Raw genomic sequence first — 72,089 nt, forward strand, 5'->3', positions numbered from 1 at the left:
TGCTGCATACATATATTTTTCAGAAAACTGTACCATAAAAATCATGCCACAAATTATCCCAATTCCAGAAAATAGTCCCATGTGGATTGGTTGGTGAAATCATGCAAGAATGCTGTTTTTGAAAACAAAATGTTCTTAGCCAGAAGAGTCCTACTGTGTTATTCAGTGGGTTTCAGACCTGGCTGAAAGCTGGCTCTGCCTCCCTTGTGCTTCCTCCTGGTTTTATGGGATGTGTACTGTAAAATGAAAATGGGCTGGGCATCACACCCAGAGAGGCAATAACCTGGTACCATCATCAACATGGTGATGGCAAGTGACAGCAGCACAGCCCAGAGGTCTCAGGTCTTCTGCTGGGCTGCTGCATGTGACAAAGCCAACACTCCCTGACTTGCAGACAGAGTGAACTAAGCTAATCCCCCTTGGGAAGTTCAAGTGTTGCAGCCACACATGCTGCTCCAAGTCTTTGCCTCCGTCTTCTTGCACTGCCTGAGCAATGCAGAGTGTACAAAACACATGTCAGGTCTTCTGATGCTCTTCTTCTTGTAAATGTAAGTTACTTTACGAGCTGTAGTACAGTGGAAAATGAACACTTGCACTCTCCTACTTTCCATGAGCTGTCCTCTCTCAGTTTCCATTGCCCAGGACTCTAGTAATCCTCTTCACTCTAGTTGCAGGTGTGAGCTGCTCTGGCTCTCATCTGCAGCAGCACATGGCTTTTACAACCTTCCCAGCCTAAAAGAAGCAGTATTTTATGATGTGCCACCAGTTTGTTTATTTGTTTTAGAAGAATCCCCAACCACAGCAGATTTTTCCATTTTCTAGGAGAAGTACTGTGGGCCAAAAGTGGAAGAATGAGAACTGGGAGAAAATGTCTAACACAAAAACAGTCATATAGAATCAGAAGAAAAGCTCATCCACTCACATGTCCCGTCTCTGGTGTGTATTTAGACCAGAACAAGCTCCTAGAGCATCCTCTGGTATAGTATTTCCTGGCTACCAGTCAGACTCAGAGACCTGCCATGCTGGAGGTTGTTGCATTTCTGTCTTCAGTGGCCCTTTTAAGGACCTTCCCTCCCTGGCTTTTCCTAATTGCTTTTTGAACCTCTTTATATTTCTGTTACTGAAAGCATCTCATGGTGGTGAGTTTCATCATTTCACACTATGAGGACAGAGGGACGGGCTGTTGTTTCTCAGCCTGCTGCAAGAGCACAGAAGCACAGGAAAACAGCAACTGCACTGGACTGCGTCAGCATCCAGGACTGATCTGAAAATCAGAGATGCCAGGTGGTGTGGGATTTGTCTGTGTCGTGGAGCAGCAACATTTAGTACTAAATAAAAGTTCTTGCTAGCCTCCATCCACATTAGAGTGGTACAGACGGCCGGTACCAGGTCCTGGTCTACTAGCTGAGACCCTGACTGCTAGGATACCAGTACTATTGATCAGTTTTATTGCAGCAGTACCTAAAGGTCCTAACTTGGATCTGATCTGCATTTTCAAGATGCTGTAAGCTTGCAGCAAAAAGAGAGTTCAGCTCCTGACAGCTGGCCACTGAAATATTAGTGAGCAAGAGCAGACAGATTCAAGTGGATGCACAAGGCTGTAGATAACCACGACCTTTCTTTTGCCTTTTCTAGATTTGCTGGATGCCTGAGTTGGCACTAGACAGTGCAGGTTTTGGGAACACCTGTCAGACCATAACCAGAAAAATGAGAAGTCCTTGTTGTTTTTTTGACTCCTTATGATGCAAGGAGCACCATCAGTCCTGGGACAAAGCACAGAGCTGTGTCCAACACATCCACCGAATTAATCTCTGCCCTTGATATGACTGGAAGGCGTTAGTTCAGTCAAAACTGAAACTCTCTTCTAGTCGATGCTGGCCACTTAGAAAGGCAACAGAAGTGTGTATCTCTGTGTTAGGTAACATAGCGCTTCCCTGTTGAGATGTTTAAAGGGGAGGGTGCCCAGCTCCTTGTCTTTGCTTATTGCCTTTATGAAGATGTTTGAAGTCTGAACCATTGCCTGACAGTGAAGGAAAGACAGCCTCTTCCTCTGCAAGCTGCAGTGTGTTTTGAAATAGATTGTCAATTTCCTTAGTAGTGATAATAATAAATATTGTCCGTAAAGGTGCTAAGTGATGAGGAAGTCTGCTTGTCCTATTTGTACTTGATGCATGGCAGTATCTGAGTTTTCTGTTGGTCTGCATGACAGCACACAACTGATGTCTTGCAAATACCTGTCTATAAGGACCAAAGCAATTCAGGAGCTTAAGTTATATTAAATATCTAGAGGTATCTTTCTCACAAGCATTGAAAATGTGATCTAACACTTTTTTTTAAAAAAAAAAAATGTACGATACACTTGCTTTTTGTATGCAAGTATATTAGCCCTAAAAAAAGCTTTAACTTAATATTTCTTGTACCTCTCTCCCTAGAGAATGCTTTGACATGTTGTGAAAAAAAACAAATAGCAACAATTGTGTTTGTATAGTAAATACACACAAAGGTTCTATACCTTTTCAGGTAGACTTCTACATTAGAGTTGAAGAACTGCCAAGAGACTTCTGCAGGCAGAATGATGTTGCAACAGTGTGCAAATGGCTCAAACAAGCCAAAACATGATCATTTATTCCTAGGTAATCGCATCAAATCAAACTTGAGGTAAATGCAATTTTTCCTGTGGAGGGAGATAATATAATGTAGTTAATATAGAATAGGAAAACAGACTTCAGGAGCAAAATCGGTTCCTAACATCGTTGCAGTGGTATCAGTATAAGTTACTCTGGCAAAGAATGTGACTGACGTTATGAGATATATATATATATATATATATAAAATTTTTTCAATATAATATAAATATAATATAATATAAATGACCTTTTAAAATGTTAGTAATCACTTATAATAATGCATTTATTAAATATCATATTTCCTAATGAGTTAGCTTGAGTGTTGTAAAAGCATTTATCTAAGGGGGTTTTTAAGTGTTGGGAGAGGTTCAGCAAAGCAGCATACCTGCCTAGTACTAGAACATTTTCACACAATGCCTTGGACCATAGTCTGCTCTCCTTATGCCGAGAAGCTCCAGTGTAATAGGAAAACAGGACTTCTGGCCAAGGGGAACACATTCTTGTCCCAGATGAATTAATTTGAGAGAGGATGATTATTTTGCCAATATTTCCATAACAAACAATATTCTCAAAATACATCTGTAGTGTCCCTAAAAATAAGTTTTGTGCTCTGGTCAGAATACACTGACTAGGCTTAGCATTTGATTTTCTTCTGTGGTTGATGTCTTTAGAAGGCCTTTTTTTTTTTTTTAAAATAAACTGTGACAAATGTGGGGAAAAAAATGCTCACAAATTTTCATAAAAATAAGTGAACATTGTGTAAAACTGCTCAATCTAAAGCAACAAACTTCTTCATAGAGGTCAAGATGATGAGGTGCATCTATGCCACCAGAAGATTTCACACGGATTTTACTGTCTAAAGAGAAAAGCAAGGGAATGAGGCATGTGAAGTCCAGTAGTCAGGAGACAGGGCTGTGCTGGAGTGCCTGTGTGGGAATGGTGCCTGGGGAGCAAAACTTCTTGATCTCTCTGGTTAAGATCAGTTCCAGCCAACACTGTGATCCAAAATGCACCTGAGGAGAGAAGAAAGCTGTGGCTGAAACTCTCTAAGAGAACAGGCCTAACCTTCAGTTGATCTGTTTATGTACCTTTTTCAGTCCACACCCTCCTACACACAGCTTGAAGAATACAACGAAGTTAAACTCTAGAATAACATTTGTATAATGTAAGGAACTGTACCAAGCTCTGAAGAGCAGTGGTGACACAGACTATATTTACCATATGTCTGTACCAAGCACTGAGCATGATCATGCTTAGTGCCTCCACGAGCTGTCAGACCTGCGGTATGACTATTAGGCAGCCTAGTAGCAGCACTGAATGAAAACTAGAAATGTTTAAGTTCTTAGAATTTGAAGGGAGGGTAGTGAAAGCTGTTTTTTGTTTCATTTCTCCCTCAACCCACTCTAAACACATAAAGATGGCAGAGTGCATGTGGGGGTTCTATTAAGGAGATAATAATGGATGCGGAATATGGAAGAAATGCAGTCTGCGCTGCTTTGCACTCACTGTAATCACCCTGTCTCCCTGCATGGCTGCTCTGTGCAGCTCAGCTTTCAGGCTCAGTTTACCTCCTCCTTAGCCTTGCTGTGGCCAGAGTGGCCACAGGAGCCCCAGAGCGTCACATCTAGGGTGGCCAAGGGAGGTGGATATCAGCAGCCACTGCAGCTGTCTGTGTGGCCGGCATTTTCCCACATGATTCCTGGATATCAGTGCTGTGGGTTTCAGTGTCTGTCCCTCTGTCATCCATCCCCTCACTGCTGGGAACACCTTGGCTCCTCCTGCACCAGTGCAGCCAACCATTTGGAGAGGCTGGCTCAGACACAACCGGGCATCTCCCATTGCAGACAAAGTCCCATGAGAAGGACCATCCCCTGGGTGTTTCCCTACAGCATGTGTTTCCTGACATGTAGTCCTGGTCAGACTGACCACAGGTCAAAGAAAAAATTATCAGCTCTTCCTGTGCTCAACCTCTGAAATGAGAGGCAAGTGATTTCCATGGATAGAGAGGGAATCTGTTTGTTTGGGGTTTTTTTAATTATCCATTTTTACTATAGGAATATGTTCAGTAAGGTAGGTGGTTCAGCACAGGGTTAAGGGTGGATAATTTCTTGATTTGTTTCTGTGGGCTCACTGCGGGGTATGCAGCTTGCCAGAGACCCCAGGACAATGCAGAAACATAGTTTTCCACATGTTGGTTTTCAAGTAAAGGACAAGACTCTTGAGTTCATGTGGGCTAGATTGAGGCATACAGAAGATCCCTTCAGTGCAGGATTATTGAATTTGTCCTAATTTACTCCTTTGAACAACAGTTCGATCTACATGTCCATAAAAGGTTTCCTGATCATGTATGTGTGTGTGCCTGACATAAATAAAAGACATACTGAAGATATTGAAAAGAAATCCCATTAAATATTTTTACATATAGAAAAATAAACAAATAGAACATCCACATCTGATCTCTTTAGCTTTATGTTAATTTCTGACAAGTAGATTCAAATTTCTCAGTGCAAGATCCTTGTTCTTTCAGCTATCATAAAACTTCACTTTTAAACCCAGGCACCAACACGTTGCTCTCTTTTCTCCTCTTTCTCCATACATCTGCATCAGTTTATATTAATTCAGCAAGACAGTTAAAGTCAATGCCTTTCAAACTAGTGCTATGTATTACATTCTCCTACTTGACTTTCATTTTAAATAAAACTTTGTTCTTCATCTACTCAGAGACCAGGAAAGGGACAATTTGGCTGCAAAAGGACATGCTCTGGAATCAAACAGCAGGGCTTGTGGAATGGGTGCAGCTCCACATCTGAGTTTTGATTCACCTTCATCCTCCATCGTTTGGGGTTTTCTGGGTCTAGCAGTAATCCAAGCAGCTCATTTTGACAGATTTAGAGTGTTTCATACGGTAATTGGAATCTCACTGCTTTAATGTCTTCATTCAAACAGTTTCTCTGATCATGACACTGAAAGGGAAGGCTTATGCTATACATAGCTTTATGTGAAAAAAAGGAGGTTTATGTGATTATGGTAATAGTCATAAAAATGAGCAGACAAAGAATAATTTAAAATTCATTTATTCATAACAGCAGAAGTTAATATTCTTCTTGCCGACAAAAGAGTTTCAGACATTAATCTTTTCTCCTGAATTTCTGCTATTCTGCAGAGCTAGTCTGGGTTGCTTCAGTATTACAGATGAACTAACTTGGGTTTTTGTCCTTTTTAGTCTCTTCAAAATGCTGGTTTTCCTTAAATAAATAATGCTGATTCCATGAAGATGGTATCAAAGCTGTCTTCCAACTTTCCTGCAGATTTATATAAGTATTTGAACAGAACACTGAATTCTGCTCTGTTTTGCAGCTAAGCATTTTACTCATACAGAATAAATCATTTCCCTACAACTGAAGATTTAAGATTTAAGCAATTTAGCATATCCTGTCATAATCTGAGAATTTCTTGTTAATGGTGCATTTGCTTCGGGAACACAGGACTAGCGTGTGTGCATGCCTGTTTACATATGTTATTTATACTATTTAAGTAAGGTACTGGGTTTTTGTGGGTGTTTTTTCGTTTTGTTTTTTTTTTTTTTTTCCTATTCTTTCTTTTTTGTGTGGTTTTTTCCCCCTGATGATCCTCCTCTATTTTTTCAGCATCTGTCTTATCAAAGATGGTTCAAACCTCCCTAAATGTAATTTTAAACTGAGCTCATAAAAGGCTGGCAACAATTTCAAATACTTAACTAGTTACTTGGGACCAAATTATGTACTCCCTTGGCCTGAATTTGTCAAAAGCCTTGCAGTTGAAAGCAGAAAAAAATTTGGCATGTAGCCATGAGAGAATTCAAGAGTGGAGAGTATAGGAACAGTGATTCAGATTAATCTCTGTATTAACTTCACTGAAGCAATACATCTGGAACATATTAAAACAATTTTGCTGTGTGATCTGTCAGCTATGTGCTATCATTCCAGAGAACAGCTCTTTAAAGCCCTGTCCTCCAGGTTAAATGAATTTAGCAATGGTGAACTGGCAGATCACAGCAGATGCTTTTTCTTAGAGGTGTCTGTGGGGGGAATCTGCAGTTTATGGTGTTAGGCCCAATGCCTCTTCATGATTTTATCAGAGAGCTGAAGATACAGGAAAAATTGCTGTTAATAAATTTGTAGATGACAACAGGAACAGATCTGCTAGAGAAATATGAGTGTCGAGAAGGCAGAAAATTTCTAAAGAAGAGCAGTCTGGCCATTTGCCTTTTTCTTAATATCTGTTGGTTAATAAGAATCTCTGACCACACATGTCTTGTGTGTGTGTGTGTGTGTGTATGGAAATGACATAGTTCTATTTTTTGTTAAACCTTGGTGACCTCTGGCGGTCAAGGAGCTCACCAGTGAACAAGAAGCATGCTCACTCTACCTGCGAGGTGCATAGCTGAAGAGGGAGCTTTGTCCTTTGGGTTAGACAGGGGTTGGATGAGGCCACCCATTCGGGCTATCCAGATCCACAGGTATGTGCTCCACCTTCCCTGGCAATCTCTGCAGTTTTGGAAACTTGGCTGGTTTGAGCTGATTTTGTTTACAGCTTTGTTGAGTATATGGCAGGGGACCATTGCTCCAAGAGCTTTAAGGGAAGTGACCTTTTGGTTTATTCATTGTCACATGCAGACTGTGAGAAGCAGAAACAAATAAGCTGTTGGCATCACAGTACTGATCTTAAGCGGTTTTGAGTTACAGGGCAGAAAAAAAGAGGTGAACTCCTGACTTGAAATTTATGGGCACTTGGTTACTTGATCTAAGAGACTCCGAGTCCTTCAGCTTCACCTAGTCACCTAAAGTTAGATATACATTTTTCCATTAAAAAAAAAAAAAAAAAAAAGAAAGTGGTATGCTGTAACTAAAAGGGTAAAAAAATTCAGTTCCAAAAATACACTCTGCCACAGAAAAGAGACACCCTTCCAGAATGTAAGAAAAATCCCAACCAACAGCATGCACATCTGGCCTGCACATCATCATTCCTGTGATGACATCTAGTGTCTCCTTTCTTTGCTGCTTTCTTTGCACAGGCAGGGAGACTGGCATTCCTGCTGGGACACCCCCAAAACATGCAGCCTGCAACAAGGGAAAAGGAAACAATTCACTGGGGTGATCAGCACTTGTCTAAGAGACAGAAACAGCACTTCTACCAAACCTCAAACCACATTGTCTGAGGTTTACATGGACATCCTTAGTCTCTGTCCCTGGCTCACCAGGGGCAGGTGGTACTGCAGAACCAGTGTGCTGCATGGCTGTGCCGGGGCTGTGATGCTGTTGTTACCCTGGCAGGGCAGGATGTGAGGAGCTCCCCAGCAGTGGTGGGAGGGGGCACTACATGCTTTTTTGCCATTTCACCCCTGGCTGGACTACCCCCTACTCCAGAAGCCTCTCAAGGTTGAGACCTGAGCAGTGTCCTTTGCACAAGACCTGCCAAGGGGCAAATGAGTTTCTCTGGTTGGCAATGAAATTGGTGAAGAATTATGGTCAGCCCAACTGGAAGACCAAAGGCCATGCAGAAGTGCAGGAGCAGTGAGCATGCAGCAGTATCTGCAAGGTTTTCTTCCTGGAATGGGTAAAGCTTGGACAAGCTCACTCAGCTGCTGTGGGCTTGCTGCAACCAACAGTGAGACTGGAATGTACAGTGGTGAGAATAATATATTTCTGAAATAAGGTGTATTTATACAGGTTTCCATGTTGCTAAGCAGAGCTTAAGGAAAATAATCAACCACTGAAGGCACATTAATTTAGTCTTTCATTGACCACAAAGATGAAATGCCTTTCTTAACAGTGAGCTATCATAGTGCCCTTACAGACATGGTACAACTGCCAGAGTGCAAGCTGAGCCTTATGGCTGGCCCAAACATCCCAGATCCAATTTCCAGCTCCTTTGTTAGTTTATGAGTGGAAAACTGTCTTTCCCAAAGTTTTTTCACAAGTGATGTGTTGTTTGTCTGTCCCCCTTCCTATTCCACCGTGCCTTTTGGAGTTACTGATTTCCAGGTGAATCCTAAAGGCATGAAGACATATCCCCTAGCCAGGGCATGAGCAGTCTGGCAGCAGATCAGCTTCTTGAAGAAGGAGGACAAAGGACTGGCTTCATTTACTAGTTATAGGGATAAATGCCCCTTCCCTTTGGAGTACATGTCCCAGTATGGATGACATTTCCAGTGTGTGATGTCTATGTTATGTAAAGAGGGTGCAGCATTTGTTTTTTTGTCACAGTGGGCTGAAGGTATAATAAACCCCAGCCTGAGGGATTTGGACCACAACATCTCTCGTGGCAAGGGATTGTCCCACCTCCTTTCCCCCTCCTCCACCCCTTGCCACGCCCTGCCCTGTGATGGGCATTCTGAAGACTGTGACACGTGTGGGTGCCGAGGTGACAGTCAGCCAGTGAGGCACGAGGGGCGATTCCCACTGCCTCCAGGACAGCAGGGAAAGTGCCGGCACCATTGCCATTGCCACTGGTTCACACATGTGAGTTGGGTCCATACCACATAGGGAGGGAAGGAAGGATCCTGGAAGGCCCCCGGCAAGGCCACTTGAAGCCCCCAGCTACCCTTTCATGTTTGCAGCACACAGCCTCCTTGGTACAAGCCTGCCTGATTTTTGCTCTAGAGAGGTGCAGACCCACACAAGATTTATGTTAAATGGCAGCCTGCAAACCGCCTTGAGACCCAGAGCCCCTGGGTGAAGCACAAGGCTGTAGGAGAGGCTGGGTATTTCAAAAGGGTTCCAGGTCATCTCACAAGCAGCAGGAATCAGCTGCTGAAGTTGTAGTGAACTGATTTACAATCCGAGTGATGGCTTTTATGTTCTCAAGATTCCTGACACTTGGTTGCAGCGGTCTAAGTTGATCAGTAGTGGAATATTTACTGGTGGGGGGAGGAGAACAAGCTAATTCAGGGAGCAATTCAAGGGATGAAGTGTGATGGGGAAAGACAGGGACAACTGCTTGGTGGCTACTTGCAAGGTCTGTGAGATTTAGGCAGTTATCTGGTCCGGAAAGGTAAATCTGACTTAATTTATCATCAAATAACAGGCAAAGCATAAAACAGTTTAAAAATGCAGGTATTTGTTATTGAGACAGTTCAACTGAAACTTGTATTTCAGAGGTTCAAAAGGTTCAGCAGTCTTGAGTGCCCCATTCCTTCACATGCAGGGATCATTAATTCACTCCACAGCCCCACCTTCCCCCTTCTTTGCCTTGCCTCAGGTCCCAACCTGTCCTTCCCCCAATCCTGCCTGGATTCCAGGTGTTCTCTATCAACACCTGTGTGGTTGTCATGGTTGTCCCATGGTGCAGATACCTGTGGGTGGCATCCCTTGTTCTGTGGAAGACAAGGTGTGTTGGACATGGGTGTGTGTCCAGCAGCTCCAGATGGTCCTCAGCTCCTTCCCTGCTAACTTATTTTCTCCACAGCAGCAAGATGTCAGGGGTAGAAAACACTTTCCGTAAATTTGCAATATATGGTGACACATCTGCCAGTGGCAACAGCATGACAGGGAAAAACTTCTCCAAGATGTGCAAAGAGTGTGGAGTGATGGATGGCAAAGCCGTGACCAGCACTGACGTTGACATCGTATTCAACAAAGTCAAGTGAGTGTCACAGGGAGGCACGGTGGGCAGCACAGCCAGCCAGGAGGAGGAAATGGCAGGAGGCAGGCAGGCTCTCATGCGAGGGGAGCCCTGGGGGTTCCCCATTCCACTACCACCCAGTGTAAGGTAACTTTCCTCTTGGTCTTCCCTTGCCATAGAACCAAAGGTGCCCGCACCATCACCTTTGCTGAGTTCCAACAGGCCATGAAGGAGCTCTGCATCAAGCACTTCAAGGGCAAATCACCAGAGGATGCATTGCAGGCTGTGTATGGCCTCATCGAGGGGAAGGAGCCCAGCAGCGTGGGAGCCACGGTGAGGATGAATTTCTTCACCTGCTGTGCACCTTGAGCTGCTATGTGACCATTTGTCCCTGTTCTAGGGACATGTGGCTGTCCTCACATGCAGCAAAGAGCTTGTTTGTGAGCTACTTCCTGATGTTGGCTCTATCTTGCTGCCTCCTTTCTTGCAGAAAGCCACCAAGGTTGGTGGGGTCGAGAGGCTGACAGACACTAGCAAATACACCGGCAGCCACAAAGAGCGTTTTGATGGGAGTGGCAAAGGGAAGGGTCTTGCTGGCCGCCAGGATCTGACGGACAACAGTGGCTATGTTGGAGCCTACAAAGGAGCTGGCACATACGACCAGATGCACTAGGACTGAAACTGCTCAAGGAAACAAGGACTGTTCTCCTATAACATAGGAGAAGAGACAAATAAACATCTTGTGCACCCCGCCTTCTGCGTTTGTGCACCCCAAATCTGACAGGGTAGGAATGCATGGGGTGGGCACTGGATGACTCAGAAGAAAGAGTGGTGCAGGTTCCCCATCTGACCATGTTTTGATTGCTGTTAAACTCAAGTACAAGCTAGCCTTGGCCAGGTACTCCACCGCCATCACAATACTTGGCATTTTCAGTCAAGTGAACAGTAGGTTAGTCTCTGAATATTCACTCATATTTTTATTCTCCCCTCCTAACACACTATACTTTTTGCTGTGAATTTTGGCTTGGGGATCAGTGTGTGCATGTTTTTATATAGCTAAACTGGGTTACATTTGAGTTGGTGATTTCTGGTGACAGACAGCCCACCCGTGGTGCCTGACCACACCTTGAAGAGTGCTCTTACAAGGCATAGGATGCAATATGTACTACACTCTGGAGAGAAAGGGGGTACCAATAACACCAGTTCCTGATTTTTCCTTTCCCCTTCCCCCATGTTAAACCTTCTCAACCCTTCCTAGCAATTAGCATGGTAACTCATTACTCTTTCCCCAGGCTTCAGGATGCTGGTAGTTGGGGAAGAGTTTGTAAGCCTGAAGAAAGCAAATAAGGAGCTGCGATGCAGGGTATAAGGAAAGAGAGGAGGCTTATGTGGAGCATAGCAGGCTCTCTGTACTTGGGAGGACAGTTTGCAAGCTTGCCTGCACCAGAATCCTCTTCTGACCTCTCTTTTCCCCTCCGCCTCCCAGCTCCACCGCTGTGGTTCTTACTTGAACTTGTATTTTCCCCTTGGCATTTCAGCAGGCTGGTAGGACTAGCACGTCCCTCATCCCTGCTGCTGGATCTGTGGCTGTGTGGCCAGTTTTGAGGTGTTCAGTGTGGGCACCCATCCAGGACACACTGCTGGGCAGCAGAGAGCTGTGGGGGGCTCCTCGGGTGTGTGACTGTCTCTCAGGCCACCAGGGCTGCCTTTCCTGCCAAGTGCTTTCAGTCTCCTAGAATTAGAATAACTGAGCTTTTAGGGATAACTGAAACAGTGCCTTTGGGACAGTTTTCCCTGACATTATAGGGAATTAGTTCTGCTACTCCAGACCTACAAGCCCTCATCATAGGCCATAACATGGGTGCTTGGGGCACAACACTTGCTCAGAGCACATTGTTCTTTGCCCCATGGCACTCAGGAACGTCCTCCTTGCTGCCTTAACCCCAGATAACATAGAAGTTGAGTGGATCTAGGAATTAATAAATCTCACTCACTTGCTCTCTCTCACACTGTCCTTATGTACAGATGACCTTTTAAGCTACTTTAAAAACATCCATTGTGTCCTTAGGTGACTCACGTGTGTAAGGTGGTTTGGTGATTCTGGGATATGTGGCAGAAAGTCCTACAGAAAAGTGAACAGGTGCCTTGGACATAATTGGCAGGGTCTTGGTAGCTAGGGATTGAAGAGGTGACCTGGGAGGAGGAGGTCACAGACCGCCCTATACTGGTCCACAACCTGAGCAGGGCTGGAGAAAAGAGATGCCACCAGCAAGTGCTGGAGCAAAGAAGCCCCCTGAGCAGGGGCAGACACACAGAAGACACTGGAGGAAATTTGACTCTAGAGATACTGTGACTTGTGGAGAAGACCACACCAGAGGAGTGCAGTGAGAAAAAAGGACCAGTGAAAGAAGACTGTTTTCTGTGCATTGGTGTGTAAGTCATAGACCCTTGGTCTTCCCAGGACTGACTGATTTCATCCCCACAACACAGCAGTACGTGGGGAGCATAGCTGGTGCATGTTATAGTGTAATTAAAAATATGGGCTTGAGGTTCTCCCACTATTTACCACAACTCCTTATCCCAAATGCTTATTAACACATGATGGGTAGTAATCAGCAGGGTCACGAGCTGATGCTTGGTGACCAAGCAGAAAGGCGTACCAGCTTCAATGGGCCCAGTTTTCAAGCAGAAGATGTAGGTACCAGCAGTCTCACAGCTGTATCAGTGTCTAGGTTTGGTGTGGCATCCGATGTCTCCATTTGTTCTAGTTGCACTTCAAACACTGGGATCCTTTCATTTTGGGGGAAAGGAAGACAAGGACTGCCCTTAATAACCAAGCAAACCTTGAGTGCATTTCTTTGTTCACTCCTCAGCTTCCTTGTAATTGAATAACTCAAGAAATTGGCCACATACAGTTCTGCAAACAAACACAGAAATGTGTGGTATTATTAGGTTTTGTGAGTTTTTAAAAATGTATATATATATATATATATATGGCATAGAAAAAGCTGTGGGAGCTCTGGGAACAAACTGAGAGCTTTGTACTTGTGCAGTGTGAATTCTGGTTTGCATTAACTCAGGTACAATGTGACACTGAAGGATGAATTTCTGAGACATGATTCAATCTGTACGTCATCCTGTAATCTAACTTGTGTAGTACTCCAGCACCAACAAGAATCACTAGTTGTCCTGCCTATTCCTTGTAAGTAGAAACCACAAAAAGATGAGAAATGCCACACTCACTCCTTATGGCAGCTACAGAGGGACAGATAAAAAGAAAGTCATGACTGACTGAAGACTTTAAAAATAGTACTTGATTACTGCATGCCCCTGGGCAATCAGTAGTATCAGTGGATATAAGATTGTAAAATAACTAGACATGCATGTATCAATGACAGTCAACAACACATTTGCAAAAGGAAAAAAAAAAATAAATAAAAAGAGCTTATGCTCTGGTGCATTGGGAGCCTGCAAATGTTGAGGCAGCTCCTCAGTGCAAGGTGTTTGTAGAGGGTCCTACTGCACCACTGCCATCTGATACCGAATATCTGTACCATTTTGTATTTGCCCTCTCAAAGAGGCCACATTATCTATCAAACCAGTCATACTAGGGGAAAGAAGTTAGGAGCCTTCCTCTTGGTGGTGGCTGAAGTTTATTGTGCATCACTACTCTGCTCTGTCCTTTGACAGTCCAAGGGAGTGTGAGGGAGAAGGCTTGCTCTTGGTGCCCCTGTTGTAATTTAAGCACATGTTTACATAGTAATCAGAAGAATAAGGCCCATGGAACCTGCTAGAACAGAAATGTAGCTGCACACATATATAGGGCACAGTTTGGCTGACTTACTGGCAACAGTGTAAAAGTTTCTGAGACAAAATCACATTGATAATCTAGGTGTTTATACCCACCTATGGCTAAGATGTGTCTTAAGTGTGGAAAAGTAAGGAAGAAATGGCTCCACATTACACATCTATTGGGAAAAGAAACATCAAGCCAAATAGTCAATTCACAATTGCTCCAAAGTAGAATGAAAATACCTTCAGGTCCTGCTCTTTGACAAGCTCAGTGAACTTGTTTCCCTGGTGCATCTCTTGACGTATCCCTGTCCCCACAGCTGTTCTCTTCCATGTAATTTCCTTGCTATCTTCTAGAAATATGACTCAAGACCAACATCAGCAATTCTCTGCCAACTGGTCATTCCTTCAAGGTATTGGAGGTGTGATGTGATACACCAGTTAGATAGAAATCATTTGATAACATTGAGGAAATCTGCACACAAGTTAGAACGATATCTGAAAATTCAGCTGCAGTGACTGTGTAGTAAGATCTGAGGCAGGAGGGCAGGGCATTATTGAACACAGGTAGGAAAGAATGACAAGAAACTACACGCACATGTGTGTGTGCATGTGCGTGTATGTCATGTTCTTAAAGCAAAGTCTTCAAACTGCAAGAAACAGCTATGAAAGCCCTCTGCTACCTGTTCTGCCACTAAGGCATGCAGTTACAGTCTTAGCACTCTTGCTGTGCTGAAACTGGCACAATTTCACTTTAACAAAGCAGGAAGAAGAAAGAACAGATGTTGATGTCAATGCAGACACTGTCTGGTGGCAATGTGGCAGGACAGACAGCTGAGCATCCATGCAAAGTAACATGCTGCACCATGGGCTAATGGCTCACATGGTTTGTGATTTTCTCTTCTTTGCAAAGCTGTTTCTATTTTTGTTGTTGTTGTATCAGGTTGTATGTCTAACATGGCAGAGGCATGGGGAGCCTGGCACTCAGCTTCCCAACCCAATGTTGCATACAGGGCGAACCAGATGAGCCGCTGTAGCTGCACCCGACATGGCAGTGGTTTGTTACAGTTAAGCAAGGGCTGGACCTAAGAGGCTATTATCCTGAGAGTTTAAGGCATCTGTGATGGTAGACCGATGCAGGAAGTTAATGAACTGTGCAGTTATACTGGACCGGTCATCCAGGTACTATTTACATTTGAAGTTATGAACTTTAACAGCATTAGTGTCTCCCCAGCTACCCCATTTCCTCTGCTTCTCTGGTTATTGAGAAATGTGCACGTCTCCACTGTCTCAGGGAAGCAGTGGTTATACTTGGTGCAGAGTTAATTATATGCCAAGTAACCCAGTGGGTACTCTCCTCAATTAACACATATATGACAGAAATGAAAAAAATACCCGCTTGGCGATAGATACACAGCACTAGTCTGGATTCAGAGAGCTCTTGGGTAGCTAGACTGTTGTTTTCTGTCGGGTTTGTGCTACACCAGTGACTGTTGTTTCACAGGAATCCATGGTGTAATACAAGCCTGAAGGAAGACATGTATGCCATAGGCTTGTCTCTTTTTTTCAGTATTATTGATCAATCTAATAGAAAATAATTAATTTCCCTACACACTCTGTCTTTCTGATACCTGCTACATGCTCCACCCTCATTTCTCTCCTTTTCCAGCTGCAGACCTTCACATGTTACCTGGCTGCCACAGTAAAGGTGTTTACATCTCAGCCCCCCAGCTGCTGTAGTTACAGCAGGAGGCATTTAGCTGTTGAGTCTTGCTCATAAGCCCTACAAGCACTCCCCATTACTGCAAGGTGCTCGTCAGGGAGAGATGGGGCCCAAATGCAGTTGTGCCACTGTCTTGCATCGCACCGTGTTGTGTAGCACTGGGACACACTGCTGGGGCATGGCGATTCTGACTCATGAAGGGGCTCTTTTCCATCTGAGTCTATGATTGCTTTAAGTCCAGTATTTTCTTCAAGATGCAGATGGTGTATATTTTTCCTCTTTTTCTTCTCTTTCTGCATGACTTACAGGTTTTCTGTCCTCACTAAACTTAGGGCTGGTAATTATAATTGCTGTCTTAATGTTCTCCTGTACTATTCAACCCAGATGCCATTCTCACTGCTTCTATGCACGTGTGGTACATACTCTGTATCTTTCTGCCTGCAAACCCTCACCGCTGGTATCACATAAAAGACAGTGTCTCAGAAGTGTTTGTTAACCATCCACCACTAACTGTTCACAAAACAAATCGTTGATTTGTCCTGAAATGGAACTTTGCTCCACAGCAAGCAGCAAACTGACAAACAAGTTCCTCCTTACTGCCCTGGTACAGCATTGGCTGGTGCAGAAGAGAGAGTGGCAGAGATGCTCGGGCAAGGGCTCTGGTCTCACAGCGTTCAAGTATTGCTGCCGCTTGGCAGGGCCGGGCTGTACCACTGCCTCAGCACAGCCCAGCTGCACAGGCCCCTTGCAGGTGCATCAGGCCTGCAGTCTGACTGTGACAATTTCAGGTGTGAACATTTTTCACTGTCTGATTAAAAGTCCTTTCTGCATAGCACGTGAAGCAGGTGGAGATTGCGCCAGGGTTTTCAAGAAGTTTGGCTGGCTCTTTATTGGAAAAGGTGCATGGCCTCCCATACTCTGAAAGAACTCCATGATTTAGTAGATGAGAGTCCTAATCAAAGCTGTAAATACCCTGTGTTTTCCTTCACTGAAACACCCATTTAACATGTTCGCACCTGCTCCTTCTCCGAGTTACTCACACCAGCCTCCCTTCTTCCATGCTGCAGTTTACTGCCCCTTAACTGCTGTGATAATTGTGGGCCTACGCTGCTGAATGGCATTTCTGATACAAGTCAATTTAAAAATAAAGATAAGTAAATCCAGACAGCCAAAAGAGAAAAGCCCCTTCACATGGTTGACGGTGCAGTCCCACAAGTGGGAAGGTGGAACAACTGCATTTGGGCCAGATTTGCTGCACAAGAAAACAACCACAGAAGTACAGTACAAGTCAATCACTAACTGATCCCCCCCAAAGGTAAGTACCTGCTTGAAAAGTTTGGCCTTTGTTGTTTATTACTCAGATTCACATTCAGTCCCATCCAGTCTTTGCTTTCCTGAGGACTTGATCTTGCAGAAAACACTAAGATCTCTCCGCTGTTATTTCAGAATACCTAGAACAGAATACCTGCACCTTTGGAGGAGGCTCCATGTGGTATAATGTGACTTAAATCCTCCATAGCTGATACCTGCAATGCAGAAATCCCTGGACAGCTGACACACTGCACCGACTCCTGATACCTCTAACCTTCCAGGTCCAGCACAGTATTGTTGAAAAGCAGTATCTTGGAAAGGCTTAGGTGTAATAACAACACACATATTTTGGGAGATTTTCCTGCTAGTTCTGAATAGCTCCAAAAGCAGCCCAGGCTTCAGTGGGCTTATCTCTCATGTCAGGTACCTGTCAGTGTCAATATGGGAATGTCAGTCTTCCACAACAACCACAGTAATTCAGTAAATACATATGCTCTGCACAGCATCAGCATTTTTAAGGAAAGCACTTAACTATTAAAGAATTCTTGTTAAAACAACATATTTTGTAAAACAGCCTCTTTAATTTCAATTTTAAAACCTAATCCATTTATGTCACAATAGTTTATATTCTCGCTGTAAACTTTTATTACATAATAGTGAAGTTAAAAATAATCAAGTAACACCAGAAAGTGACATTCACTCCAAAGAGAGGGGAAGAAACATTCCTACAGTTTTGTTCTATCAGATAACACTTTTTAAGAGAGAGAGAGAGAGAGAGAGAGGTGTATATCAGAGAAATTGAATCTGGTCACTCACTAGCTAGTAGAGATATGTGCAATTTGTTTATAACTAATATCCCCATGAACATACTAATTGCACATGTAGAGGTAACAATTTCTCTGCAACAGGATTAAACTGACAAAACACCTACATATAACTTTAGCTAACTTCTACGCAAGCTGTTCTTGTAGAAAAATGCTTCTTAAAAACAAAAAATAAATCAACTTCAATGTAAGTCATGTTTGGTCACATTTGAAACATGGTCTATTGCACTCAGTATCTTTCAGTAGCATGTGCTTTCTGAAGTGTCTCGCATTGGACACCCAAGATTAAACTACTAAAAATCACCAGGTACTTTTTGAAACACAGACCATAAATTAGTAAAAAGAAAAAATCCTACATTTGTTTATAGTAATCTCTTTTATGAAAATTATTTCACACTTTTTCACTGTAATTGCCCACAGCTTCTTTGCTAGAGAAAAAATATCACTGCATCTCTAAGAATACCCTGTTCACACAATTAAACATGTATGCCCTAATCAGCCATATGCAATAAATGTATCTATCTCTAAATCTTACTCTTTGTGTTCTTCTAAAATCTCTATATCTAGTAGATGCAATGTATGCAGACTCCTGAGATATTTGTAAATGCCAGTAAAGTGGCTGATTGTGAGAAATGAGTGATAGAAATTTTGATATCTATAATATTTAAAATTAGATTGGACAAACAAAGCGTTAAGAGTGAAAACAGAATCAGAAGTTGATGACATTATTTGTTATTACCATTGCTATACTTGCACATTAATGGAGGTGCATTACAAAAAGAGTGATAAGATAAATACGTTTTCCTGAGATGCTCACAGGGATTAATAACAGGACAAATACTAACACTCAGGAGTGGGCAAAAGTAAACTTGATGTCCATATGCCTGTTTTAAAATATTTGAGCTGGGGTGAAATTTAGCTTCAGAGGTGGTAAGGTGTGGTGAATTCTCATAAATGCTTTTCAAGAAAGGTTTGGAAAAGACAGAAATGATTCCTGCTCTACCTAAGAGATATAAGAAAAGGTATCTCTGGAGAAGGCTGAAACAGTAGAGATAAAGAAAGGTCTGTCACCTTTCGCTGTACAGCTGTCTTTTCAAGAATGCAGTGATGGAGTTTATGTTAAAAGCCAGAATCATTGTCTTAGGTGATGATACGTTTTGTTCCAAGATGAGAGCAAAATCGTCAATTCCAAAGTTTCACTGGGAAAAAAAAATAACTCCCTGAGGGACAGCTGGACTTTCACATGAGATGAAGAACGAGAGAAGCTGCCCATATTTAAAGGCGATGATGATGTTAGAAATTTACATCTCCTTATTCTCTGCCTACATTACTACTAAGAATACAATTTGGTTTTAATGGGGCTTGGGGGTAAAATCAAACATGCTGTCAGTCAAAGCGACTCATTTTCACAGTGAATTTTCCTCACAGTGAGAAATGTTTATGCTATCCTTCCCTGAAGAGGGGGAAGTCTGGAATAACTCAATGCATTTGAGGGCTAAGAATATTAATTACAAGAATCTAAATTCCAATACGTATTCAAATACGAGAGAGGAAGAGGGCTGAAAGACATTAAAAAGGTCTTACACGACTGCAAACTGTAATGTCAATAATGCTGTAAATAAAATGAAATGGAATGTAGCGAAAGTATAAGCATCTGCTCTGACGTCCTTGCTGCTCACTTTGGGGCCTCTCCACTTTCAATACTCTATTTTGGGGCTGGACACTGCACAGAAGGCAAGAAAAGGCAACCCTACAGACACAGGGTTTAGCTCTGAACTTTGCAGGGTGAAAGTGGCAGTACAAAAATCAAAGTCGTTTGGTTTCAGAAACTGAACTTCTTCTCAGAGGGTGCTGGCTGGAGGCAAGGAAATTGCTGTTCTTCGTGCTGTTAGTGGGAAATGTCGTAATAGTAATTACGTAATCTCAGCTCGACTGCAACAAATCCTGGTCGGTCATCAACACTGTGGAAAGACAACAAGCATCATTGCATAGGAAGGAGAAAGCTGTTAAGGTCTTGTAACCCTTGGGACTTCATCTCTGTGGTAACTCATTTAAAGCTGCTCACAATATTTTAAGGCTACCAAAATGATGCCACAAAATTAATATCAAGTGGCAAATGTCACTACAGACCATCCAGTCAGTGGATTTACTATCATGCCTGTGACTTTGTGGTTGGTCAAAGTACTGCAAGGAAGAAATGGTAAATCAGTTCCATTTCATTTTCTAATTCATTTACTTCAGTAATAATTTAGATAAAAGAGTAATTGCAGTGAAATATCTGCTTTATAATGGATACTACAGTCATACAGAGTGGCTTAGCACCACTGAGAGGAGCCTACACTATATGCATACACTATATGGCTGTACTATCTTTCTTTCCTTTGTATCTGCAACTCTTTGTTGATTTGGAAGAACACAACTAAACTGACAACAAGCCCTTAAAATAATACATTATATATTGAGATTGTTACACTGCCTGACTTGAGCTTTCTTTTTTAATTTTTTCTTTCTTGCTAATATTAATGATATTTGAGTATAAACAAATAAAAAGCCTCATGCTTTATGATACACTTATTAATCATAACAAAAATTTATCCCTTTCACTCTAGAACTGTTATAGCATTCTTTGAGTCAAACCAAAATGCAGAAATTATTTTATGGCTTCACATTCTTTCTAGACTACTAGGTGTAATAAAACTAACAAAGAAGCAAGGCACCTAAAAGTGAAGTACCACAGCTCCTTAAATAGCATCCAGAGATCTTTTTTGAACACACATATTGTCCAGATGGTGAGCTGGAAGAGTAAGTGACATTACAGTAGACTTTGACTGCTTTATGGAGACCTTCCTTTAGCTAAAAGTAACTTAAAAGAAATAGTTTAAAATTATAAAAGATAAAACATTTTAAGTACATATGTGCAATATACTAATTTTAAAAGAGTATCAGGCAGGCTTTCTTTTTTTTTTTAATTTCTCTGTATTTCATAATTCTAACTTCTGAGATGTTATCGATCAGAAAAAATGTTTCTGACATATTAGGTGTGATCTGAAATGATGTGTTGCCCCTCTTAGTTTGCCACTAATAGGAAATCAATTAGGATCCAATCTGAGTATATTCAGAAATGAGAGAAGAGAAAAATAGGTCAAAATAATTAATTACTGAGGAATGAAATAAATAATTTGGCAATATGACTTTGAAATTTCAGTAAAGTCTTGGAAATGAAAATTAAAGAAAATACAATCCAAAATGAAATAAAGTTATTTGTGCTTAATTTCAAACTTTTTTTTCAAAATACATCAGACTGACCTTTTTGTGGAATTATTTGGGTTTTAGGATACCCTATTTTTCCAGCAAAATCAGCTGTGCAGCTTCTTGTAGTACACTCAATAATTCAATTTTCACTTGAAAGTGCAACTGATTCCTTAGTTTGGGGGTTGTTTGCAAGATAAACACCAGCTGAAATAATGTGTTTTGAAATACCCTTTCTCCCTTCTCCTTTCTAGTTATTAACTAAATAGATTAAAATACACTTCTATTAAAAGAGAGATCATCACATCACATCACACTCACTTGTATGTCCAACACAATTTCATTAGATCATAGAGTTCTGTTGGACAGACTTCAGGACGTTCCATTCGTTCTCCTCTTTCGATCATCTGTGCAACTTCACCACCTTTCATTCCCTGGAACAGGGTGACCAGAACAGTCATCTAGGTTGCAAATGGTTACAGCACACATGCTAGTATAAAACATATAGAGGTCCTGAATTGTTTTTTGGGCTCTCTTTTGACTCATTTGTTGCAACAGATGGGGTGCTAAGGCCTGCTTTGGCCCCCAATAACCCTCTCAAGGTAAGAAAAGGCATTAGTCCAAATTTGCTCTGAATTTCAACAGAAAAAAAAATGGCAGATAGAACTACTCACCTTATATGGTTTTTGCCCATAAGAGAAAGCTTCCCACATTAAAACCCCAAAGCTCCAAACATCACTTTTGCTAGAAAATTTGTAGAAATTCATGCATTCTGGAGCATACCACTTGACTGGCCATTTTCCATGACTTTGTGCCTAAAATAAGTCATAACAGAAAGGAAAAAAAACAGGCTAGAGACAGTGGCAAGTAGTAGACAACATCAGAATTCATATAAGCCAAGTTAACTTAGATCTGCACACATTTGTACTAAGTACCATAACATTTCTCATGCAGTTGGCAATAAAGAGAATGGTTAGTAGCTTCTTCAAAAATGTTACAAAATTGCTCCTAATCTTCCACTTTCAAAATAATGCACTGAAATTAAATCTATGTTCAAACAAAGCTTCACTAAATGACCTGGAGTCATTATTTTAGTGTCATTTAATTTAAAGTTGCTCTTTAAAATTAAGATTTTTCATCTAGACTCTCCACAGAGGGTAAGAGATACACACCCAGCTACACTGAGTCTCATTACTACTTGAAGTTGATGCTCCATTTCAAAGCACAGTGACAGCCTTGTGGCAAACTGCAGTTTGATTAAATTATGCCATAACACTGTGCTATGACAATGCAAGTGTCAAGCTATCCCAGCACAGTGCTAGATCTAGTGAAAGAACCCCACTGCATTTTGTGCAGTTGTAAAGGGAATGGACCTTTGATACCAATTCTCAAACCTCTGACAAGCAGTTCTGGCTGTGGCAGTGATTTAAGATGTCACTGCCTTTTCTGGCAGCTGTTACTATTCCCATAGGAAGGTCATCAGAATGTGCTTGCTTCTCCTCTGCAGCATTTCATGGTCTGGCTTATTAGTTTTAAACAGCTGATAAAAGGGAATAGGCAGAAGGAAGAAATAATTTGAACTGAAAAGCAATATATCAGAAAAAAACCCATGCAGACACAATTAGAGCCTTTGTCTCCTGTGGATGTTTTTACCTTATTAAATGTGGCAATTATTTCAGTCCCTTTAGCTGTACAGAGATTCAATGAATTTAAAACCAAGCTAAACAAATTCTGCTTAGATCAAATGATTATTTACCAACGGTATTCTTTCAAAAGCTTCCCCAAATTCAGTTCTGTTAGTCACAGTGTGCCAGTCTAAATTTTCCCTGGACATGGTGAATACCATAAGTGCCCAAAAGTTCCTGGCTGTAGCAAAGACATTTTCCCCCTTTTATATAAGGAGGTATTTAATTTCCACCATAAATTTCCACCTTTTAATGACAAGTTTTCCAAAGGTAAATGAAAGAAGTAAGCAGATAAAAGAAGTGACTATCTTTTTCCTTCCTACCTATCTCTTAATGTTGATCACACATTTTGAAAATCAGTGACCTAGTATCAGGCTACAAAACAGTGGATGATAGATATTCATTCTTATTTTTCCACTTTTAAAAACAACTGCAGTTCAACTGAAAATAACCTTGCTAAGCCATGCTACTATACAGCTTTCACATCTTGTGCAAACCTTACCTTATAATAATTTTCATCAGCACTAAGAGCTTTAGAAAGTCCAAAGTCACTAATTTTGGCATAATGTTGGGTGACTAATAGCACGTTCCTTGCAGCCAGATCCCTATGAACAAAGTTATTCTCCTCCAGGTATTTCATCCCCATGGAAACCTGATGTACCAGCTCTGTTATATTCTTCTCCGTGACATGTCTGAAAATCATAATTGAATTTTTAAGAGGTCAGGAGTTCATTTTCATGACTTTTCATGGAGTTCAAATATAAATCTTTACTATGAACTTCCTCATATCATACTAGGAACCCGATCCACATTTAGCTAAGCTTTAATTAGAACAGGCAGCATAAGAACGTCCTGAGCAAGATGATGTGTGATCATATCAATAAATGAGCACCTGAAGAACATGTGAAAATTCTTTCATTTATTTAAAATGCACTATTTTACCAGAAGTATTTGACACTGAGGAGACATGTACAATATAATCGTGTCCTAGTGAAGAGTAACTACAATCATTAATTATTACATTAACAACACATCAATTTAAAATTTCCCTTAAAGAAAAAAAAAAGAAAAAAAAAAAAGAACCTGTATCTTTTTTTCCCCTTTGTATAAATCCTTTTAAAAGGAATCAAAGCTTACATACCTATTTTTTTGCAAAAATTTGTTCAGTGGCCCAAGTTCAGCCATTTCCATTACTAACATCCAGGCCTCAGCTTCACATATGCCTATCATGCGGACAATATATGGGTTATCCAGTTGCTGCATTACATTTGCTTCTCTCAGTAATTCATCCTTTATGGCTGGATCATTACTCTCATTCTTAAGAATTTTTACAGCCACTGGCTTGGCACCCCTACAAAAAGGAATCCAGTTCTGGGATTAGTTGCTGAAAAATCTGTGTGCAAATGCACACAATCTTATCTGATATTTCTGTGCACATAGTACAAAGTGTGACAAAAGACAGAATTGACATTCAGAGGGGAAAAACCACAACTGTAACAGGAGCAGCTCTCTATCAAATGTTCAGAAGACAGATAAGCAAAAGTGAGAGAATGGAAAGAACCTGAAAAAATCGTAAATAGTCATAAAAACATCTTAAGTCTGAAAATAAATGTACCGGGCAAACTTTTCTTGCCCATTTTGGAAAGAATGTCATAAAGATTCTCTGGCAAGAAAAGCTTTAAAGGCCTTTCTAAGCACTGAGATGTTTTGAGGGTGAGACTAGAACATGCAGCACTGCAAGGCCCCAAGGCAGTGCTCTGAAATCCTGAGAAATTAAGCCTACTCCTGCAACCTTCAGCTCACACAACCAAGAGAAAGAGTGACTGATGAGATCGACAATGCTCAAGTGTGAAACAAGATTAGCAAATATGCAAGTTGGGACCAGACCAGAGCCCTTTACATTTCCTCAGACTCTACTAGAAAAAGAAAAATCCTTTCTGGCTCCAAAAACCTTGGTTAAAAAATGCCTCCTGCTTCAGGTGGTGAAAGTGTATACATAATCAGCCCATGCACTTAAACAACACACTGATAACATTTTACTAAGAAAATGCATGAACAGTCAGGTGCTCCCACTTTTGCCAGTATAACAGGGTCTGTTCCTACTGGAATTACATAATAAAAGAGGTCATGACATGTTCTATCTTCTTGAAAATCAACATTCCAGCTTCATGAAACAGGTGTTTATCATAACTATTTTAGGTGAAAATTTCTTTGCTACAGGTAAGCTGTCCAAGGCACTCTACACTACTTCTCAGAGGTTGTGCAGATAGGAAATACTGAGTACCATGGCTGACCATACAAACTATGGGGGAAGTCAGCAGACTTCCCACTCTGCTGTCCCTGACAGGAGAGAAAATAGTCATAACGGGTGCTTCCCCACTTTACAGACAAAAATAATGGCTGGGAGGTGACTATGCTGCAGGCAAAGAGGTGTCTGCAAACAGAGGAAAAGAAAATGAGTGTATAGAAAATAAGTGTATGAGTGTATGTACAAAGAGAAACTGGTGAATTTTACCCCAAATTACTTAGGTACAATCTGTCACCCCAAATGACAGGCAAAGATTACTGCTGCTTTCAAAAATAAAGGCTAGAGCTTTTACATAATAGACTCCATGAAGACAGAAGGAAATGCTTACTTTTTCATCTTATAGAATCCTTTCTTTACAGTACCAAAGTTGCCAGAGCCAAGTTCTCCTTCCTCCAAGGTTAACAATTTCCTGTCAAGAGTGACATTTTTTGGTTTCATTTCATCTGGATCAGCATATGGACTTTCATAGACCTCAGTATCCATGGGTAAGGCCTCTCTCTGATCACCTGCAGTTCAATCAATGAAAAAATTAAACATTATGTGAGACATTTTTTCTGCCACAGCTACTATATTCACCCTTTTTATGTTCAGGATCATCAGTGTGTTTGACTTCCGAGGGCATTATAAAGAAACCACACACAGTCCAGCTACAGGCACTTTAGTACATGCCAAAACAGAGTGATCTCCACCTGGTGACATGCTCTAACTGTTGAGCATCTGCATAACATGAAACCAGCAGGTTCCTTGACCAAAGTAGGGTCAAAGGCTGGCCCTTCTCCTTAGTATTTCCCATTAGTTACCTCAGACAATTCTTAAGTCAGAATTCTGTCTTATATGTAGCTCATTCTTATGCACCCATCTTTAATTGCATTTTACAGAAATGCAACAGGGCACAATTCCTTTTATGAAGTGCAAGGATGCAGCTTTTAGAATCAATGAAGTAATAATCTTTCACTTCAATATGGCAAAGGGGATTTTTCCTGAGCAACTTTTACTACAGATGGTGACATCTGGCACTTTCAGCTACCAGTCTTGAGCTGTGACAGTAGCTATACCAATACACAACATGGTGTGAAATATATGCAAGAAAAAAGAAATATGGGTTGAGGAGAGATTTCTGACATAAAGAAGGAACTTGTATTAATAACATGAATTACTCTGCCTACCTTTTTCTGCTCCTGTAAGACCTCTCTTCCTTTGCAGCACATAAGGATTAAAAGGTGCTTCATCAGGTGGGTGGCCAATAGTTGGCTGAAGCTGTAGCACACAAACAGAAATTTATGTTTAGCAATGAATAGGTAAGTTAAAAGCAATTTTTTCCCCCCAAGGATTATGGCATAATGACAGCATGAGATGCATAGGTGAGAATCAGAAAATAAGAAAAGGATCCAACAAAATTTATTTCATTCTGGAGGTTACTGCTTGAGGAAATATGCAGGACAAATGAAACAAACACTGCTAAAGCACAAAAAGTTATTGCAAAATTTCAGAACATTTGACTTGAGAGAATTAACTGGAACGGGTAATGCACAAATCTTATTCTGCAGATATTAAATTTACCTGTTCTCTTCAAATCTTCCTTGTAACATAAGTAGTCATAAAGATTTCTCTTTAATCTGTCTTTCCGCCCTCTCCAAGTTATCCATACCTAGGCCATAGAGAAATTCCTAGCACAAATGAAAGCAAAAAATACTTCCTTGTTTCTCCTGTGGATGTTACAGAGTGACTCCACTTGGAAGAAACTGGGGTAAAAAATAATTATTTTAATAGGCTTGTGTAACATCATGGACGAACATCATGGACCAGACACTACTAGGCCAGTCTGTCTGCTCTGAGCAGGGAGAAAATGACCTAATTCTTACTGTACTTGTACATCTGGTTCAAACACAATCCCTTTGTCAAAGGCACACAAAAGGCTATGGAGCACAAAAACCACGCCAGCAGAAACATGGTGTGTTCTGGAGCTCCTTGGCTGAAGGATGAGTCTGGCACCAATAGAGTACAGATGAGAGAAACTTACAATCTACTCTCTTGGCAGGAACAGGGAATTACAGAATTTGTCTCTCCAGTTTAGTCCCTTTTCTTTCTCATTGTAGAAACTTTACTCATGAGTGATCTCACCCTCCTAAGAGAGTATTTTAAAACCAGAAATTCAAACATCGACATGAGATTGCTCAGCTCAAATAGGAAACAAAGGTATATTGGACTTGCAAAACGCTGGATAGGGCTGTTTTGCAAGTATTTGAATATGTAATTCTTCTTTTTAATAACTGAAGCTTTCAGTGGCATAAGTCCCTGATGAAACAGTTGTGGTTTTCAAGTAAAGAGAAACAGAGCTCGAGAAATGTCCAGGAGTGAATTATTGGGTGCAACAGAAATTTTATCACTTGGAAACTGCATTTTGTAGGGAAAATGCCCAATGCAGGGGGTATGAACCTTAATGAAGTGATTTGCCCTGTTGGATGAAGCAGAAAAGGTTTCACTACATAGATTTTACAGCAAACCCTAGAAGGCCAACACCCTGCAAGAATCCGGCTGAGTGGGATGAGCATGGTGGCATCGGGATGGTATGGGTAATGTTTCTGACCTGAATAACTCCATCTTGTGGAAGAGTGTTGAAAGGCCATTTGCTGTCAGGGCAAGCCACGAGAGCCCTGAGATGGTTCTGAGACAGGTCAGAGACCAAACTGAACTGCCAATCTCAAGAAAAAAAAGGCAAATGAATGATATGAAAGAAGATCCTCAGCTCTTGTTTTGTTTGTCTAGCCTCGTATACCCTGCCAGATCTGAAAGTTAAGAACTGCATTTCCAAGACCTGTATTTCCAAGACCTATTTCACACACAGGTCATTCACTAACCCAAAAAACCCCACTAAGATTGGAACTCAGTCCTAAACGTCTCAAAGTGATAGGCTAGCAGTTTCACTGTGAACACTTAGGACAGTCTTTCCTTACACTATGTCAGGGAAATCCTTAGGTTCATCCAAAATATTAACCATCTTTTGCAAAGCAAAACCAAATCGGTTGAAATTATACTTACTGAGAGCACAGTGATTTTAGTTTGTGCATTTCATATACCCTGTATTGCTTCAGAACACATCAAGAATACTTACGGGTTTTTATCTTACTGTTAGTTAATATGACCCATTCAGTATTACTACTAAGAAGTGATTATAGTTCCACTGGATAGCTGATAGCTTCCTGGATGTATTCTTGCTTCCTACCTTAACTATATTTATACTTTAAAAGGGAGATCACTTTACATTTCAAAAGGTAATTGGAATCAATTAACTGAGTAGATACAAAGCAGTATGGACTGATATTAATATCTGTTCCTAGACAGGTAACAAATACAAAGGAAGCACGTGTGAATTGCCACGTTGCATGAATTTTATGGAAGCCTCTGGTTAATCCTTCTTGGCCAAGGGGTCCCAAAGTAGAGAGGGAAAAAAAGGATAAAAATATGGTGACTGCCTAAGAAAGGGACTGAGATGCTGAGTCTAAGTTTCCAAAATACTGTAAGGAAAGTTCTGAAATACTTAGGAATGATAGAATCACAGTTTAAAAGGATACCTTTTGCATATTTTACCTTTAAAATAATGTTTCTGAAAAAAAGCAGTGTGTTCATAAAATGACATCTAGAAGTGACTGCATTGTTCTGGGATTCCTTTGTTTTTTAAAAGTTTTGATAGGACTATCAATTGTCTTCTGTTCACTGTGGGGAGTACCTCAACTGTGCATCAAAAACTGTGAGAGGAATATCGAACCCAAGTCTTGAAATATCCCACAGCACACACGTCATTTAAAACACTGAAACCTTTTCTGTAGTCACAATTAGGTAAAGACACACTGGTGTAGCCGTAGCTCCAAGTGAACCAATGAAGCACGGCAACTTCATTTTCTTTCTTTCTACAGTCAGATGCTGGATAGAGTTTGTGTAGTTGCTGTTATATGATGAGGAATATAAATTCAGACCACAGAAAGGTACAACTTCATCAGATCTTCCTCATTTTAAGATGAGTAAAAAGACCATGCCGCTTTTCCTCATTGTAACCAAAGCTTATAAGAAGTGAGACAAAAACACTTTGGGAAAGGCCTTTGAAAACGATAAGCTCAAGATTTCAAATGGACTTGGAACTTACAGTTTGAAGAAGTGATGCTTTTTTTATGGCAATATAACCCTGCAGGCTGAATCCTACCAATTCCACTGCAATACCTTGTATAGGTCTGATAATAAGCTTCATCTGATTGCTGCTCAACAGCAGGGCGGAAATACCTAAGTAGTACTCAGTCAGTACTGGATAAGCCCACAAATTTCAAAAAACTTGGAGGGCATAAGGTCTCATGTGATTAGCATTAGCTGCAGACTAGAGAGGTAGTTAAATATCCACAATCCTAGGTCTCAGTGTACGAAGTGGCATACTTTGAACTGGCCAAACAGAATTCATGTACAGCAAATTCATGCATCTCAAAAATCCGTTCACTAGTGCAGAACAGCTGGTAAAAGTATAGCTCTGGCCATGACAAAGCTGACTCCTCAAATGGGATATATAGAGACATTTCTGCTCTTTGCAATTCAAGAACAAAATAAAAGAATCAAAAAAGATTGTATGCTCTTGTTCACAAAGTGCATTTAAAAAAATGAGTGCATCACTCCTGTGCTTGTGAATAAATCTCTGCAGCTGTGAATTGGAAATGACAGAGTGACACAAATTCTAACAGAATGCATTCTCTTTCTCAGAGAGCTGCTCATCTTACCTGTGTTGTCTTATATGTATGTGTGGAATGATAGTCCTCACTGTTGCAGTTGATTAAACAGCTTAACAATGGCTTCTTCATTAGTATTTCTGGTTGAACTGCCATTTGATGTTTCACAGTCACCTTTGCAGCTCATATTAGTAATTTGGGAATATTATGCAGCACTCAGAAAACCTCAAACATTTTTCTTCAGTTCTGCCAGTTATGTATTCGGGGAATGTAGTTCCCTGCATGACTTTGAAAAAGATTTTCTAGAACAAAGGTTGGAATTTTTTTCTTGAAGTCAAGCAAGATGGACCAGAAATGGTGCAGGACATACGTATCATTGCCTGTACATTGTCTGTGTAATGGTACAATAACATTTCCTTTTAATTTGACAGTTTTTTAAACCCAAAGTCCTTTCTGCCCTACACTTTAAAACCAGCAAGTTTAATTCTGCATATATTTTCTGACAAAGGGAGTTTTGTCTTAATACAACCAAGGTAGAGGGTAAGAGATTACTCCATGTATTCTTACAAGAAGCAGAGAAAGGGCAAAATGACCATGGATTTACTCATCCAGTAAAAAGGAATACAAAAAAAGGAATGCAAGAGTCCATTAGCGGAGTCTGTTAAAAATGGCGCATTAACTATGCGACACCTTGTGGTACGTCCACTTGCAAACCATGGGGCAGGCTGTCGGAAGCTGTTGTGAGCCTGTCCTGTTTTCACATGGACATACTATTTTTTTCTGCTAAGGTTTAATTTTCATTGGCTAAACTCCACGGGTACCCATAGTTAAGCTAATCTAAATGTGTCAATCCTCTCCTTATTAGGGACTGGCTGTACTAGTGTGGCACTTTTCTAGTAATATAGCCACATCTACAATGAGAGGAAAGCAGAAGGCAGAGGTTGCATTGACACAAAGATATCTAAGTAAAAGGAATACCACTTCTGTGCATGGATAAGGCCATAGTAGGATAAGCCTTAAGCAGGTTTGATACCATCTAATTGATGTAATGAGAACAAGACCCACTTACTGTTGGCTTTAAAATATGATTGAAAAGGCTCTAACTACTCTGATTTTTATAGTAAAGATTATAATTTTACAGTAAAGAAAATACTTATGAAGGCAATCAGTACAGAAAGTGCCATTTCTTTTCAGGTTAATAATACCGATTTGCAAAACCCCAAATGTATATGTAGGACTATAAAGTCGTCTTATTTTACTTAATCAAACTGAATAGCGAAACACTTTCTGACAAAGACCCTATCAGCCAAATCCTCAATGAGCTTTGGCTAAGACATCTTATCGCCACTAGGTGGCAAAAGCTCATTTAAATTATCATCTAAATTGCCAATCTTACATTAGTGAGTAAATCAGCTTGAAAAATTTGGAACTGAGTGCTAAAATTATATAAAAATAACCAGTTTATGACACTTAACAAACCCATAATTTCCAATACTGAATAAATATAAGACCATAAATTTTCCTTTTTACTGTCTGAAAGTTTTTGACATAAGAGAGGTAACTGTTTAATTAACCAAGTCTAAAGTAAATTCTGCCTGCTGGAGTTAATGGATGGTAAATCTTGGAAATGTTCAGAGCAGAACTTTTTTTTAGAGTCTAAAATTTGGCAGTATGATGAAATTTGTGGGTTTGAGTATTCAGGGTTAAGTACATGTAAATGGTGATCAAATCAGATTTCTGAAATTATTTTCTTAAATAATTGGTCTTTCTCTGCCAGTATGCTTCACTCTGTACTCTGTGTATGTTCCCAGAAGGCAGGAAATAGGTATTTCACTGCAGAAAGCAATCAGAGAGCAGCACAGGTTTTATCAGGTGAAGAGACAGTAGAGACCAGTCATGTCTAAAGAATTCAGACTCCACTTTTCTGAACAAAACCAAAGCAGCTGTTTTATCTAATGTGTGATAATATGGCAGGTTTTTTCAGATGGCCTTAGAACATGTCTTGTATATGTATTTGTACTAGATAACAGCACATTAAAAATGACATGTGGGTCCTATAAACGTATAGACATGACAACAGCTATTGGTACTTCAGTATAAAAGTGAACTAAAGTTATAGAAAAATAATAATTGTTATTTACTAGGATTATCAAAGACAGGATATGTCAAACATAGTTTTTCACTCTGAACATCAGTGTACCCTAGGGCTTTTTATGCCTGCTCATTTTTGTTGAAGAACAACTGGAAATAAATAAACAAAAAGAGAGACTCATGGGTGGAACAGGAACACATATGTTATTCTCAGCATGCAAACAAAGCTCATAACTACATACTTGTACAGTGTAATTTTCTGGCCATGCAGCAGCAATTTCATTAGTACAGGGCTGCATCCTCCTTGACTCCCTGACACCTTATCACCTTTCCCATTCTGCTTGGTCCTGTGACATCTTACACTCACCCAAATTAATGTCAACGCATAACAAGATTTGTGCACACAGGTTCTGTAAGAATGTATTTTGTGGTTGTTATTAAAAAATTGTTCCCTAAATGTGCTCAGTAATAGCACTGTGTAAGCAAGTCAATTTTCTGATCAGGAATGATAGTTCAGAGTGGAAATATCATGTTGTTCTGCTGTAAATGACTGTTTTTTGAAAAATTATTTTATTACTTACATTTTATTTGAAGACATGATGAGATCTGCACTAATGCTCTGGGATGTAAGGAATTTCTCAGTTTTTAGAACTTCTTTAAAACCATTGCTTTAGTCATAAAATCAAGGCCATAATTATGCAGATGATTACAAAAGAAGCAGAAAGCTTAAAAAATCTTCGCAATCTGTTAGTAGCCAAGACACACATTTAGTAACAGCAAGCTGAAAGCGGGGGGAAAAATGTGAAATTAGTCAAGTGTAAGTCCTTTTAGCTCAGTCAAAAACCTAAAAAGACTGTATGAGGCACCTTTTTGCTGCCAGCCTTTGGAAAGGTGTACGATTTGAGTCTTGAGATAATTCCACCTCCTGCCCAAATCTAGAAACCACAATGTCAGAGAGGAACAGTAAATGTGTCAGGAAAATAGCTAAAGGTATTTTACAATGTAGACATAGCATAGAAGAACAAAACACTCCCAACCTTTCTCTTGTGTGTGCCTACAAGTACACACGTGATGCATCAAACAAATGTAGTAGAGGAAATCTTAGTACTAAATTTTCTTTCAAACTGTATTACTGTCAAACCATCTTGACCTGTAGATACACCTTAAGGCAGTTTTTAAATTATAGCACATTGACCTTTCCCCAGATCTTTTACACAGTATGTTTCTCCTGCCTCTGCTACTCAACTTTAGCCACTCCCCAACATATTTAGCAATGTAAATCGGTTGATAATTTTAGTGTCTTGAACTGTGACTAATGTATCTAGCAAGATCTGAAACACACTGTGTTCTTACAACAAACAATGTGGTTATTGAAGCAAAAAGCACACAAACTGGTATTAATTCCAAACAAAAATGAACAGGCTTTAGATTTTACATGTGCACTTATGTTCTGTATAAAGATACTTTTAAAAGAAATGCAAATATGTTTTACAATAATACATTAATGAAACATGACTAATTAGCACTTCTAGGAGTCCCTGAGAATTCATACCTGCCTAATTAAAACTGCAATGCAGTACTTACTGACCAAGCATTTAGGTTTATGCTGAAGTTGGAATAATAATCTGAGTCACATTCTCAGCCACTTTAAGCACCCTTTGAACTCACTTATAATTAGATGTTCTGAACTTTTAAATAACCCATTTGGACTTTTTTTTTTTTTTATTTTCCCCCTGAAAAGATAGCTTTTCAAATAGATAGGATTGGTATTTTTCCTAGCTTTGTTAAAAAAATGTTTGCTTTCACATAAAAAAAAGTTATCTTTTGTTTCAAAACACCAAGAATACCCACACAATCCCTATTTCTGCTAGAAGAACAGAAACTTTTTGATGCTTGACATTCTTCACAGCTGTGATACACAGAAATTCAGTTACTGTGTACTGAAAAAACTTATAGAACCTGCTGTTTTGTTTTACTTCACAAAATTCTTTTTCCATACTGGGAATAAATGGAACCTGAAGCAGTTCTTAGCTATAGTTTTGCAACAGATAAATTCTCTAAGAGGTTAAGTGCTCTTCTGCACAAGGTGAGCATGGTTCATTATATGTTCCCAACGAGAGAAGCTCTCAGCACTTGACCAAACAGCTACCTGTACTGCTTTGATGGTAATATTGCTTAATTCAAATGTCTGTATTAGACATAAAAATGCATGCCAAGAGGAACACTTAATCAAGGACAGAAACAGTACTAGTCTAAAGTTAGGCTGTTTAGGTCTATTATTAATAGCTGGTAAACTGTGGCTAAACAAATAAAATACCAAAAAAGGTTAAGTGGAGAATTTAGGAAGTGGCCAGAAGTTGTCAGATTCACTGTAACATCAACAACTGACTTTAGGTCATATCAAAAGCTCCCCTGCAAGTTTAAATACATATTGGGATGATGTGCAGGGAGAAAAAAGTAATTTACTATGTCAAAGGGGATTAAAATCATCTTAAATCTAGTTACGGAGCCTCTGGGAAAAGGCAAAAAAAGTTCTAGTCCATACTTGTGCTGAGAGAAGTAAGAAGGAGTAAGCCTCCATATTCTGCATGGAGAAATTATCTCTAATACAGACTTGCAGCAGAAAGTCCTTCCTTTTGGAGAGGAAGCTTAGTATCACTAAAAAGGAGATGTCCATATTACAGAAAAGGGGACAATAAACAGTAACATGTTGTTACTCTGCTCCTGGTGCACTAGCAAATACTATACAAATCCCTTCCCTGCTGTTGTAAATTTTACTCCAAGTCCTTAGACACCAACAGTTTGCAGTTAAATTAATTGGACACTCTGCCTTGCATATCATCCAGCAGATCATTCTACAGTGGTCATACATTCACTTAGCTTCAAAGCAACTTCAAATTTGGGCATGCTCTCCTCTAAAGCTTTGGAATATCACCCGTGTGTTTCAGGTATTAACATACAGAAAAATAAAAAAACGCTGAAAAATTGGTCTGGATGGGAACACCAGTATTAGACTGTCCCTCAGAACTGCCTATTCCTCTCCTTTCTTCAGCTGTTTATCATGTTCTGTCCCTCTACTCTCTCTCTTCTGCTTCTTTATTCTAACCACCAGTCATGATCATTCCTGTTGCCTTGCTGTGGATTATCTCCTGTTGGGCAACATTCTTTGGTGCATGCCAAAAACTGATTGAAGTACTCCACCTGAGACCCTGTAAGGGTTGAACAAGCTGGAAACAGTCTTGATGCTTCCCTTTTTACTACCAGCATGATGACTGCTGGTCCTTGTTCCTGTTCTGATCCACTACAGGCATCACATCCTCTGAGAAATTGTTGCTGTATCCCATCCTGTGGGGAGCTGACTATTAGAACTGCAATATCTTGCATTAGTTTCTACTGAACTTCATCTATTTTTTCCTGGACATTTCTCCAATTCATCACAGTAATTTTGAGTCCCAATTAAAACATTTACAACCCCAACTGACATATTCTGGCAATCCATTTTGTAAAATAAAAAATACTTCAGAAATGTCAGAAACACAAACTTAAATCTAAATAATGTGAAGATAGATTGCACATCCTCTACATAAGACTTTGTGACTGTATTTGTTCTTTCCAGGATGCATTTTTTGGTTTTGCAATCTGAATTCATTGTATTTCAGGCTCTGTGTATAAAAAAATTCTACATGAGTGGTCTTCAGTGAGTTTTGCACAAAGATATTAATGTATGAGAACCTGGCAATATTAACTAAAGTCTTTGAGCTCCAGAAATATTTTAAATTTTCCACTCTCTATTTTTATGTTTATACTACAGGAAAGTGACTCAGCAGGCTTGTTCTGTAAAACTCCCAAATAAAACACAAAATTCAGATTTCAGTTTTAAGAAGTTCAGAATGTCAAATTTAAACCATATTTTAGGAGAACACTTGCAAAATATGCACTCAACACATATCACTCTCATATCTTTGGTGCTTTTCCTTCCATCACAATGAGTCTTAAATGTAACTATTATTGATCAATCCTGAAACCATTAATGGTTGTATATCAAATGTACAAGTGAATAAGTGCATTTAAGTGAGCTACTTGCGAGAGAAGTACATGTTCAAGAGTGAACTTAATCTCACCTAACTATGGCTACCTAAAAGCTACCTAAAAGCAAGTCTTGACTAATCACCTAGGCCCCTTCAGAGTGGTAAGACGTAGACACATATTGGTGGAAAGTCATTCTACTACTTTTCAGGCTGATGTAGATGTGTATGTGTTCTTCAAAAAGCCTCAAAAGCAAGCCTTTGAGATTTGCTGAATGACTGGCTCTTTCATTTGAGTTTATTCATGTTAGGCAAGGTTAATCATACCCTGTTAGCACGACCATGTCTTTCACCTGTAAAGGTCATGAACAACTGGGGCAGTATTACTGCAATGCACTGATGTAAAGAGAAGAGGTTAGCCCATTTACCTTCATGACATCAGTCAACTTGGTCAGATACAGATTTTTTTTTTACTACTTCTGTGAAAAGTTAAATACCTAAAGTAAGATTTATTGAATTTACTTTTATTTACACTTAAACTGCAAAATTTTCTATGGATAATCTAAAACCTACATCGCATTCCCACATTAAATGTGCTTGCCCCATCACTGTAACTAATGTGGTCTCATGTGCTTAAACTTCACAGTCATTCTAGTAAATGGCATAGATCGAAACCTCAGGACAACATTAAAAAAAAAAAAAAAACGGCACCAATTTTGGTTGCATAATTTCCAGTGATTTAAAAGGGCACCTGATTTTCAGAAAGTGGTGGTATGAAAATAGTTGTTCACAGACCCAGAAGGACTCAACGGTACTGAAATAAATGTAATTGCCTCTTTGAACCAAAATATTTTTTCTATAATGTGGGACTGCATCAAGATATTGACCTAAATGATTAGGCTCTCCAGGGAGTGGTGAAACAACTAAGTTAAACTCCCTATTTCAGATGAGATCAACGACAACTGAATGAGATGGTGTTATGTATCGCACCTCAGGTAGCTCCTTTAATCAATGGATTCTAAGAACTACATTTGCTCACTCTTCATGGAGTTAAAAGAACATCCCCTAATTTCACTGCACAAGGAATCAAACCCTTGTGCAAAGTCAGATGTTAACTGCACACATCAAGTATGAAAATAAATTGAACCTCCATTTCTGCTTTAGTCATCAGATTCTCAAAATGGACTGTGTAAACAAAGCAGTATCTCTCCTAGTGTTGATACAGTCACTATAGAACATGACAATCAATGAGGCATTTTGCATATGAAAAATACTGATTTTCACATACATTGTATGTATAAAAGAAGTTCACAAAATCAGATGATGATTAGCTCATTCAAAACACTGATGAAAGCAATAACCAAGCTAAAATGTTAAGCTTATTCAACCTTAGAAAAACAAATTCACTGAAGCAAAAATACCCAAGCATTAGGATTTCTAGAGCAGTTTTTGACTTCTGAAATGTATGTGCCTTCTCAAATGAATGCTAGCGCTATGTCACCCCCTACTCTTACCTTAGAAGGGGTTCCAGGAAGAGGAGGATGAGTGTCAAAAACAACATTATCTGCAAAAGAATCAAATGTAGAAGGATACTGAACAAGGTGAGAAACGTACTGTAAGAACACAAAATTTTACATAGGGGACCAACTTTCTAGCTTTTTAATCACTTTACAGTGTTTTTCCTGGCCCATCTTCTTTGCTTTTGTCTCTAATGTGACTCGGGTACTTGCTGCCACAGAGATAAAAGTATATGCAGTGCCTAACTGTACTGCTCAAAAGTACTGGAAAAGTACAGGCATATCCTTTCATCATGGCACTGGTATCCAGTCAGAATGATGGAAGATGATCTTAGAGAGAGAACGTCACTTCTGGAACACCACAAGTTAGACAAGGATCAGTCAGAAGCATCTTTTTTCCCCTGGCAGTCAGGACAAGAGAGAGGACAAGTCTCATCAGTATTTAACATGACATTAAAGAAGAAACAGTCCGAAGAGCATATACTGGACCTCAGGACACTCCCACACACCTGCCTTTCACTCCCTTCCCCCAGGTTATCAAAGAATGACCCCTACTTCTATTCCTAGCATTAGCACAGTGCAGCCAATCCCTTGTTCTGTCCTGCTCTCCCCAGCATGGGAAGTAATTCCTCATCTACCAGCAACTCTCACTGCACCCAACGCAAATGCCTATAGCAGTGCTGCTGATGTGCTGGCCTCAGCCTGGAGTAAGGGAGTGCTGGGACAATCCACCTCATTAATGTGTGTGGGCCAAGTAACACACACTGCCACTTAGAGCAGCAAAGCATGTTTCAGATCTGACATTAATTTAGAGCCAGCAATAACTGGAGTTGGTAGCTTCACTTAAGCTACGGGATCTGCCTCCATCCTGCATGGTCTGGCAGATCTTAACTCTTTGAAAAGCTGGAAATTTACCATTTGATATTTTTTAATCTAACATTAATCTACCATAATCTGTACTCACCTACACAGCAAGTGGAAAAAATGCACACATCTTTATCATCATTAGCATGGCTATGTATACATATCAAAATAGTAGAAATAACTCACCATTTTCTGAGCCAAGATGTGGGCAGGGAATGGTAAGAACCCTTAATAATCCATCTGGTTTGTATGAATAATGCTCAACTAACTACCAGAACAAGAGGGGGAAAAAAAATTAAAAGGAGAGAAAAATATAGGAAAAGGTAAGGGAGATATAATTAAATATATTGTCTCTTTAAAATTCTATGCATATATAGAATAATTGGTATATATTACAGAAAATGAACTGGGCATACAACAGATCTTTACCGCACATGTTCTTACCTCATATTTACTTCGCTTTAGCAGGGTGCATGTTTCTGAAGTAACTTTGTCAATGAATCTGGAACCTGATCCAAGAACTGGATTTTTAAGACTCAGGATTCCACGCCTTGTTCTGCTACTAACCAGCTTTGTACCTCTGAGCAAATAACTTCTTTTTATACCTCTGAGTTCCCACCCTCTTTTTTTTAAAAAAAAAAATATTTTTTTTTTTTTTTTTCAAGATTGGTATAACTACAGTGAAGGAATTGTCCTAATACAGAATGCTTTCTTTGGACCTCAAAGTCGCAATGGGATGTAAGCAGTTAATAAATGTATAGCACCAATAGGTGGTGTTCCTGGATAGTCCCCTCCATGCCATATTATTACAGGTTCATTACTGCTATATCGGCTTTGTTACATTTGGGTACAAAGAAGAGGGTCTGTGAGTGAAAGAGTTGCAGACATATTAAAAAAAATTGTAAGACAGCATAGCTGCTTTCAAATTCCCAGTGACTCCAGGAAAGTGGAGAATGCAGCACCTTTACAGGAAAGGTTAAGAATTAATGTATGCAAGTAAAGACCCATATTTTAGATTTGTGACTCAATTTACTTGTTTTAATAGAATTTTAAGCAAGAGGACATAAGAGATTTCTGCAGGTGTTTCAACTCCCTTAGCATTTTCAATTTACATAGTAATTTCCTCAGTATTCAGTTTTATTATAGACTATGGCATAGTCAACTATGCACTCCTTAATTGCTTAATCTTCACTCAGGTTTTGGTGGTAACCCTTAGCAAACTATGCTTTTTCAGCCTTGAAGGTAGAAAATTTTGAAGCTAAAGAATGCAGTATGTGTATGGCATTCTAAACCATCCCCCTTGTGCTCCCTAGCATTCTGTTTATTGCTGTCATAAAGGACATTAGCAAAAGAGTATACCTATTGATAGCATAGCTATTATTGAATATGGTCACTTGCAAATGCATCCTAGAGAATGTTCAGCTAACTGAATAATAATTACAGCAATTATGAACTCAGCTAAGCTGAAATACCACATTTAAAAATTATTAAGCTCTCTACACTTTAAGAGCTTTCTACATTAACATATATTTTCTTCATGTATAGAAAGCACACAAAGTTGGAAACATGTGACAAACAACCTGCCAAAACACATAGCTGTTTAGCTAGACTGTTGTTGCACAGCAGAGAAAAACAAGCTGCCTTAGTCAGTTACATGGAAACATGATGACAGATATTCAAGTGATTCAAATTGAACAGACCTGCCAGAGAGTGTCAAATCTTTTTCCATCTGGTATGGAGAGCTTTCCTGTCTTATCTCTGTCAATACGGTAATGCAGTACTTTTCCATCATTGAGCAGACACAGGGCATAGGAACCATTGCTGTCCCTTTCTCGGATACTGTAGGAATAAGAGGGATTTTCAGGATTACACTTTAGTAGAAATGAGCATCTTCATTGAAGTTCTTTTTAAAATCACTCTTTAAGCTTTAGAATTAAAAAAAAAAAAAAGAAAGCAAAATCAGTACTGCATCTTCTGAAGCAATTTTGTTAGGCCTTTCATTTATTTCTTAGTGTCATTTGTTTTCAGATAGAATTTCCTAAAGTTTCTAGTTTCTTTTTTTTTTCCTCCCGCTAAGGGCAAAAGATGACAACAGAAAATCCACGATGTGGAGCTCTTTGCTAGGCAGCTACAGAACACTGTCTAGTGCACAAAGTGCTCTCTTTGTGCACTGCAGGCCTGCAAAGCCCATAGAAGTCTTGACACCAGGATCTAGCATACACCAGCAGTTGCACTTCAATCTCCTCTACAGCTTATGTAAAATTAAAAACTACATATAAGTGCCTTCATTAAAGCAAGATTTCTCTCTTGTATCTTTTATTTTGAAATAAAGAGATGACAGTGCAGATGATAAAATACTAGAAGAATATAATGTGAAATACAAATAAAGGCAAAATCATTGTGTACTGAAACAGATTGTTGATTTGCTGGGAATTTAAAGTAAATCATACATTTATGTATGATATTAATTCTTATAACTTCTGTAAAGACATTAATGCTTTGTTGCAGATTTCACATAAAATTCACATGAAATTTCACATGATATTGCGGTATGTATCTGGTCTAAACTTCACCAGGGAGAGATCACAGAATGTAATATACAAACACTGCCTAAAATTCAGAGGTAGCCATGATGATCTCCTTCTTCCAGGAGATCTGCAAGTAAAATCTGAGATGCCTGTGAAGTGTTGCAGTTGTTTTATGAGTACTCAAGACTAGCTAAAACTGAGACCAGTATCTTTTGATGACTGGACCCAGAGTAGACAGGAATTTGCTACTAGCTCCATCATAATTAGTACATGTGAAAGTAGGGTTTTTCTTTGAGTAGCCTGTGTTCACTTGCTGCTGACAGTGAGACAGCAATAGACCTAGACTAAAATTTTCAGCAATACTGAAACATTTCTTGTTTCTGTCTCCTACTCACACTCCCTTGAATTTTTCAGAAGCCCTGAGAAGAAATATAGCAGGATATACTCACTAAGATGTTGTGAAGCTGGTGCAACACTAGTACTTGCTATCACATCTCAGAAGATTGCAGAGGCAAGCATTAAATTCTGTTCCTCAGCTGACTCACTGAACTAAAATTGGGTTTTGTCCGAACTACTCATGCAACTATTTTTTCAAGCAGAGTGATTCTTGTTGCCTAAGATGTGAACAGGACACTGGCTAAAGGAAAAGGGAAGTAGGGTCAGTTTTCTTTCTGAAACAAAAGTAACTTGCCTAGTGTCTCTAAAGCACCTTAAAACACATTGTGGTTTTTCATGACATGTAGGTATTTTCTCAGCACGCTAATTTCCTGTGCTGACTGAGCAATGGAGAGCAATAGGTTTCACTAAAATGAAGAATGACTTTTACTTTGTCTTCCTCTGACTTGCTTTTAACAAATGAGGCTTGGAAAAATATTTACAAAATAGAGGATATTGTTTCTAAAACACAAATGAATGGCATTTCATTGCATTCAGACTTCTGTTTAGAATACAGCACAAGTAAGATTACAAAAATGCAATGGATTGTTTCCCAGTAACAAATGTCCTTCGTGTTTCACATGAGGAAATGGTGGCTCCAATACAATTAGCTTGACTGAAGCTGATTCTCATTTGCAAAAGTTGTTGCGATCACGAGTCATTGTAAACACTTCTTGAGAGCACAGGCATTAATGGGAGAAGGGAGTACTGACTTCTAAGGACCATGACACAGACACAAACAGCCCTATCAGTATCAGGTGCAGGATTTAGGCAGAGTTCAGATTTATAAGGCTGTGGCTGCATTTCTGAGATCTTCCTTGCCCCAACAAGCAGTTAACAGTCATGGCAACTTCTGTCAGACAGCTCTATCACTACATATGCAAAAAACCTCCACTCTAACACTTGATCACGGTCCAGAGGGAGCATCGTTCTCTTGGGGTTATGGTGCTTTTTTAAACTGTAGCCAGTCAACACCAGCACAGTTTTGATCCCTGCAAAACAACAGAAGGTACTGAAGAGCAGAACTATCAAGAGCTTTGAAGCAACAGCCAAATGATGGCCTAAGTCTTAGTTTTGGCAACCAGATTCATTACTGGTCCAAAAAGTGCCCTCATAGAACTTACCATCACAGTCCAAATCAAAAACTTTTACTGCCTCTGGTGACAAGCATTGTCACAGGCCATGTTTCGCAATTTCATGTTGTTTTTGTAGACTGTTATAATGGCTGTCTAGGTTAAGATAAACCTCCAGAACTCCAGCTGGGTACACAGTATCCAGTACCTTACTGTTAACGTAAAAAATGGAATCAAGAGGAAGGCTGCTCAAACTGAAAGGTTAGAAACTGAAACATCTTCAAATGGAAGTCAAGGTTTTCACACCTTCTTGATGGTGCTGCCTCTACTACTTAGGGTCATCACACCAGATTATGGGGCTCTCTTCATATATGGAACTTTCCTTCTATGAGAAGTAACAATTTTCAGAATGTGGAGGAAAAAATCCAAAAATCCAAATGCACTATGTACTTTAATGTGCTCTGAAATTGCACCAGATATTTACTGTTCTTCAATACAAACTGACAACAAAAATAATCTTCATTTTAAAAAGCTGTATTGTTTTTAAAAGTGTTTTGGCATGGAAGGAATCGAGCAGTGAATATCACCTGGTCTTTCACTTCATGACATTGCACTGAGATTAATCAGAAACATGAACGATTTCACTGAGAATAAATTTGAATTCATAGATACATTAGAGAAGCACCAAGGTATCTAGATTTTCTGACATATATTTTAAAACAGCAATTTTAGAAGAAACTGAGATACTCCAATTGTTACACGATACAATGAAAAGAAGGTTTAGTTATTGATTTTAATTTCCATGCATCTTATGTTTAAGTATTTTTATGGTTTTGTGAATGTAACCCAAATAGTAACCAATAAGTATTTGGTGTATCATTACGGACGGTGTAAATAGCTAACCATTCTCTCCTTTAGTAAAGTCTCAATTTCTGCTTGGAAGCAAAAAGAACAATGTCTCAATTTTCTCTGCTTCCAAATGAAAAGCGAAAAGATCTCTTTCCTTTTAAAGGAAAAAATCCCAGGGTAAAAAAAAAAAAAAAAAAAAAAAAAAAAAAAAAATTGCAACATGCCTCATTGACTGTGTAGCAAAGGGATTTCATCTTTTCTTCACAACTCTGACCCACTGTGCTGCTGAAGCACACAGCATAGAGCTACCCTTGAGGAGTCACAGTCCTGCTGCAGTGGTCTGCAAGTGGTGCCTAACTATGTACCTTACTGACGATCAGTTAACAGCTCTCCCAGACAGCTGTGGGCATCATCCAGGCTGCTGAGAAGGGAAATACAGTGCCTCCAGAAACACTGTTCACTGTATGCATTTTATCATTTCTCCTGGAAAATTTTTATGGTCATCTAAGCCTAGCAACTGCTTGGCATTTTGAAGAGGAACTTAATTGTTAATTAATAACCTGAATTAAGGTCATGTTTAGTAGGATTGTTTTCACCTTGTCTTATGTCAACAATGTCCAGTTCCATTTATAGATACAAACATAATACTGGTAAACATTTAAAGAATACTCTGCAATGTCAGATAAATCACCTAGATCAGTATGAACTCCAGTAGTGGTAAATTCCTAGAGAAAGACAGAAAGATTAATGTAAATATAGACTGCTACATGTATCAGAAACACAAATTTTGGGTGAGACAAAAGACAAGAAAACTCTTATGAACAACTGCACTTCAAAACTGCTTATTCTGAAATGGTGTTAGTAAACTATTGCAACATGTAAGAGACAGTTTAGTCTCTAGATGTCATGAGGAGCCATGATAAGTAGCGCTGTGAGTCATTCAAATAGTTGAAACTAGTTTGTCCTCTTTAGTATATCTTGTTGTGTACTTAAGACATTCATATTCTAAAAATATTTTTTACTTTCCTTTTATGCACCTGTTCACATTTTATGTGAACTATGAACCCATATAAAAGGTTTTTAGAGACTAAACTGCTAATTATGCAATGTCTTCACTTACAATTTCCTCAATGTTGAATTTTTTAAGTTTAACAGTATTTCCAAATATTGTTTATCTTCCTCTAGCTTCAGAATTTTTGGTTCTTAAGACATATGCAAGATCACATGCTCATATAACTGAAGTGGTCACTACTGATGACAAATCAAGATGTACCAAGAGCTACCACACACTTACTGGAGTTGTTTCCTGTATGAAACTGCAGAGAAAATGAACCTGTTTTTATACTGCTGGCCTGTCACTGTTAGCAAATTTTAAATTAATTTTTCAACTGGTCCACACGGAATATTATTACAGTATTAATAACAGTATTTATAAAATTAACAGTAGTATCTATGATCATCTAGACAATATTTATCATCATGTTCTACAATTATGCCCCATACCAGGCAAAGTCTAATAAAAAACCGTAAGTCTGGTAAGAACCAGCATCCTACACAGCATGCACAGCACTGTTAATGAAGCTAGCAGGGGCTTAAGACTTTAAAATAAAGTTCTCTATTTTCAGTTGCTTTTCAGCTCATTTTAGAGACATCGTATTTTCCTTCTATTCCACTGCTATAGTTTTTTCTTCAAACTTTTTGGCTAGAGTGGCAATCATAATGAGTGTTCTTCCTGGAAGAGTGGGGCACTGCTTCCTATTTCATGTCATTTCATGGTATTGTTTCTAATTTTGACTTTAAAAAGAAAGTCTATATCACCCACACACATACTTATTTCACTGACTTTTCACTCATGACAAAAACTTTAAAAAGACCTTTGAAAATTTCCTAGTAAAACACTCAGAGTTGTCTCAGAACTTTTCCAGTAGCTTGGATAAATCACAGTGTTAGATCTATGATGCTAATCACGACATTTTGAACTGCAGTCAGGAAGCTTTTCAACTATTTCCATATTTATTATATTAAAAAAAAAAAAAAAAAAGATTTTATAACCTTGCAGTGCTGCAAAGCAGCGCTGAAGAAATATGTTCTCACAGAGACCGCTGTACTGGATTTTGTTTCAAGGTAAGTAGATCAGACAGCAGATTTCTGGTGTAATGAGATTTAGAGACCCTTTTAAAAGAATATACAGAAATATTCTAGCCTTTTAAAATGCACTATTTTTTCCATAGTAAGATTATTTTTTCATATACCAGCACCTGCTTGTGGACTTGTAGCACAGCCTCACAGTACCTCATCTAATTTAAAATCTAGCTTCTCTCTATGTTCCCAGGCTCCATTTCCTATCTCAACAAGTGAACTTCTCTTAGACATTGAATGTTTCTAAGTTTCACCTTTCAGTCAGCTACCAGGCTTGAGTCTCGACCAATGTGAGAAAAACAGTCCCTGAACAGCTACATTCACAAGCACAAACTCAGCCTTCAGTCCACAGGTGTACAGAAGTTTCTGACATGCGCTGCTGCCAGGTAAGCAAAAAGCATGGGATGCCCATGCCTGAAATGTAAAACAATGTGCCTCTCTAGCACTCAACAATTTTGCTGCTACTGTTTCAGTTAGCTAACAAATGAGTGGTTTATTTCTCAACACCTGATGAGCTAGCTCATGTTAGGCAAACCACTGCGGAAAACAGAAAACCTCTCTGCATGAGACAGTTCTTTTGTTATTTTCTATGAGCCTCTAGGTCTACCAATCTGAGAGCTCAAGAGCTCTGGAAGGAAAAATAACTGATTTCTGATACAAATGAACAACACATTATTTCTCTTGCTGATCTGGCTGCTAAAATACGGAGCAGATGAAGATCTCCCCGTTCCTTCCCTGGGAGTGTAAGAGTAATTTAGGTCTAAACCTGCCAGATATGCAGTCCATGCAAGAACAATTAATGCATCACAAAACACCCTACAGATGCAGAAGTAAACAGTGCTGTCCTTAATAAGAGGGATGCAAGCTAAAACATACTATCAGTTGTATTTTCATATTATTTTAGATACAGTGGCACTTCTCATGGTTTAAACAGAGCCTTAAAGTTAGTATTTTCCCCTCTGTGGGTTTATCTACCTGATGTGAAAGCAGCTGCCTGAGTTCCAGCAGAACAAGATATGCACCCACTGGCATAACAAGTCCCCCAGGAGAAGGTCTGACTGCTCCCTCCACAGCTCATCAAGCATGTTGCTGCAAACAGCACCAGAAATGCCTCCTAAGCCATCTCTAAGGGAAACAGGAAAATGCTGGAGAAGTACTTCTATTTAAAGCTGTAGGAATGCTTACAGAAGATTAAAAAGAGACCAGGGTCTCTTTATAATAGAGATTGAAAATGCCAAGTCTGCTAAAAAATTGCATTCCCTCACTCCAAAGCTCATCCTTATTGTTAAGAAATGTTAGTAAAGGGATCCATTTCTTTGAAGAAAAATTAGCTTCCCTTTTTTTTTTTTTTTTTCCCAAAGAGAAGCACTTTAACCACATAGAAACCAATGTGTGCAAGACGTAAACTGGAAAAGCTGCAAGCTTCAATACATGATCAACATCATGACTTAGCTGATACAACATTGATTTGGTAAGATGTTAATATGTAAAGTAATAATCTTTAGGAAAAAATAGGTCATTAAAAGGAAGGGTTGCTTCTTTGTTTCAGATTACACGTCCCTATGTCTAACAAGTAGGATAAGAAACTAGCAAAGTCACAGGGCAACGAAAAAGAGAGGTGGTATGGTAATGCTGTGCTGGTAATCTATTACAGTGACTACGTTCATCAAATCAGTGAAACTTCTGTGCTGCAGGAAAAAGCATTCAGAAAAGATGAATCTGTGATAAAGGGAATCTTTGGCTCCACAAACATTTGTAATAAATTTTGGTACAAATGGCAACAAAAGCAAGCAGTAAATGACCCTCTAGACATGATCCCAAGAAACAGGGAGTATGGGGTTGAAAATGTGAAGACACATGGCAACTTGGGTGAGATGAACTGTGAAACAGTAAAAATTCAAGGACTGAGGGAGGAAAGAGATTTCAAAAAATGAGACGTCAGTCCACTCAAAGTATTTGTAGCTAAGACCTGACAGGATAGGAATTAACTCTACCGGAAATAAAGATTTCAAGGAGTTACCAGTTCCAGACAATTAAGACTGAAACATGGAAACATATGAAGGATGCATCTACATTAGCAATTAGTGTGGCACAATTACAGCAAATCAGTAAAGAGTTGGTAATGAAGAAGCACATCCATTCTGCACTCACTCCTACAGTTTTACTTTGGACTAGTTTTAAAAAAGTCAAAGGAAGGAGACTATATAGGTAGGCAATGAAATTTCTCTCAGGAATTACACAGTTCAAAGTCATCCTTCCTTGGCCATGACCTTTAAGCTTCATTTTCTATCATTATATAAATACTTGGGGGGGGGGGGGGGGGGGGAAGGGAAATGGCTCAATTAAAACTGATTTTTTTCAAATTAGGATTTTCCAAAAGAGAAACTTTTTTGTTAGAAGATTCTGTCTCTAATCCTTACAAGATGATGGCTGTTAGTCACTATTCTAAATGACACCTTTGCACTCAGAAAACAAAAGATCATGACTTCAAGTAAATGCAGGCAGTGGCAGACACAAAATGGTGTTACCAAGGTAAAAGCAATTCCTTGTGGTACTTAACTACAAAACAAAGCACCACCACTGCCCCCAGGAGAACTGACAGTTATGGATCCCAACAGCTGTTAACATCAGCATCTTGTTTTTACTTTTACCACTTTGCTAAGTCAGCATATTGGGTGCAGGTGGCCAGGCTTTGGCAGAGGGGCTGCAGGGGGCTCTGCTAGAGGTCAGGGGCTGCCCTGGGTCAGTCATGTCTGGTTCCAACTGGGCCCAATGCAGGGACCCCTGCAGGGCACTGCCAAGCACCTCAGCCACGAATGGGGCACCTCTGCCTCTGTGAAAACATCCTTAAGAAAGGGCAGAAAAATGCCTGGTTGGTGGTGATGGACAGAAAAAACCAAACATGAATCAGAAGTAGCACTGCAAACACCAAGGGCAGAGGAGGAGGTGGGGAGCAGGCATTCCAGGTGCTGGAGCAGAGAGTCCCCTGCAGCCCATGGGAGAGGCCACGGTGGAGCAGGTGTCCATACTGCAGTCCTCCAAGCAGACGGGTATTTCCTGAAGGATATTTCCTGTAGAGAGCCCATGTTGCAATGGGGAACAGCATGAAGAGGAAGGAGCGTCGGTGAGAAGCTGTTACCAACTCACTGCAGCCCCATCTCCTTCCCATCCTCCCCCGGTGCGGCTTGGTGGGGAGTGGAGTTGGGTGTGAAGGAGGGAAGTTGAGTCTGTGAAAACTGGGGGTGTGGGTGTGTGAGAATAAGATGGGGTTTTTATGTTTTTGTCTTTCTCAGACCCAGTACAATCTCCAACTCAATATCAACTGACAATATATTACTTTTCCCCAAGTGGAGTCTGTTTTGCCAGTGGGAGTTAGTGGTATATGATCTCCCTGTCTTCATCTTGACACACAAGCTTTTCCATCCTGTTTTCTCTCCCTGTTTGTTGAGGAGGGGGAGCATGACAGCAGCTTGGTGGACTAAGGTTAACCTATCACAGTCACTTAGTACTGCTTATCAGTTATAAAACAAATTTAAATGAATTTTTCTTGTATTGAGTTTTTCTTATGCTCCTTTTAGAATTAAACTCAGTATTTGATTAAAATACAATGACGCACACTTTTGCTGTAGTTTCCCATTTTTAGTTAAGTGAAAACGTAATGTTGGAGAGACTTGCTTAGTACAGGAATGCTTATGTCACGTATATCATGCTGGACTGGGGTCTCTCACTGTGAACAAGTCACCTTTTAGGACATACTCTCATTTGAGATTCATTCATGGGAACTGTGTACTAACACTGGTGGCAAACAGCAATACCACAAAAAAAAACACTCACAGAAATTTTCCATTGTTTCTTGAGCCAATGAGAATACGATGTTCTGACTCTTCCCGAGAGATCCTCCCATGGAACCATGGCATCTTCTCATGGGCTGTAGTGGCAATCAATTTCTCCAGTTGAGGCTTTTGACTAATGATAGCTTGCTCAAGAGCATGCCCCTAGAGAGTGGTAAAAACACAGCAGGACAGTCAAACCATCTTCTGCAATAAAAACATGACAGGTAGACTCCTAGTATTGGATTGCTTTCGGGACGTTCAAAATCTGCATGTACCTGTTGTACGTGAGGAAAAGATCTGATTGCTATAAAAATATTAAACCAGAAACTAACTTACAGTAACCTAAACATCACGAAGCTGGGATTCTTCCTCTACCTCTGAGAAACAGATGGAAAAATGACCAGTAAATTAAGCCCTTAGTGACATATCAGTATTTCAGCTGAAAATTATGTCATATTTTTATGCTAATAAGACATAGCTGAATATACTCAGTGCCAGTCTGAGATGTCATAACATACCTCTATATGACATATCCTACAGCAGTTCACTGAAATAAACTGAACATGCTTTGCATTGTTGCAACATGTCTACATTGAAAACATCAATGCAAATTTCCCAAACGCAGTCTCAGTTTTAGAGTGAACTACGCTAATATTTTAGGCATAAGTTAGACACTTCTAAACCATCTACAGCCTATCACTTCCAACTTTGTCCCAGAATCTGAGGGCAAAAATCCCTCATTTCATCAGTCTTCAGCCTGAGTTCAACAACTTCCTTCTAGATTGAGCTCAGACTCATCAGAAAAAAAATGTCAGCCTCAGCACTTGCAGTAAATGTAGTATAAATTTCAGACTTTTCTAGTTTGGGCATTGTCCCACATATTTCACAGAGCAGAACATGCAGGGTTACTTGCTAGTACCAAAAGAGATGAAAAACCTAGCATAACTCCATGAGCTCATAATGGTAACTCATGGCATCCCAAGGTGAAATAATATTCCTGTTGCAGCCTCCTACACTAGTGTTAAGACTAGCTTCTTCACAGTCATTCTAAGGAAAAAGTCCAGCCTGAAACACTGATGCTTGACACATGCAGTACTGAAGATATATAGGTAGTTAAGAAACCAGGTGCTGTTCTGGACATAATCAAAACAAGCATTACAGAAACAAGGTCAGCTAAGAGGGGAGGATGTAAAACAAGTCACCATATCACCATGTCTGCCTGCATATCAGTCCATGAAAATTCAGAATCAAAAGCAATCAAATAAACCATTTCTGTATCTTGCTCATGATCTTGTTCTTGTATTATCTATTAACTTTTGGTGCATGTGGAAATCTGATGACACAGGTTAGTGCAGAGCTAGATAAGCCTATGCTAGACTAAGACAGCACAAAAGTCCTAAGTTTTGTAAAATGTCAAGAAAACTACACTTACAACTAAGTTACTGCACGTATTGGGGGGAAAAAAAAATCTCCGCTGTTCAAAACTCAAACTGCTATGATTCCATTATGAAAAAATACTAAATAGCAGCATCAACAGCTGGAAACAAACACTGCAATATCTTTTCTCCTAAATCAAGGACGACTTTATGGCAAAATCAACTTGCATTTACCTGAAGATTCCAAGTTTGTTTGACATACTCTCTGATGAGGTTCTCTTTTAAATCTTCAAAGGGTCCTGTTTTGGGTTGAATGCCTGGTGGTCGATTGAAAGGTTTTCTCAGTAGACAGACAAGGCCATCGGCTTCCTCTGAGTGATAGTTAATGAGTTCAGCAGGACTGGCATGTGACTTGCCTCCTGCAATAGCATATGAGCCACTTAGCTCCCTCTCAATTGTATAATGATGAACCTTCCTTCCATGGGCCAAGGATAAAGCAAAGCCCCCCAGGTAATTCCGGCTTTGCCGGAGCAAGTACAGTCCATCACTCACTCCTCCTTGCATCAGATACTCCTCAGCTTCTTCACGTGTAATATTGCCAAAGAAGTATGGCAAATGGTTAGCAGGGTTTGCCATGTTAGAAGCCATGCTTTGTCTTTTCCAAGTAGCAAACTTAGTATTCTATATCTGAAAAACAAGGACAGAGACATGAGCATCAGTTTAAAAAAGGAGGATAAACCAGTAACACAGCAGTTCACCTGTGGTATGTTGATAACAGATTTTTTAAAAGATTTTGGGACGAAGATCAGACTTTTATTTTTATCTTGTTAGAAGTTGTCTAAATCCCAATAGAAAGTTCTTCCCTGTTATACAGTAATATAAAAGCTTCCTGTAACTGCACAATTTCCTCTAACTCCCTTTCTGCTCCTTTTGCCTAGCCGTATAGAGGTCCTGACATTTTCACCTGGCTAAATGCCTGTATCCATCCTTTTGTACGGACCTTCAGGTGTTCCCTAGTAAAAGGAAATAACTAGGTAAGAAAGATTCGGTGAGTACAGTTTTTCATTCCATTTTTTTGCCATTGTAATTTTGCTTATAAGAGTAACATGCCAATATGCGGGCTGAGTATGGACAAAAGTCCTATCTTAACATAGATAACACTTCTCTCCACAAAGATTTACCAATGTTTTTTTTAATAGGGGGAAAAAAAAAAGTTATATTGTCTTTTTGAACAGTTTTCATTTCAAACAGCTTCTATTGAAATAACATGAAAGCACACTACCAACAAAACCACAGAAGATATTCAAGTTCAGCAGCACTGAAGAATAATAGTGTACATAACATAGAGGGCTTCAATTCTTTTACTCTTAATATAACAATAAAAATAATCTCCTGTCTATTTTTATATCTCTTACATATATTTTATATATATCATATATATATATATGATATTACAGTATTATATATATCAAGATATTATATATTTTTTTTTAAAATGCCCAAGGACTCTACAGAACTCTAGCTACAGGAATACTGTTCTTCTCGTGTCCTGTCTCCCCTGAGTTATCCCAGCCTCTAACCTACATTGTCAGAAAATAAATTTATTTTCATTAAGACCCATCGCAGATTTACACTGCTGGGACAGCGAAGTATTGTGCTGGAGTTCCTTTTGTCTCTTTCAAGCTATTGAAGAGGAGACATCAGAACACAAAAGATGAATTTTGTTTACTATCCATATGTGTGACATTTAAATGACTATCTAATGGATACAGGGAAGAATACCCCAACTACCTGCTGATAACATGTAACTGGATAGGAAAAGAATATACTGACATCAGTTAAACTATTCTTGCAAGAGTATTTGCAAGCTCTTTTTTGTCAGATGAAGTGGTCCACAACTGCAATTACTTATGTAATCGCAAGTTCACCAGGCAATTAATTAATCACTTCCTGCAACATTACAAGTTTTTCATATACTTTCTTCTCCAATCCAATCACTGTTTAATCAGGACTGGCCACAGACTGTTACATCTACAGTTTATGTAGCATAAGAAAAAAGGAACTCCATTTAGGAGCAGTTCAACATCTTATCTCAGTCTAGAAAGAAAAGAAAAATCCCACTATTATTGCCTGTGCACCTGTAAATTGACTTCATGTTCTGAAAAATTACTTTTAAAGAACACATGAAATGTTGAACAAAACTAGCAATATGTGCTTATGTTGCTAATATTTGTGTGTGTTAAACTTTTCCTTATGAAATATCTCACAACTTAATTGCCCAAATTTTTATTTCCTTGTCTTTTAAGTTCAGCTGTGACAACCTGATATTTAAATACTCTCAAGTATACAATGCAGGTGACAGCCTCCATTATCTGTAGTATATTATACAGATTGTAGGCTAACTAGGCAACACTACAAGTATATAAAATGGAAAAACACTGTTGTTTCTTTGTATTTACAAGATCACTGCACATCTTGTAGTCTTTTCTTCCAATGTGTATATATTAACTAAAATTTATATACACTGAATATGAAACCCATGAATATTAACCTACAAAATACTGTTATCTATGTTTTATTCAGATTACTGCAGCTCTTTTCCCACCTTTCATTATGTTGCACAGAAGCAGACAAAAGAATCAGAAATTCTGTTCCTGCTTCTATTTCTGTGCAGGATATAGCAGTAACAACAATGTGCCCTTCACAGTTAAACAAAGGGCATGATTTTAGGGAAGCCATGCAGCACTCTGTGGAATCAGCATTAAATAATTCAGGATGTATGTGAACAGGGTTGGTTAACAGACTTCTCAGCTTGCAGTTGGCCAAACTGTGCAACTGAGTTACGTGAGCAAAAGTGTAGAAGAGTTTGTGGGAGACCACATAAGAAGGAAGACTCCATAACGCAAAGCTACAACTGAGGAATGGACGTCTTAATGAGGGCCTTTGGAACACTATGCTTGAGGCTGACATCTTCCCTGGCAGCTCTGCAGCAGGCAGAGCTGTGGTGTGCCTACTGCTTCGTTCAGGTATGACCCATACCTGATACACTCCTGATCCTCCACCTGGATCAAGAAACAGCAGAGAAATGCCTGTGTTGCTCTATGAATATATTGTGAAGAACATGGGGGGTGTGGTGGGGGGCAGGGTGTGAGGAACCCATAAGTCAAATGAACAAGGCTCACACAGTACAGAACACTAGTCAGGATACAGTCAGGACAAATCACACGTGGTGCAGATCTTCTGGTCTTCTCCCACCTTCCCAAAGAAGGCAGACACCAAATCTGCAGAGCTACTGCAGCCCTACAAATAGAGCTGTGTGCAGCATATTGTTTATTACTCTTGTGGTTTGCAACAAAAAGTTAATGATGTAAGATCACATACTAATCTACTAATGTAGCTCTTGTTTATTAATTGCAAATAAAGCTGTAACTGAAGAAACAGAAGAAAGCAGTCCTCTGCATAACACTGCATTCTGCATAAACTACTATGCAAAATGACAATTTCAATGCCACTAGATGAAGACAGGGACAGCTTTCCTTAAACAGAATGCATTATTTCAGTAACATAATGCAGGGCCAGAGGACTGTAATCAACAGTACAAGGTCCAGCTGGAGGACAGTTAGTAGTCTTGTAACCCAGGGTCAGTTCTGGGGCCAATACTGTTCAAGATCTTCATTAAGGAGATGGACAATGGGGAGAGTGCACCCTCAGTAAGTTTAGAGATAATACAAAACAGGGAGTAGTGGCTGATACATCATAGGGTTGTGATGTCATTCAAAGGGACCTGGAAAGGCTGAAGAATTGGGTTGAGAGGAATTTCATGAAGGGGAAACTTTCATGAAGGTGAAACATCCCGTGGAGCAGGCTTTCCCCCTTTGGGGCATCTGCCTTCCTGGCTGGGTGACTAACAGGGGCAGCCCCTGACACCCCTGCAATGTTACCAGGGAACGGCTGTGACAGACCCTGACCTCGCTGTTTTTCAGCAGCCACAGACTCTGTGCCCACGCATTCTGTCCAGGGCTCCGGTGGGCACACAGACAAGGCATGCAGGCTCCAGCAGGACCTTCAGCTTGTTCTACCAGCCTTGGCATGGAGGAGAGCAGCAGATGTGGGTGCTCTGCAAAGGCAGCCCCTTCCACTACTCCTCTCTCCTCTGTCTGTCTGTGTGGTGGTGCAGAGCCTGCAGGTCTCTGTCTCCAGGCAGTGGGCGTGACATGGTGCCAGGGATGTCATCAGTAGTGAAGACTCCCAGCAAGTTCTTCCATCTTCCCTGACCACCTTCTCCAGGTACCCTGTGCTAACCTGATGGGTGTTTAGTGAAGAGCGTGGGGGCTTGAGGGTCTTGGGTGTACCAGCTCTTCCCTCAAAGCCCCCCAACAGCTCACCAGAGCCTGTCTCAGGCATCTCACCCAACCCGGCCTGAGCACTGGGGAGGTGTGGAGGAGATCAGGGCTTTCCCCCACTCCCTCCCGGCAGTTCACCTCCAAGGGGGTGCAGAGACAAAGGCACATCCCAGGCTGTCTCCACATCTCTCTGTCCTGCCCCAGGGCTGCGGCTTACCAGCTCACAAGGAGAGAGCCCTTGGGAGGCCCTTGCCTCCCCTCTCCCCCAGCCTTCTGGGGCTTCCTTGGCTTTTCTGCTTCTGGCACCGGACAAGCTCCAGCACTCTGCATGTCTCTCTTGGCAGGACATAGCGTGAGGCACTGAGGAAGCCATGGGGGAGAGAGGCTCTGCTGCAAGGGACAGTGGCAGAAGCCACAGCTGCCACAGGCAGGGATGGTGTCAGTCTCTTCCCAAGTGTGACAGAATGACAGAAAATGGTCCCAAGTTGCATCAGGGGAGGTTTAGATTGGATATCAGCAAAAGTTTCTTCACTGAAAGCATTATCAAGCACTGGAACAGGCTGCTCAGGGAGCCCTGGAGGTATTTAAATGACCTGTAGACATGGTGGTTAGGGACATGGTTTAGTGTTGGACTTGGTAGTTTTATGTTTACGGCTGGACTCGATTATTTTAATGGTCTTCTTCAATCTAAATGTTGTTATGATTCTGTGATTCTATTAATCTGAAAGTCACTACAAATATGGAGGCTTTGAATGCTCTAGTTCTAGTTTCCCTCATTCCTGCTTACTTGTTTCCCTCAGACATCCTCATGTCACCCTGTCATTCTTTATTACTCCACTCTGCACCACAGATACTGCTATTTAGGAGATGAACATACATCATCCTATGTCTGGCAAAGTGCTTCCTGAAGGCAGGCTCCAAGTCTTCAATCTCACTTTCAGGAAGGGTAGAAGAAAACAGATTTGCTGCTAGGTTTTCAGTAAGGAAAGAACTTAAATCATGTTCCATCACAATTAAAACAATTTCTAATCTGTGCAAATCTTTGTGGTCCTCAACAGCAGAGGCAGCTGGGACACAGAGGACACAGCTGCCAAATGTTAATCCTGAGACTGCAGTAGGTTTCAATTTTTTCCATATTTGTAGGGAAGTTAGCCCGGACACCAACACACTGGATGCACAGATGGATGAATGCTTCACAAGCACTGTACAGCTAATTTGGAGAAAATGCCAAAATAATCCCATACAATTCTCATGCCAAGAAGGATACGGCACTGCAGTACCTGTTCTAAACACCTCGGTTATGCTGTAGTGAACAAAATTCAAACAGAAGAATGCCACTACACTTTTTATCTGTGGGAATTTATATTCATGGAAGTTTCTTTCCTCTTACCTTTGGTTTCAGGTTTAAAAAAAGTGTTAGAACCTTCATGTCTAAAAAAGGATCAAGAATTAAATTATGAGCTAATAAAATAAAAGTGGGGTGGGTGTGGGGTGGGAGGGCAAACTCTCATTCCCTAGCCATAAAAGGTCCTAATGAAATGGCTACTGGAACTAATTCACTTAGACTTTGGTATGTTTCAGGTCAGGTTCCTCAGATTATTGTTTAGTCTCCAATTAGTTTCATTATTTACTATATGCTCCTCAGGATGAGTTGCCCAAACACAAATTATCTTTGGTGGTCTGCTTTTTGTGTAATGTGTAAAGCCAAGTTTTTCCACTGCTGACAGTTCAGCATTTTTATGACTATTAAAACAGATGTTGAGAAAACTCATCTATTCATTGAAAAGTCACACCATACACACAAAACAGAAGCAACAAGGTACACACAGCAATAAGACCAACAGCCTCTGAGTGAAATTTCTCTTTCTAAATGATGTTCCAAACCACTCTCCAATGGGGGAGCATGTATAGGCATACCAAGTTAAATTGAACTACTCAGTTCAGACACAGAAAGCAGAGAGGGTGGTTCATCAGGACATTCATTGAGTTTCAAACGTTGACCTGGAGATTTTACTAAATGCTCAAAATCTAGACAGTGCTGAGATTCTGGCAGTGCTGTCATTACCAGACTATTAGATCTGAAAATAGCTCAAGTGTAACTACAAAAGGTGTAGCCACACCTCTGGGGTCAGCTGTGGATGGATGGCAGTAAGGTTGAAACTGGAATCTGCCGAGTCAGAACTGACATACAGAGTGTTCCTGGAGGCCCACTACCTGCATGCTCATCATTCAGACTGTGGGACTGAAAGTAGTCCTTGTTACTTCTTGCTGGAGATTGAACTGATCTTGGCCTGAGCTCTCTTACTATCCTACTGGCTGCAGTTCTACATGTAGTTCTTCAATTTCCTTCAAAGTCCATTATGATACATTTTATGCTAGAAGGAAGTAATCTGTTACCCTAAATAGTCAGGTTCAACTCTGCAAGTGAAAGGTCATTAGTTTTGACAAATTCAATCTTTATATGATTCTTTCTAGTATATGAGTTACAGGTATTATGTCTAGATTCAATAGTTAGCTTTGTTAACACAATTAGAGTTTGTAGATTTGAGTTAGAACTTCACTCTTAACCAAATGGAGGCAGTCAGAAACGCCACCATTGTACACAGGTATAGCACTTCTGAAATAAAATACACAAATTTAATTGCTACTAAAGATCTGTCTTTCAAGGGCTGTTTGCTTCTTTTTGAGTGACTTGGTTTTCCTTTTTTTTTTTTTTTTTTTTTTAAGATGTATTTAAACATGACAAAGGAATAGAAATAAGGGATGAGGAAAAAGGGGTTTAATTAAAATTTCGCAAAGATATTGGCTTCTGTAAAAGCTATTGAGATTAATTCTGTATAGTTAGTTAAAGACATAGATTGGGTTCCATCCTCCTCTTCGTACTCTGACATAAAAACAAACCCCTTCATCCTGAAAAATTATCAGGCCTGTTGGCAAATGTGCAAAACACATTTAGGTAACTCAGCACCACATCAACATAGAGGTAGAGACATTGGGCAAGTTGTTCTACCATTCTTCGCTGACCAGTTACGCTGCTACATAAGACCCAATTTTTAGAGCAGACACTTCTAGAAGATTGAAATAAAAGAAAAAAATATTTTTCCTTTCAATTCTCTTTTCCTTTTCATCTTTAACTCCAACTAATGAACAGCATGCAAAACTCTCCTTAAAACAGCAAATTGCTCTGTGAACACAGCCTCATTTCCTATGAATTCATGCACTACAGCCTTCAAGCAGTAATCCAGGCTCTTCCCACTAGACTTGCTCAATCTTCCAAAATTCTAACAAGCACCAACTCAAGTACACTCAGCTTCCTCCACATCCACTAACTGATGGATAGCTGGGAAACACATGCTGCAGCTATGCATTTACTGTTTGCAGGCTTAGATAAATGGGCACATGTTGAGCTCATGTTTTCATGAACTGGGGGCACTGTGTTGGCTTGTTCTCCTCTCAGCACATTTGTTTTTATAAAATAAATAAAGACCCTGAGATTTTGCTTTATGACGATCTTGAGATACAGCATTCATTTCAAAACTGCTCTGTTTCACCAGCATTTATTGAAGATTCATTTGGAGTTTGAGTTCATACAGATCAGAAAGTCCATGAACACGAGCCAGCTCATATACAGGTGACTTAATCCTTCCACTCCCTTCAAAGCTTAAACCAAAACCTTACAGCCTTCCACAGAGAGAAAATACTTATGCATAAAACTAAGCAGCCAACAAATACAGATAAAACTTCCAAGTTCTTTTCTGAGTATTATCACTTCTCACAAAAAGGCAAAACTACAGCCCATCAATAACATCCTTAATGAAAATATGTCATTATATGTCATGTATAAAATGACAATATGTTACTCCTGTAAGATATCAATTAAAAGTTTGTAATCACATTATGAAATATATCAGAAAAATATATTGGGAGGAATACTAGAAACTTCCACTGCCAATGCTCAATATTGGTCTGCTCTAGCTGGGTAAGTACTGCATGGTTTCAGCTGCTGACCGTTCCTGCTCTGCCGCTTCAACTTAGAGTTTTACCTGGAATGTGGCAAATTCAGTAGTCTGAATATATGAAAATTTGCTTGTACAGAAATCTGCATTTCACAGGTCAGTCAGAGCAACTCTCACATCTGATTTTGTTTTTTATAATCCTATGAGTTTTTACTCAAGATTTTGGCTAAAGATCAAGGAAAAAAAAATATTTAATTTTTTCAAAGGATGTTTCTACACTATACCTAATGCCTTCCTATGGCGGGTACATTTAAAAATGTTGTTCCTTTTCACCAGTTTATTGTTTCTAAAACAGAGAGGAGAAAAAAATCCGCTGGTTGGAATTCAGATGAAATCACAGTGGCAGTGACAAGGGACTATCTCTTAATTCTTCAGAAATTAAAATGGAGAAGTGCAAAGCTCAAATAAATAAGAGGGCCTGCTACAAAAAGTGTATAAAATATGGACAAGTTTTCTCATTTATCACTGAAAGAACAGAAGGAGGATTCTTATAATCTCTTAAATTTCACAAGCAATTTATTTGTAACTGTTTCAGACAACAAAGGCTTGACTTACTTTTGCAAAACAGGTTCATGTTGATGGATTTCAGGCAAGGCTTCTCCACCATGTCTAATGTATAAAGAATACTCAGTGTGTAACAACATTAGGAAATGTTTGGATAGATGTAGTGTCCCAGGGACAAGCAAGGAGCCAAATATACACACAAAACATTAGCTAATGGTAAAGAACTTATCTATTTTGGAAGAATTTCTGAGTTTGAGATGGCTGTACTCTTTGATTGGACTTTCAAAATCTTGCCTTCCTTTTGGGAGTACAATATCCTTCTAGGATCAGTAATAGAGTAGAAGAACATGTATCTGGAGTCACACTTTTCTCCTCTAAATTTTTCCAGGAGACAAATTATGCTGAGATTGTCAAGTCAGCAGTTACAAATGTGAGGCTGTAAAATGGAGATTAAGTCCCCAAAGGGCTGAATATAAGGCTTGAGAGTGCTGAAGGAAGTGCAGCTGGTTACCTAAGAGATGCACTTGAGCATAACAGTAAAAGAGGGTCTAAAGTGCAACTCTCCCCACAGCCGTTAAATTTGACTTTTAAGGAAGCTTCAAATGTAAGCAAATGGTTACCTTACATGAAAGAAAAAAATATTATGCAAATACATAGGAAAATAAGCTACACATTTCCCCTCAGATAATTTCCTCATGAGTGTTGCAGATAGTGGGTACTTCAGACATAACACAACAATTTAGTACCTCACATATTTCATGCATGCAGGGAAGTGGAATATTCTTACAAAACAGGAGCAAAATTCAGGAAAACTCACCTGGAAAGAGTTAGAAAGAATCTGTGCTGACCATACTGCTACCCTTAGCTTCCTTCTATTTCATCTCTTATATTTAGAGAAGGATAAAGGTAGAAAAATTGTTTTATTGAAAGGTTCACACAGCAGTGGACATAGTCTTACTGAGGTACTGATCTTCACTCTTAACATAAAAAATTATAAATGAGAGTACGGATCTCTCTGCAAAGACCAAACAGGAATGTGGAAGGAGACTTAGGGACAGCTGATTGAATAGTTTACTCATCCAGCTATTTAATGAGTAAAGGGACCAAACTGTCACAAAAGATTAAAAGCCATGTAGTAGTGAAGCAGTGTTCCAAATAAGCTCTTTATAGGAACCATTATTTTTTTTTTCCTTTCAATTGTTTTATAGAGTTCTGTGAACAATGTATGAAAGTAAAGAAGTTTAGAGCAAGTGTCTTCTGCATGCAAAAGACTTAAGAAAGGCTCACTAGAGAGCGCAGAATGATGAAAATATGCTGACTGGAACAATTTATTCTCGTACATTTTAAGCACTAAGCTTGTAACTTCAACAGTTCTTTGGTCACACACAGAACAAAAATAAGTATTAAAACAATATGAATATGCATTTTTTTCCTAGAATTCTTGTTTAAATAGGATTCTTGGAATCAGGATGTGTGCCTCTGAACAGCACTACAATTTTTCATTCTAAGATTCTTTTCTGCCTTTCCACCTTACATAACACACCTAAAACCTGAAAGAGCATTAAGTGTGCAAAGAATTAGAAATACACATTTGATGGTGACTTCAAGTAGTATATTAAATATTTTGGTACTTTCAGGGTTTAGTATAACTTTAATGGTATATTCCAAACTGATGTAAATTCTGACATAAACACCATCAAGGTATTATAAATACATTATTATTGCCTTATGTTTAAAGTAGATACTTACATTTTTATAGTCTTTTAACAAATAAAATGGATTTAAACAATTGTTCTATTCTCATATCTTCACCTTTAAAAACACCTTCCAGTTTGTCCAGGCAGCTGAATGGTGGTCTTAATTTGATTCATCAGATTATCTTTAAATGTCTTCTTTGCCTTCCTGCATAAGCATGAAGATTTAATTTCTATCCAGACTTTAGCAGAGGAACTTCTATGAGGAAATTATGCAGAAATAAAGGAAGAATACAGTAAATGTTTAAAAGTATCTTGTTAGGGAAGGAAATTTAAGCAGAATACCATTTTCTCAAGTCATTCAAACAAACCAGAGTTTGTTCGGGACACTAGGGTTAACTTTACGACCTACTGAAAAAAATCTGGAAGTTTACTTAATTCAAGTGGTAACACTGATGATTTTTACAACTTTTGCAGACAGTGCCATCTTCAAACAATGTCACATTCATCATACTGAAAGAGATGTGTGTGGTACTATCTCAAAAGGAAAAGTGACATGCATGGGATCACCAACATGTTTCTTCCAGCATGCTGATCTTCCTCAGTGAAGGGTCCTGGCTGTGTACCAATGCCTAAGGCAGCAAGTTTACAGCCTACATCAACCTTTCCATCCCTCATGCTTGGACCTCCTTCTCCATGTGTTTTCTCCAACTTCTCCATAAGAAGTTTGTCTCATGCAACCAAATGCCTGTCTCTGATCTCTGCATCTTTTTACTGACTATCTAAGCATTATGCTGCACTGTTTTTTTTTTCCTTCAGATTGTAAAACATGCCTTCTTTCAACTCCAAAGGCTTCCCTGTTGTTCCACACACACTCCTGGGCAATGTTGACAGATACACAAAGCATATCTGATAGTTTTCAAGCAAAATTCACTTTTACTAATTCTTCAACATTGGCCTCATCAGCATTTTATTAGACATACACGTCTTACGTGCCAAGTTCCATATTTTACTTTGTAGCAGTTCAGTTTCAGAACCATTTTCTTTCTTTCAGATATTTCTGATTTCTTGCAATGCTTTTAGGATAACTACAGTGCTCCTGCTAGTGTTTTTAAACACTGAGATGTATTCTTTAACAGAAGTGTAGCTTAATTAAAGTCTGTCTGGGAACAAATAGGGAATGTGATAGCTTTGGGCACAGAATTCGTTTCTGCTGGGGAGTTCATAGACTCGATCTTATAACACAATCAGTGTTCCAAGGGATTGTCCAATCTGTGGCAGGTTTTGTGTGTTCTCATGATTCTGAAAGTTAGTGGCCTTGTTAGCACCTTTCTCAAGGGAAAACAATGTCCCTTGTTCACGTAAATCCTTAGCATTCTGGCCACATTAATAAAAAAACCCGCCTGCTGAACAGGTGGCATTGGTGCTTTACCTACTAGGTTTAGGGAAAACACCATTTATCTCCCCTCTTGTATCAGTTATTCATGCAAAGAACTGGAAAAAAAAAATCGCAAACACACCTAAAATTCTTATTAGCTTCATTTTATAAATATTTTTCTTTGGATTTGCTTCCAGAGACATTTTTTTCTATACTGAAGACAGCTAGATGTTTTTATCTCCACTGCCAGAAATGTCCATATTTATTCCAAATTGCATCTGACATTCTGATATCATCAGACTACTCCAGGCACTCTAGCTACTGAAGTATTTCCTGAGAAAATACCACTTGACTTGCCAATAAGTGAACATACGTGGCATTGTTCACTAAAAAAACATTCTTCACTGATGCTAGGAATCTATTGTGTCTCTTCCACAACACCTTCCTTTTTGGTACTCTCCTATCTTTGGTAACCTTTTCACATGTCACAGTTTTCCTCAGAAAATGTTTTTCTGCTTTGATCTTTTAAAAAGCTCAGAATGCCACTTGAAAAAAAAAAAAAAAAAGCCAGGTATTTATGGATGAGAATTAGTCTCTTCCTGGCAGTAGAAACCCTATGATTTTCACATATATTTAAGAAAAAAAAAAAAAAAACCAAAACCAAACCAAAAATTATGGGGTTTTTTCCCCTTTAGAAAGGAGAAAAAACACCGCCACCATAAAAAATATCAACACTTCCTTCTACACCCATGCTCTACTAGTCATTCCCCTTGCTCCTTTTCCAGGGAACTCTTACAATATCACAAATGCAACTACTGCCCCTGGCTAAAGACGTCTCTTGTCAAAGCTAGCATTTCTGCCTTAGAATAGATGACATCATTTGTATAGAAGCCTGCTTCCTTTTGGGAAAAGTATTTTTTACTGTGATCAGTACCATTAAACCACCATACAAAAAACCAGAATCACTAGGGATTAGCTAACATCTGAAGGAAAGCGTTCAAGATACTCCAGGCAGACCCTTCTCTAATCTCCCTCTTTCCTGCTGTGATGAGGTGTGAACAAACTTCTTTGGGCACAGACAGACCCTCACCAACACCAGCTGTGGGCTCTGCAGTGACTACAGAAGACTACAGGGATAAATGCTTCTTCCCATTGCTGAGAGAAAAAAGCTTGGTTCGGAGTGCAGTTACAAAAGTCCTTCTCAGGGAGCCCCAAAGTACCTCTGAATACTCCAGGAACTATCGAGCTCTGTTACTTAAAGTTCCTCTCTGTTTTTGTTTCAATTCTAGTGCCTTTCCAAAAATACAGTAAAAAAGTAAAACTCCGCTATGTACCACAGAGGCTACCATGGTTGCACAGAATGAGCGGTAAAATGAACTTTTAAAGTCAGTGAAAACATGTGAAGAGCAAAACAAAAATACTATCAGCCTACCTGAAAGAGAAACATTAAAAATAAATGGAACTGCCTACCCAATGGCCTGGATATTTTCAGGTTCAATGATGCAGTGACATTAAGGATGTCAGCATAACCTATTTTCAGGTTAAATATATCCTCATTTTTATAGGAATTTTTTTACAGAGATAGCTATGACAAAATTGTTATGGACAACATAACACAGCAAAACCAAGACGCATCAAACTAACACTAAACTTTCACAAAAAATCACTCCAAAATATTTTTTCCAAGGTCTCCTACTGTCAATTGTTTTTCACAACTCAGAAAGAAGTTGCCAGAAGAAGCAGAAAATTGCACCAATAACACTGAACAAAATTTTCCTCATTTTCCAGGAAAGCAAAATCTGGAATATCTGTCCAATTTCCAAACACACACTAAAAAGAGAGAACTGCAGCTCTGAGCACAGCACAGAGCTGGTGATACTGTGGATTTTTATTACCATGATAACTAATAAAGACTGGCTTCATTCAGAAGGATCAGGATGCAAGTGTGGATGGGTAACAATCCATAACTTTTGTTTTTCATTCCTTGTGGTATTTTTAGCAAAATCTCTGGTAAACGAGACATCTCAGAACTAAAGCATTATCAGTTCTAGAAGGAAGTCACTACTACCAAACAGAAGTTGGAACAAAATTAATAGTTCCATCTTGAAAAGATATCCCAGCAGAAATGGAACATTATTACAGCAGTCTCAAAGTTTGGAAGCCATCACAGGACTAAAACAAAATGCCACATTTCACTCAGAATTTGGGATAAAGACCACACTGGTTTTATTAGTGGGCAGATGCAAAATATTTGTTTTCTTTTTGGTTCCAATAAATATCTTCTATTACTTTTTTTTTTTTAAAACTACTTGTTTAGTTGTCACAAGCTGACATTTCCAAAGCTAATATGAGGATATGAACTCCCCTTCTTTGTTCAGCTTTGTCTGTCTCTACTTAGTTGCTGGTCTAGGGGCTACAAACGTACATAAAAATCTCAGTTACTCAGCCACGAATATTAGCAATTGTATGTTGCTAAGTGAACAACAAACCAAGAACATCTGGATTGCATTATACCTCATTCATTTATCTGAAATGTATTGCTCTACCTCTAGACTCACTAAAACCTGTTGCTGAATGGATGCCACTATGGACCAGACCCACTATGAGTTAAGAGTGGCAAAATTAGGAAGGTGCCTCTTGCAGACCAAGATTATCTGTCATCTGAAACAGTCTGCAGTATCCCACTTTATATAAAAAGTAAATAAATTATTGCAGGAACAAAAATAACTTCCTTTTCATAATCCTAGAATAGACAAATTTCTACAAAAGTAATCAAGACTTCTCAGTGCCACTTTCTATTATCTAAAAAAACTGTGCCATGTTATTCTTTAAAAAGCTCCTGGTAGGAGGATATAGCAAGGTTAATGTTCTGTTATAGGGTCACTGTAACTGACAATGGCTCATCTCTTGCCAGCAGTTTTACTGAGAAAGAGTTCACACTCACAGAAGTATGGAAGAAAGGACAAACTTTTTTTTTTTTTCTTTTTTTTAAAGAAAGATGTGATACTAGTTCACACAGGCAGACTGCCAACATTAAGGATCAGTTGCTTAAAATCTATGTAATAGTTTTTTAATTAGGAGCCAGATCAAAGGAAGGCTTCTCTCCAAAAACAGTATCCTCCAGCAACAGAGACAGCTGTTCCTGACTAGCTTTTGTGAGGACACATACATCAGAAAGACAGACTGCATAGCAAAAAAGCTCCTCTTAAAAATTAGCACATCACTGAACCAGCTGTCCAGGCAGGACTAAGTACACATTCTCTCCCCATACCACCCCACATCCTCAGAACAAGCAGCACAGCTAAAGCTTACTTCTCATTGCTGTAGAGAGTGGATCAAACAGTCTCTTAGCAGACAGGAATCCCTTTTAGCCAGCGAACGCCCACTTTGATTCACTGTAACCTCACCTCTCATGTAAAACATGAGAATGTTCCAGAAACACTAGGCAGAGAGTGTCACAAGCCTTCTCCTCCCTTCCCGTGGAGGAAGCCTCTTTGCAACACCTCGACCAGTGAAATACTCTTGACAAGGCCCGTTTATCACTCTGGCCAGAGAGAGGATGCACCTGCCCTCAGCTCGTTCTGGGCCACCAGACAGTATTTCCCTATCTCTTGCATGACAAACTGCCAGGCTGGAAAAAAAATAGCTTGTAGTCAGGCCTCTTTTCTCATGTGGTGCTGCTCTCTGCACAGCATCAATGGTTACATTGCTAAATGGTCCACCGGTAATTGTTGCTACAGACAGTTGCTACACCAGGATATCAAAAAGCTGCCTTTATTTGATGAAACTTGTCCCCTGGGAGTCAGACGCAAGTGGATTTCACACTAGCAACATCAGTCCCTCAACACACCACTGCTTCCAAGTGAACACAGCTCTGCATCCTTTGCAGAAAGCAGACTACACTGGGTTTCAGTTTACTCTTCCCTTACTGGGTATTTTCCTGCACTTCTCTGCACAGGAGAACCTGCAGACCACATCTTTGTTACATCCACTGGATGAAGACTTTTACCAACGTCACATGATAACTGGGGAGGGGACAGAATAGTTATTCAAAGCCTCCCTTGATGTCCATCTTGATTTTGGTGTGTCTTGTCTGAATGGCCAGAACTGGACAGAGCAGTGCTATTCCTCTTGATACTAATTTTAAATAAGTGATCTTTCTCAGAAACTTGCAAGATGGACCACTGTCTCAAAAGACAGCTAATCCCATTATCTGATTTACAAAAATAATCTTTACTTAAACATCCTGTTTGCTTTACTAACTTTTGAGCAAAATACTGTGGAATTCATATGTATTCTTTGAAATGCAACAGTAAAATCTAACACTTCATGTCAAAGATGACTACCTTAATGCTGCTTCCTTTATTTACATTCCCTGTATTTCAGACACTGGAGATTTTCACCTTGACAAAATCTTTTGGGTTTTGCATAGAGCAAAGTTTTTCTGTAATGTACTTTAAAAGACTTTTTTTGGAAAACGAAATGTCTTTATAACAGGTTACGAACCTCAGTTTTGGAATCTAAATTAAGAAATCAACTTTTCAGGCAACCCTATAACATCAAGAAAACTAGTTTCTAAAAAAAAACATTAAGACATTGTTTTAAACTGAACTTAATTACTTGGAAATTTATAAAGCCGATTTAGAAATTGGCACTAGAATTTTTAAAAGCAGAACTCTACACTCGGCGGTCAGCAACAGCACACACATTTTAGCATTTTAGCTCTTGCATCCTGCAGATGCTCTCAGTCACAGTGGCTTTAGCTAAGAGACAGTGCACTAGCTTCTACATGACCCAGAGGCTGTCAAAGAGGTCTCAAAAGTTTTGTGGTTTTTCACTTTTCTCACTTACTCCATTATTTTATCCAAACGGGGAAAAATAAAAAAGACTATCCAAGACTGTATGGGTAGGCTGTGGTTGATGTATTTGATGATGACCCCTGGTCCTTTTATTAATTTTACTGAATCAGTAGCTTAAGATAAGGATTTTTAAGTAATTATTTTTTAAAAAAAAAGCTCTTTTTTTTTTTTTTTACTTTATGATGTTCAAATATTTAGGCAATTGTATGCCCATTTCCTTTGTACATCTTTTAGTCTAACACTTCCTGCCCATGTTTTCTCTCACTACCTTCAACCACAATTGTGATTCCTTCCCATTTCAACTCCATCCCCAGCCTAGGAGTTGCCTTATGGATTTACATGTCTGGATTTACATACTACAGTGCAACAGCTACTTCTTTACGAAAGCTTTTAGCACATCATATCTTACCTCCACTCAGTGTCGGTGGTGAAAGATACCTTGCATAGCATTTTGAAAGGAAGTTGCCGGACATATCGTTGGACATACAGTCCATTCATAACACGTGGCAACTCATATCAGTTCAGAAGAACACTGTCCCAAAGCAAATTAGGACAAAGATGGAGAAATGACAGAGTAGCTGGTCAGACTAATACATTCCAACATCAGCTAGCTACAAACGAAGTGATAGTGAAACCACACAAACTATCATTCTGCTACACACTGGTTATTTAGGTTCTAATATTTGTTAATTTTTTTTATTAGTTGCTCTAGTACCTGGTACCATGGGAAGGCTTCTGGCATTTTGCATATACCAAAGTCTCTTTGGAACATCAGGATCCCTGCACGTCTCAAAAATATTTTTCCCCTCTCTTTACAACAACCACATTTAAAGAAGTGGCCATTTAGTCACCATCTGTACAGGCACAGGAAGTTACGACCTTATTTTAAATTTGGAATGTAAAGACAAACTACAAAATTTTATTTTATTTCTTTGAGGTAGGTGATATTTTGTGTCAAACGTTACGAATATTTATGAATTATCCTTTCCTACAGCACATCCTGAAATAATTTATTTTGATGCAGGATCACACAGGCTCCTTCACACTTCTTGCACTTGCAATGCTGATGTCTCCCCATCACCCTGACAAGCAATGCAGAAGTCAGTGACAAAAGGTTTTCTTCTGCTTAACTGTATGCCTCCATGTTACCCTGTGTCATGAAATTAAAAACTAGACATCAACTACATAACCTTGCTGCTGAAACCTTAAAAGATGAAAATGCAAATACTAAACAAGAACTTTGTGATCAAATTATTTTTACTATGCCAAAAATAAATATTAATAATTGTGTATTGTACTGCATACAAGAAGAATACAGAATGATCCTGCAAAGTCCAGGGCTTCTTTTTCTCACAAAAGTGATCGAAGGGCTTAAATTATGCTGCAGAACTTAATATTTCTCTGTAAAAGTGGTGCAAATACTAGGAGTGTTCTCTGTGTTTCTAGAAATGCCAGCTAAGACATAAAGTGAGCTACTATCACCTCCTCCACAAGATCTTCTTCTTTGTCAAATGCAAGCAAAACTACTGTTAAATTGCGTTGTGAAACTGTTTCCCTGTAATAAAATGGTATTCTTTTCCTTAACGTAGAAATTCAGAGGCTGATCCTGCAAATCCTTGAAAGGTGAGAAGTCTTCATTCTTAAGACTGAACCTTACTACTCATGCTTACAAACGCCTGCAAGACCATCTTCAGCTTTTAAACAGGCACCTTGCTTACCTTGTACTTGAGTACAACTATTCTCATCCCGATGGATCAACTCATTTAAGCGGTGTCTACCTCTAAGTAAAAAGAAGTAATTTTAAATAGCTCATTAGAACGATCTTTCTGTAACTATTACTCATATTCAAAGATAAGTGTTGTATTCATTGTAATTATGATATAAAACCAGACAAGTTCCCCTTTTCAGCTATGCTATTCTGGAACTAATCACATGCAACTGCAAGCAGATTTTGGCACAGACTGTCTGTCTAAAGTGCGCACACAACAGATCTCTAGACACTGATCCAAAAGGCTATAAAGCTGGAAAAACGATGACACTACCTAGTATCTTCAGTGAATTCAGATGCAAACGTGATTTCTTACAGTTCAATACTCAAATCAGCAAAGACCACAGACTCATTGCTTTCTGCTAAATAGTGCATATTGGAAAATCATTAGGAAAAACAAAAGCGGCGTAACTTGGGGAAAATAATTATGGTTGTGAGACCATGACCTCTGAATAAAACATACATTTTGGAAGTGACTTCTCTCACTTCCAATACCTCTGGCATAACAGATCCAAAAGAAAGGATGGGAGATTAAGGAAATGCCCCTACATCTTTTTTTTTTGGTCATCAGTATCTTCAAAGGTGCTTAAATCCAGTTTATAATTTTACTATCAGTCTTCTGAACTGTTATTTTGTGCTCAACATAACCCTGATTCTAAAAATAAATTTGAGTTCTCTTCCTGCAACTACAGATCAAATCCTGCTCTTGTAAAAGATTCACAACACTGTGCAAACGGGAGAGCTGCACAGTTCACCTTTGCTTTGACAGAATGTTAATACTTTTTAACAGAAGCAAAACTGTAACACTTCAACTGTATTCCTCTTAGGATTTTGCAGTTATTTCAACTGAACGTGAAAACCTAAGCAATTACTTTTATCCATTTTTGAGCATTCCAACTGATTCCAAACCCTTTAGTGCAAATTATTTTGTCTTCACCACACTATAATCTTTGGCCCCCACAGGATAACTGTCAGAATACAAAGAACATTCAGACTTCCTTATTTGTCTGTTTATCGGTCAGTGCTCAACAGAAGAATGAAAAAAAAAAAAAAAAAAAGAAGTCACAGTTCCTCTAAGTGGACTGCCTCAGCATACTCTACACTGCTACAGTTCATGGCCTCCAAGCCTGTAAAAATACACATCTTTGCATGCTGATACTAGCTCTGTACCGGATGGCTGTGCCCACAGATTAGGCTGCAGATTCAAGCTTCTGTGGATGGAGTATGAAAGAAACCTAACGCACGAGAAGAGAAGAAAGGAAGAAAAGAAAAGAAAAGAAAAGAAAAGAAAAGAAAAGAAAAGAAAAGAAAAGAAAAGAAAAGAAAAGAAAAGAAAAGAAAAGAAAAGAAAAGAAAAGAAAAGAAAAGAAAAGAAAAGAAAAGAAAAGAAAAGAAAAGAAAAGAAAAGAAAAGAAAAGAAAAGAAAAGAGTTACTTCCCTTAAAATGAGTAATTTTGGTTTTAAATGGAAGTACTTCCAATATACCATGCAATTTGGCCAGACTCGGGCTCCACCTGCCACATTTCTACTGGAGTCAGCGTCACCTAACAAAAGTACTGCTTATCTTTGTCCAAAATAGTATCCCTTCAAACTAATCTAGCCAACTACAACACAAAGTTTATGCAGTACAGTGGAATGGGATAACGCTGGCAGAACACATGAAATGAAAAGCGATGACTCTGGTATCAGGCTTGTAGTACTGAACTACTTTCAACACTTCTAGTAATATACTGCAGTTCTTTTCTTGAAAACAAGATAGGGCAGTTTGATAAGAAAGAAACACATTTTCAAAGACATCTTGTCAGTCTTCGGATCTTTGACATATTTATGCACCATTCAGACAGAAGTCTTACTTTCGAGTACGCTTTGCTTCGTTTAAAACCTTCCACCACAACAACGTACCGAGATACAATGAAATTCGGGGGTTTGCGCTTAGGTTGTAGATTTAAGTTGCTCAAACGCTGGGCTAGCGGTATTTATTTCCCGAAACACTGTAGTACAGGAAGGTTTCACGCCTGCTTTCAAGCCGGAGCGTTCTGCGCCAGACGCTCCCTCCCGGCCCCCGTGCCGCCCGTGCGCTCCCGCTCCCCAGCGCCGCTGCCCCCGTCCCTCCCGTCGACTGCCGAGCGCTGCGGGCTGCCCGCGGCCCCACGGCGCCGGCCGCCTCTGGCTTCCACCGCTCTCCCCGCACTCTCAAACACCGCGGACCCCGCGGGAGCCGGCAGCAGCGCCCAACAGCCCCACCCGGCGCCGGCCCCGCCGCCCCGCGTATCAGCCGCGGAGGAGGGGCGGTGGCGGCGGGCGAGCCGCCCGCGGAGCCCTGATGCTGGCGGCTCAGCGCCGCTACTCACCGCGCCCCGCGGGTCGATCGGCCCCGCGACACCGCCCTCCGGCTCCTGCAGCTGCCGCTACCGGAGAGAGCCAGCAGGGACGCAGCCCTCGGGCGGGGCGGCTCCGCAGAGCCGTGCCGTGCCGTGCCGAGCCGTGCCGTGCCGAGCCGTGCCGTGCCGAGCCGAGCCGTGCCGTGCCGTGCCGGGCCAGGATACGGCCGGGAGCGGGGTGGACCCGCGCTTCGCGCCGTGGGCGCCGCCGCTTCCTCGTTTTCTCTCGCGGCCGCGGCCACTTCCTCAACGGGGCGTCGGCGCGCAACCCCCCTCCTCAGCGGGCGCCGCTGCCGTGCCCCCGGCCCCCTCTTTGGGGCGGCGGCCCCGTCGGGAGGGCTCCCGGCCCCTTGGGACCCCGTGATGTGGGTCTCCTCGGTACCCCGTGATTTGGGTCCCCGTGGCAGCGGTGTTGCCTCGCAGTTGGCTGGGTTTGTAAGATGGGCATGCCGCGGCTCAGCACCAGGCGTGGGACCGAGCATCAAAATGCGGGCTTCTCTTCAGGAGAAAAGGAGTATCCGCGCTTTCAGTGAATATCTGAGTTCTGTGTCTTTCGTATCTGTATGTCTTGGTGAGAAAATGACTCTTG

The 72,089-nt window shown here is 39.8% G+C and overlaps 2 protein-coding genes across 3 annotated transcripts; one reads left to right on the top strand and one right to left on the bottom strand.

Annotated features, from left to right (window-relative positions):
• The first annotated feature begins 10,080 nt into the window (after positions 1-10,080).
• LOC141973686 (tubulin polymerization-promoting protein family member 2-like) lies at positions 10,081-10,902 on the top strand. The gene is made up of 3 exons (XM_074932513.1): positions 10,081-10,250; positions 10,409-10,562; positions 10,720-10,902. Exons 1-3 carry the CDS (start codon positions 10,081-10,083, stop codon positions 10,900-10,902), a joined length of 507 nt encoding a protein of 168 aa, XP_074788614.1.
• An 8,865-nt stretch (positions 10,903-19,767) lies between these two features.
• Positions 19,768-51,226, bottom strand: SYK (spleen associated tyrosine kinase). Of its 2 annotated transcripts, XM_074932310.1 has the most exons (13): positions 50,792-51,226; positions 49,183-49,343; positions 40,025-40,163; positions 38,511-38,592; positions 37,458-37,507; positions 32,785-32,853; positions 26,288-26,378; positions 25,450-25,627; positions 23,955-24,164; positions 23,316-23,505; positions 21,803-21,943; positions 21,450-21,562; positions 19,768-19,840 (listed from the first exon to the last, which is right to left on the bottom strand). In XM_074932310.1, the coding sequence occupies exons 1-13, from the start codon at positions 51,203-51,205 to the stop codon at positions 19,768-19,770; spliced, it is 1,911 nt and encodes a 636-aa protein (XP_074788411.1). In that variant the 5' UTR covers positions 51,206-51,226. The 2 variants fall into 2 exon arrangements, with proteins under 2 accessions (XP_074788411.1, XP_074788410.1); XM_074932309.1 differs by lacking the exon at positions 32,785-32,853 and having other exon boundaries at positions 50,792-51,205.
• Positions 51,227-72,089: the final 20,863 nt, after the last annotated feature.

Source organism: Athene noctua, chromosome Z, assembly GCF_965140245.1.
Source record: "Athene noctua chromosome Z, bAthNoc1.hap1.1, whole genome shotgun sequence".
Classification (NCBI taxonomy): Eukaryota; Metazoa; Chordata; class Aves; order Strigiformes; family Strigidae; genus Athene; species Athene noctua.

Excerpts from the sequence above, each read along its gene's own strand:
- SYK (XM_074932310.1), bottom strand. The coding sequence starts at position 51,205 with ATGGCTTCTAACATGGCAAACCCTGCTAACCATTTGCCATACTTCTTT. Across the intron at positions 38,593-40,024 it reads GATTTGACACTCTCTGGCAG|TTAGTTGAGCATTATTCATA; the intron begins GTCTGTTCAATT and ends TTGTTCTGGTAG. Across the intron at positions 25,628-26,287 it reads TCTTACAGGAGCAGAAAAAG|GTGATCAGAGAGAGGCCTTA; the intron begins GTAGGCAGAGTA and ends ATTGAACTGCAG.
- LOC141973686 (XM_074932513.1), top strand. The coding sequence starts at position 10,081 with ATGTCAGGGGTAGAAAACACTTTCCGTAAATTTGCAATATATGGTGAC. Across the intron at positions 10,251-10,408 it reads ATCGTATTCAACAAAGTCAA|AACCAAAGGTGCCCGCACCA; the intron begins GTGAGTGTCACA and ends CCCTTGCCATAG. Across the intron at positions 10,563-10,719 it reads CCAGCAGCGTGGGAGCCACG|AAAGCCACCAAGGTTGGTGG; the intron begins GTGAGGATGAAT and ends CCTTTCTTGCAG.